We start from the raw sequence: 72089 nt of genomic DNA, 5'->3' as shown, positions 1-72089 counted from the left end.
CATTAATGAAACACACTCGAATATTAGCCATGCCCAATGCACAAGTATGATAATAGTGTTCCCTAGTTGGTGCTTTATAAAAGAAGATGGAGACTTAATGAAAATTAAAATTGCATAAAGTAAATAGATAGTCCCTTCGCAGAGGGAAGCAGAGATTTGTAGAGGTGCCAGAACTCAAAGCTTAAATTGAGAGATGAAGTTGTTTTGAGAGGCATGATTTTCCTGTCAATGAAAACGCCCGAGAATTCCCAATACATTCCATGCTAGATACATCATAGGCAGTTCCCAAACATAATATAAACTTTATTCCCTTTTCCACCATTCTTTCACAATCCATGGCTAGCTGTATCCACGGGTGCCTTCCGTACCAACACTTTCCAAGGAATTTATTATTTGACAACATAAAGTAAATGTCTTTTTATTTCAGGACTGGGCATCCCTATTACCGGCCACACCCTCGTGCAATGACAAGTGAATAAACACTCACCTTGAGAATAAAATATCTAGCCCGGAAAATATTGACCACCCCCTGCTGCTTCATGAGCGGTATGGGCACACAAAAAGGAAATCCATTTTGAAAATTAGAGTGGGGACATACAAATTTACTTGGAACGACAAGGAAATACCGCATATAGGTACGTATGGTGGACTCATATGGCACAACTTAGTTTAAGGAATTTGGATGGACAAGTAGTATTCCCACTTAGTACGAATAGAGGCTAGCAAAGAGTTGAGAAGCAACCAAACAGAAAACAAAAATTCTCATAAACGAGCATTAAACATAACTAACACCGAATAATGCACCACAAGTAGGATGTAACTTCATTGCATGACTATTGACTTTCGTGCTTGCATAGGGAATCACAAACCTTAACGCCTATATTCTTTCTAAAGCATAATTACTCACCAACATGACTCACATATTAGTATCATCATATCTCAAAACTATTACAAAGAATCAAATTATCATATCCAATGATCTACATGAAAGTTTTTATTATATCCTTCTTGCATATTCATAATATCAGGAACAATTTCATAGCTTGTGCAAATTTTCATCACTATTATCAACTCTCGAAATAATAAAAAGGGAAGCATGAGAGTATTCGACAAACTACTCGAAAAAGATATAACTGAAGATCAAGAGTGTAGTTTAGTAAATGGGTAGCTATTTGAGAACTCTTTCTCATTTACAAACTTTTAGATATAAGTATTTTATTAAAACAGCAAGCAAAACAAAATAAAATGACATTCCAAGAATAGCACACATCATGTGAAGAAGCAAAAACTTAGGCTCAACCAAGGCTAACCAATAATTGTTGACGAAGAAAGGTGGGATGCCTACCGCGATATCCCCAAGCTTAGATGCTTGAGACTTCTTAAAATATTATATTGGGATGCCTTGGGCATCCCCAAGCTTTATATTTTGTGCCTCCTTAATTCCTTTCATATCACAGTTTCCCTAAATCTTAAAAAATTCATCCACACAAAACCTAACAAGAACTCGTGAGATAAGTTAGTATATAAATCAATGCAATAACCTAATCATTCTCGACTATAGAAAATCATTAAAATTATTATTTAAAATTGCATAATAAATTCCTCTGCATATTTAATACTCCTATCCTCAAATAGAATAATTAAACAAGCAAACATATGCAAACAATGCTAACATAACAACAATCTGTCTAAACGGGACAGTCTGTAAAGAATGCAAGAAGATCCATACTTCTATAACTCCAAAAATTCTTAAAAATTTCTATGTTGTGGTAAATATATCATTGCTTATTGCGCAAAAAAATTCAACATTTTATCACGTTCTGAGTTTTCTCAATAAATCACGCACTAGCATGCAACTTTCTGTTTTCAAACAACAACATATATACTTGCAAAATAAGCATGGTAAAGGCTATACTTGACAATTTTATTAAAATAAAAGATGCAAAACGTTATTCTAAATAGCATCACTAAAATCCTAACAAAATAAAATGATGCTCCAAGTAAAACACATATCATGTGATGAATGAAAGTATAGCTCCAAGTGAGGTTATCGATAATGTTGGAGACGAAAGAGGGGATGCCCTCCGGGGCATCCCCAAGCTTAGTTGCTCGGATGTTCCTTGAGTATTACGTACCTTGGGGTCCTTGTTCATCCCCAAGCTTAGGTTCTTATCACTCCTCATTCTCCTTGTATCGATATCTCACCCAAAACATGAAAACTTCAATCACACAAAACTTAACGGAACTTCGTGAGATAGGTTAGTATGATAAGGAGCAAACCATTCACTTTGGTACTCTCAAAGACAAGATTCATAATTGTTATCACACAATTCCTATTGTAGCTTATCATTTCCACAATTTATATTGAGCAATATAAGCCATAGAAACAAGGAAACAAGCAAACTATGCATTGAAAACAGAATCTGTCGAAAAACAGAATAGCCTATAATGGTCTAAACAAGGACCATACTTCTGCAACTCCAAAAATTCTGAAAAATTAGGACAACATAGAGAATTTATATATAAATCATCTGTAAAAGTTTCAGATCAAAAGCACATTCACACTACTAGGGAAAACCCTAGTAGTAGCGTGGGTTTTGAGGCTAGCAGCAGCGCGGGCAGCCGCGCTACTACTACGCCGCTACAGCTAACTGTTAGTAGTAGCGCGGTCCGCATCCGTGCTACTACTGTTGACTATATCAGCAGCGCTTTTCTGGAATGTGATACTATTAGTTAGCTGTAGCGATTTCCTAGACCCTCGCTACAGCTATATCTTTCATCATTTTCCCTCGCTTCGTACCCTGTTTCGGTTTCAGTAAACTACAATTTCTAGATACTAGGTACTACTAGATATCAATTTCATAAAGCATTATAGGTACTAGGTAGTACTCCCTCTGTTCCAAATTACTCGTCGTGGTTTTAGTTCAAACCATGACGAGTAATTTGGAACAAAGGGAGTACTAGATAACAATTTCATGTATAGTCAACATGCATCCTCAAGCAGTACAAGGTCATATTGACGATGATCATCATATGTAGTTCTAGATGATATCGACGATGATCATCATATGTAGTTCTAGATGATATCGACAACGATCATCATGTGTAGTTCTAGATGATATAGCCACACACACATATGTAGTTCTAGATGATATCAAAGATGATCATCATCCTCAAGCTTGGGCGGGGGGTGTTCCTGATAGTAATTAGGATGGCCTATCCAACACGAAGATTCTTGCCAATCCACCCAACCGAGTTTAAGTGTGTGCGACCATCCGTGTCCATGCGGTAAGTACAGGTTGTGATGGAGCCCCTGGAGGTAAGGCGTAGTCCAGCTGAGCCTTCTGCATCAGGCTCGATACCATAACTCACAGATATGCTCTTTGCCAATTTCTGAATAAGAAAAACATATCAATTAATAAATAGCTCGCACATACTCTTGCAAATAGGTATATATTGATTTTCTACACTATTAATGATTCCTTAGATTCTACACTAATAAGCATGTGATCGAACTCTACACTAAATCATATCATCGACTAGATTCCACACAACATATCATTGGACTCTACACTCAGCATATCATCAGATAATTTGCATTTGTAAGTATAACATACCATATCATGTCGATCAACCATGGTACTTGTCAGGCGGGTCACGAATGGCACCCCGACAAAGTCAGCACATGGCGGAATTATGTCCCTGTAACATCCGAAATTTTCAATTTGGAATGTAATACATAGATCATCCATGCATATCATATTTTATTGCATTTCCGTTCTGAAGTCCTCGAAATCCTAAGCAGCTCAAGGACCCTCGGAGAGAGTTGGGGATTTCCCGATTTTTCATATTTGATTTCGTATCAAATATTTCTTAGAAAAATAAACGAGAGGAGATAATATGACTTCTCCAAAACAATTGAAATATTGGAGGAAAAATGCTAAAATCATTTGTTATATTTTATTTGAGTTTATTTGGATTTTATTTGCATTATAAAAATATGCACGTTTTCAAAATTTCATTTTAGGGCCAAGAAAATGTTCATCCTGTTCTAAATATTTTATTTAGACGGTGAAAATTTGTTTTGGCATTTTTAGGTTTTTATTTTATTTTATAGGATTTATTTTCTGTTGGCGTAATTATTTAAAAAAACTTTCCCTGCCCGACTGGGCCTAAGGCCCAGCCGAGCAGGCCAGCCCAGCCGCCGCCGCCTCCTCGCGCGCGTCGTCTCTCACCCGACGACCGAGCCGTCGCCACCTCGGACGAGGAGTCTGGCCGGGACTCCTCCTCGCCGCCGCCTTGGCCCCACCTCCAAGCCACCGCCCCCCCTTTATATACGCCGCCACCCCCGCCCCAAACCGCCACTACCACCAGCCCCACCGCCCCGAGGCGAGCACCGCTGCCGCACTCGCCGCCGCCGCCGCCGCTTGCCGCCCCGCCGCCGCCAAGCCCCGCCGCCCCGAGAGCCGCTGCCCCACCGCCCAACCCCGCCTCGCCGGAGCCACCTCGTCGAGGTACCGCGCCGAACCGTCGCCGCCGGTTTTTTTAAACCGTTCGGTTTTTTTGAAACCCTAGATCGTTTTTTTTAGTTTCAGTTCGCCGGTTTTCTCGGTTCGTTTATTTAACGGACGTTCGTCCATACATTCGTTTGAACGAACAGTTTTATTCCGTTAGTTACAGATAACGAATGCTCGTTCAATAGTCTGTTCGTCAGATTTCTTTTATCGGATTTATCCGCGATTATTTTTTAGTCGCGATTTCTGATCCGATCTTAGATTCTGTTTTTCTTCGCGCTCGTTAGTCGGAATCAGGTGATTCAAACGCCTAGAGTTTCGTCTCGAGACCCTCTTTCTGTTTAATCAACTTAAACAAAGTTTTGGTACTGTAAATTTGATCCTAGCTGAGATTAGTTAACGGATCTTGTTTCTTTCGCCGTTTGAGTTTCGTTGCTCCGTTTGATTTGATTCTTTTTGCAAACCGGAGTTCTTAAGTTGAACTTTCTGGTCATTCTTATTTATTTGGAGTTTTACTTGTGCATCTTTGCTAGTTGCTTATGTATGTTATTGTTTGTTTGCGATAGAATTCCCGGAGTGCAAAGCGTGTTACTACGAGTCACTAGGATTCACGGATCGTCAGCAAGGCAAGTAACACATTGATCATACTCTTTCCATACCCAGTTTTCATTGCATTAGTTCAATCCCCAAACATTGCTTGATTAGGATGTCTTTAACTTGTGGGTTGGGAAGTAGTTGCTGAGGTAGAACCTATTGCCCTGTTTATTATCAAACCTTTGGGAGTTACTTCTACGCGTTGCTTATATTGCCATGCTATGCTCGTAGACGTGGATTGGGTTTGAGTGTATCCATGATAGATGTGAGATTATTAATTAATGGTTTACTTAAGGTGGCAACTTAAATACACATCTGGGTGGATTGAGGCACCTGGGGAACCCAGTGCTGTCTGTTTTATTTTTGGAAATCCCGGGGTATCCGTGTGATCTTCCTATGGACCGCCACCCATGCTCAAAGGGAACTGAGATTATTCATGCTAGAAACTTCCGTGTGCAGCCAAAAGCTATTATGGGCTCTAGCATAGTTGAGTAAGTTACGTGAAGCTCTTGAAGAGATAGATCAGCAGGTAGTGGGTTTTGTTGGTTTGGTATGGTCTACCCGGAGTAGAGAGTTAATGTTTCTGAAAGACTATGTCTCGGTCATCTGTTTCTCAAACGCAATGTAGTGCGAGAAATCCAACGGAGGTGATTGAGTCTTATGGGGAAAAGTGCGCAAACCTCTGCAGAGTGTCCCCGGTTATGGACAATTTGAGTATCTAGTACTTGAGTATTCACATGTATCTCAACACTCTTAATTAATATTGTTGGGTTGTTAATGATTTTAATTTGGGATTGAGAGGGGGTTTACCTTCTCAATATTTTATCAACCACCATGATAGTTAAATTGAAATTTATTCCTTTGTTGTAGGGAAAATTTTGCTTTCCGCAAAACTATAACCCTAGAGCTTTCCACTAGCCATATATGCATGTAGTGATAGCATTATTCTGTTTCTGCTCTACTGTGTTATATTGCCAGCATATTCCATGTGCTGACCCATTTTCGGGCTGCAACGTATTATGTTGCAGACTTTTCAGACGGGGAGTAAGGTTCGTTAGGTCATTGTTGTGCAGCTCATCTATGCTGTTGGAGTTGATGGACTCACTTTATCTTCCAAGCCTTCCGCTGTTATCGCATTAGATGGCCTTAAGACATATTATTGTAATAAGTTCTCTTTTGAGACATTCGATGTAATAAGTGTGTGATTGCTACTCTGTTATAAATCCTTCGAGTACTATGCGTGTCAGCATTACTGATCCAGGGATGACACTGAGGCACAGAGACTTGACCGTTTGAGGTTGGGTCGCTACAAGATGGTATCAGAGCACACGCTGAGTGTAGGACACGACCACTAAGATAAACCATAGGTCACTCTTCTCTACTCATTTCTGACTCCTTTCCCTTTTCCACTCTTTAGGATGACAGAGAAGAAGAACAAGTTCGCGCAACCGGATGAGGATACACCTTTTGGACGCCACTTGAAGGAAGTCACTAGGTACTTGAACATTGGAATACCTAGTTTCACCGAGACGTTCAACGCCACCCTACCAGAAGAAGAGCGCTGGATGATTCAAGTACAAGTTCCAGGAAGAACGTTCTCGCCAACTTCTAAACCCATAGAATTTTCTTTTGAAGCGCCAACCTGGAGTCTAGGCAAGAGCATGGCAGCCCACATTACCATGGGACGCATTGGAGAAGTGTACAACAGGGAACTCAAGGACACTACTATCAGATATGTGGGCGCCGAGATGAGCAATGGGAGATGATCAGCACTACGAAGGATAGATCTGTCGCAGCTTTTATCCAGGAGCTAAACCAGCACATTCGACGCCAGGAGAACCAGATGTGCACCGACATGATAGAACTGAAGAAGGCAAAGACTAGGATCATCGAGCTGGAGGAAGAACTCAAGTTCACATGCGATGGGTATGAGGAGGAAATCAAGACACTACTGGAGAAGAACGACGACCTTGTTAATAAGATCGGGATATTCATGAGAGGACCTGCACCGGGAGACAAAGACGATGACCCTACCTGCCCGGACAACTACATCATCATCGACGACACTGATTCTGATCCGAGTGATGATGACTATGAATACAAAGCTAGAGCAGACATCATGGAATCTTCCACCGATCAAAATTTCTAGATGACCACCATAAAATATTAGTATTCCCCCCATGTATCAAATATAGTTGAGCACTTTTTGCGATAGTTTTAGACCGATGTATGCCCTTGCTTGATTGATTGAGTGAAATGATTGTGTTTGTCTCATGTGCATATGGGTAGTGCTTTCTCACTAGACCTTTTCCTCTATTCTAATCTCTTCCATCTAAACCCCTCAGATGCCTCCGAGACGTGACACCGGTTTTGCTTTCCCAACGGAGCTCACCCAGTTGATCCAGCGGAAGAATGCTTTGATGCAATTGCTAGTTCAGAACCAGGGCAACAACAACAATAACAGCAACAACAACCCGCCACCAGTGGACAATCTAGCCTGTTTTCTAAGGTTACTGCCGCCGGTGTTCTCCAGTAGCACCGAGCCAATAGTTACAGATGATTGGCTACACCGTATCGTAAGGGAGTTAACCACCGCAGGGTGCACGGATGCGGAGAAGGTGCGCTTTGCCGCACACCAACTGGATGGACCCGCAGCAGCATGGTGGCAAAATTTCACAACCACCTATCCTGTTGACACTGTCACATGGGCTCAGTTTTAGCAGGCCTTTCGTACTGCCCATGTTTCCACTAGAGCTATGCAGATGAAGAAGCGGGAGTTTCGCAACTTACGCCAGGGGAACCGTACTGTTGGCTAGTACGTGGATGATTTTAGCAACTTATCACGCTATGCCCCTGATGATGTGGCCACTGATGCCGCGAAGCAGGAGAAGTTTATGGAAGGGTTGAATGATGAGATGAGCATGCAGTTGATGGTGGCAACCTTCAACAACTACCAGGAGTTGGTAGATAAAGCTCTAATGATTGAAGGGAAGTAGCAGCAGATTGAGAGCCGTAAGAGGAAGTATGGACAAGGGAAGTATAATTCAGGGGCTCAGCAGAAGCCTCGCTTAACCCCGAATTCGGGAGGACTCTTTCATAACCATGGAGGTCATAACCACCCTGGAGGAGGATTGCATAATCACAATGGCGCTAAGAACGGAAATGGGAATGGAGCTAACAATAATCGCTCCAACCCAGCCACACCCACGAAGAGAGACCTGAGTCAAGTTACTTGTTATAAGTGCGGGAAGATAGGGCACTATGCCAATGATTGTCCTAAAGGGAGGAATGGAAACGGAAACGGGAGCGCTGGAAAGAGGCCTAATCCCTTCAACAAAGGACAAGTGAACCACGTTAACGTGGAGGAGGTTGAAGAACAGCCGGACGCGGTAATAGGTAAGTTTTTGGTTAAGTCATTTACCGCTCTTATTCTTTTTGATACTGGTGCATCGCATTCATACATATCAAGGGGATTCATGGATAAGTTTAACCTACCAACCCAAACCCTGAGAACCCCTCTTTTAGTGAGCTCGCCTGGAGTAGAGTATATGGCTAGCCGATGGTGTAACCAGATACCCCTAACCATTGGGACGCATGTTCTTTCCGTCTGACCTAATTATCTTGGAGTCGCAAGGATTGGATGTGATATTAGGTATGGACTGGATGCCAATGTATGGAGGAAGTATTGACTGTGCTAGTAAGTCAATTTATCTCACCACCCCGGAGGGAAAAAGGATTAAGTACGTATCTAGGCATGTTCCTAGGAGGACCCAAGTGAATGCCCTCACGGGAGTTGTGCAGGAGGAAGTGCCTATAGTAAAGGATTACCGGGATGTTTTCCCAGTAGAGTTACCCGGCATGCCACCGGACTGAGACATTGAGTTTCTAATAGAGCTATTGCCAGGTACATGGCCCATATCCAAGAGACCCTATCGGATGCCCGCAAATGATCTGGAGGAAATTAAGAAGCAGATCAAGGAGTTATTGGAGAAAGGTTATATTCGAAGGAGTTCATCACCTTGGGGAGCTCCAATACTTTTGGTGGAGAAGAAGGATAAATCCCTAAGGATGGTTGTTGATTATCGAGCCTTGAACGAAGTAACCATTAAGAACAATTATCCACTACCGATGATCAATGATCTGTTTGATCAGCTGCAAGGAGCTAAGGTGTTTTCAAAGATTGATCTGCGATCAGGATACCATTAGTTGAAGATCCGAGAGAAGGATATACCAAAAACAACGTTCACTACGCGGTATGGATTATACGATTATACGGTCATGTCGTTTGGACTGACAAACGCCCCTGCCTATTTCATGAGTATGATGAACAAAGTGTTCATGGAGTATTTGGACAAGTTTGTTGTGGTGTTTATCGATGATATTATGGTATACTCGAAGAATGATGAGGAGCACAAGGAGCATTTGCGATTAGTTCTCGACAAACTCAGGGCACACCAGTTATACGCAACGTTCAGCAAGTGCAAATTTTGGTTGAAGGAGGTTGGATTTCTTGGGCATGTTATATCAGGAGAAGGTATAGCAGTGGACCCGCGCAAGGTTCAGTCGGTCACTGAATGGTTGGCACCCACTTCAGTTGGCGAGATCCGCAGTTTCCTTGGACTCGCGGGATATTATCGGAGATTCATTGAGAATTTTTCCAAGCTGGCAAAACCAATGACTGAACTGTTGAAGAAGGATAATAAGTTTATATGGACAGAAGATTGTGAGGCAAGTTTCCAGGAGTTGAAGAAACGTTTGACTACAGACCCAGTACTAACGTTGCCAGATATACATAAGGAGTTTCAAGTATATTGCGATGCCTCACGATTGGGACTGGGATGTGTGCTTATGCAAGACGGAAAAGTTGTTTCGTATGCTTCACGACAACTGAAGCCCCACGAGTTGAACTATGACAACCATGATTTGGAGTTGGCAGCTGTAGTGCATGCATTACAGACTTGGAGATATTACCTTATTGGGAACCGTTGTGATGTGTACACAGATCATAAGAGTTTGAAATATATCTTCACCCAAAAGGAGCTAAACCTTAGGCAGAGAAGATGGTTGAAACTTCTAAAGGACTACGATATGAAGCTACACTATCATCCAGGGAAGGTCAATGTTGTAGCAGACGCTTTAAGCCGGAAGAGTTATGCTAACATACTTGAAAGTAAGGGATTGCTAAAGGAGTTAGCCTAAGATGTCATGGAACTTCGATTGGAAATTGTTCCACGAGGTTTCGTTGCAACAATGGAGGTTCAATTGACCTTGTTAAACAAAATTCAAGAAGCTCAGAAGGAGGACAAAGAGATTGCGGAAATAAAGGAGAAGATGAGCGAAGGAAAGGCCAAAGGTTTTCGCGAGGATGAGCATGATACATTATGGTTTGAGGACCGAGTTTATGTGCCCAACAACCCAGAGATCAGGAAGTTAATACTTCAGGAGGCTCATGACTCACCATACTCGATACACCCCAGAAACACCAAGATGTATCTGGATTTGAAGGAACGTTTCTAGTGGACTGGTATGAAGAAGGATATCGCTGAGTATGTAGCCGTATGTGATGTATGTCAACGAGTGAAGGCAGAGCATCAGAAGCCAGTAGGACTGTTGCAGCCTATGCCGATACCCGAATGGAAGTGGGATAAACTTGGCATGGACTTTATCACCGGACTACCCAGGACAAAGGCAGGATATGACTCAATATGGGTAGTAGTGGATTGCCTGACCAAAGTGGCACATTTTATTCCGGTGAAAACCACTTATACAAGTGCAAAGTTGGCCAAAATATATATGTCTAGGATCGTATGTTTGCACGGAGTTCCGAGGAGCATCGTATCAGATAGAGGGACGCAGTTTACATCGAAGTTTTGGCATCAGTTACACCAGACCTTGGGTACGAGATTGGAGTTCATTACAGCATTCCACCCGCAGACAGATGGACAGACCGAGAGAGTCAAACAGATACTAGAAGATATGTTGAGAGCTTGTGCGCTAGACTATGGATCTAGTTGGGATGACAATTTGCCCTACGGTGAATTCTCATACAACAATAGCTACCAAGCCAGTTTGAAGATGGCACCGTTCGAAGCTTTGTCTGGACGTAGATGCAGAACACCCTTGATGTGGGATGAGTTAGGAGACCGACAGCTGTTTGGACCAGACTTGATCAAAGAGTCTGAGGAGATGGTTAAGTTGATTCGGGATAGACTAAAGATAGCTCAGTCCAGGCAGAAAAGTTATGCAGACTCGAAACGCAAGGAGGTTACCTATGAGATTGGAGATAGAGCATAACTGCGAGTATCACCCTTGCGAGGGGTGAAACGATTCAGAGTTAAGGGAAAATTAGCCCCGAGGTTTGTAGGACCATATCATGTTTTGGAAAGGATGGGAGAAGTTGCCTACAAGTTGGAATTACCTGAAGGATTGTTAGGAGTTCACGATGTGTTCCACGTCTCACAGCTGAAGAAGTGTCATGCTGAGATGGCCGATATACCGTTAAGAGATACCGTACCCTTAGAGGCAATTCAGCTGGACAGTGATTTGACGTATGAGGAGAAACCGGTTAAGATTCTTGAGTTTGCTAGCCGAGTCACTCGCAGCAAGGTTATCAAATTTTGTAAAGTTCAGTGGAGCCACCATACCGAGGATGAAGCCACCTGGGAATGAGAGGATGATCTTCGCAAGGACCACCCGCACCTATTTTCTGACCAACCCGAATCTCGAGGGCGAGATTCATCTTAAGGGGGTAGGTTTGTAACATCCCAAATTTTCAATTTGGAATGTTATACATAGATCATCCATGCATATCATATTTTATTGCATTTCCATTCCGAAATCCTCGAAATCCTAAGCAACTCAAGGACCCTCGGAGAGAGTTGGGGATTTCCCGATTTTTCATATTTGATTTCGAATCAAATAGTGAAACGAGGATTTTTGATTTTAATTATTTTTCTCTCCAAAAAATATTTCTTATAAAAATAAACGAGAGGAGATAATATGACTTCTCCAAAACAATTGAAATATTGGAGGAAAAATGTTAAAATCATTTGTTATATTTTATTTGAGTTTATTTGGATTTTATTTGCATTAGAAAAATATGCACGTTTTCAAAATTTCATTTTAGGGCCAAGAAAATGTTCATCCCGTTCTAAATATTTTATTTAGACGGTGAAAATTTGTTTTGGCATTTTTAGGTTTTTACTTTATTTCATAAGATTTATTTTCTGTTGGCATAATTATTAAAAAAAACTTTCCCCGCCTGACTGGGCCTAAGGCCCAGCCGAGCAGGCAGGCCCAGCCACCGCCGCCTCCCCGCGCGCGCCGTCTCTCATCCGGAGACCGAGCTACCGCCGTCTTGGACGAGCAGTCCGGCCGGGAGTCCTCCTTGCCGCCGCCTAGGCCCCTCCTCCAAGCCCCCCCTTTATATACGCCGCCACCCCCGCCCCAAATCGATAGCACCACCAGCCCCGCCGCCCCGAGCCGAGCGCCGTCGCCGCACTCGCCGCCGCCGCAGCCGAGCGCCGCCGCTTGCCGCCCCGCCTCCGCCAAGCCCCGCTGCCCCGAGAGCCGCCGCCCCGCCACCCAACCCCGCCTCGCCGGAGCCACCTCGTCGAGGTACCGCGATGAACCGTCGCCGTCGGTTTTTTTAAAACCGTTCAGTTTTTTTTTGAAACCCTAGATCGGTTTTTTTAGTTTCGGTTCACTGGTTTTCTCGGTTCGATTATTTAACGGATGTTCGTCCGTACGTTCATTTAAACGAACGGTTTTCTTCCGTTAGTTACAGATAACGAACGCTCGTTCGATAGTCCGTTCGTCAGATTTCTTTTATCGGATTTATCCGTGATTATTTTTGAGTCACGATTTCTGATCCGATCTTAGATTCTGTTTTTCTTCGCGCTCGTTAGTCGGAATCAGGTGATTCAAACGCCTAGAGTTTCGTCTCGAGACCCGCCTTATGTTTAATCATCTTAAACAAAGTTTTGGTACTGTAAAATTTGATCCTAGCTCAGATTAGTAAATGGATCTTGTTTCTTTCACCATTTGAGTTTTGTTGCTCCGTTTGATTTGATTCTTTTTGCAAACCGGAGTTCTTAAGTTGAACTTTCTGGTCAATATCTTTTATTTGGAGTTTTACTTGTGCATCTTTGCTAGTTTCTTATGTATGTTATTGTTTGTTTGCGATAGAATTCCCGTAGTGCGAAGCGTGTTACTACGAGTCACTAGGATTCACGGATCGTCAGCAAGGCAAGTAACACATTGATCATACTCTTTCAATACCAAGTTTTCATTGCATTAGTTCAATCCCCAAACATTGCATGATTTGGATGTCTTTAACTTCTGGGTTGGGAAGTAGTTGCTCAGGTAGAACATATTGCCCTGTTTATTATCAAACCTTTGGGAGTTACTTCTACGCATTGCTTATATTGCCATGCTATGCTCGTAGACGTGGATTGGGTTTGAGTGTATCCATGACGGATGTGAGATTATTAATCAATGGTTTACTTAAGGTGGCAACTTAAATACACATCTGGGTGGATTGAGGCACCTGGGGAACCCAGTGTTGTCTGTTTTATTTTTGGAAATCCCGGGGTATCCGTGTGATCTTCCTATGGACCGCCACCCAGGCTCAAAGGGAACTGAGATTATTCATGCTAGAAACTTCCGTGTGCAGCCACAAGCTAATATGGGCTCTAGCATAGTTGAGTAACTTACGTGAAGCTCTTAAAGAGGTAGATTAGCAGGTAGTGGGTTTTGTAGGTTTGGTATGGTCTACCCGGAGTAGAGAGTTAATGTTTCTGAAAGACTGTGTCTTGGTCATCCGTTTCTCAAACGCCATGTAGTGCGAGAAATCCAATGGAGGCGATCGAATCTTCTGGGTAAAAGTGCGCAAACCTCTGCAGAGTGTACAAACTAATCATGGTTAGCCGTGTCCACGGTTATGGACAATTTGAGTATCTAGTACTTGAGTATTCACTTGTATCTCAACACTCTTAATTAATATTGTTGGGTTGTTAATGATTTTAATTTGGGATTGATAGGGGGTTTACCTTCTCAATATTTTATCAACCACCATGATAGTTAAATTAAAATTTATTCCTTTGTTGTAGGGAAAAATTGCTTTCCACAAAACTATAACCCTAGAGCTTTCCACCAGCCATATATGCATGTAGTGATAGCATTATTCTGTTTCTCCTCTACTGTGTTATATTGCCAGCATATTCCATGTGCTGACCCATTTTCGGGCTGCAACGTATTATGTTGCAGACTTTTCAGATGAGGAGTAAGGTTCATTAGGTCGTTGCCGTGCAGCTCAGCTATGCCGTTCGAGTTGATGGACTCACTTTATCTTCCAAGCCTTCCGTTGTTATCGCATTAGATGGCCTTAAGCCATATTATTGTAATAAGTTCTCTTTTGAGACATTCGATGTAATAAGTGTGTGATTGCTACTCTGTTATAAATCCTTCGAGTACTGTGCGTGTCAGCATTACTGATCCAGGGATGACACTAAGGCACAGAGACTTGACTGTTTGAGGTCAGGTCGCTACAGTCCCATAGGTTGCACACCTCCTCCTTGCTCAGCCTTATTCTTTGAGCTACGATGGCTTCATGAAGTGGGTCCTCATCATCTTCATCGAGTGGGTCCCATTATCTTCATCATCTTCGTCATCTTCACCATCTTCTACCAGGTTGATATAAATGACATCACCTTGACTTGCACAATCGACATGGTGGTGGTGGTGGTGGCGCCATTTTCCTAAAGAAATATGAGCAAAGGATTAGCGATCCACTTCACAGGAAAGAAAAATAGTTGTTAAATCAAATTGTTCTTTAAATCAACTAGCCTATTAAATCAATTTGCCTACTAAATAAACTAAATCAAAATGTTATATAAATCAACTAAATCAACTAGCCTACTAAATCGTGTACTAAATCAACTAAATCAAAATGTTCTAAATCAATAAAGTCAACTAGCCTACTAAATCAACTAAATAATATGAACTAAATCAAAATGTTGCATATGAACTAGCCTACTAAATCAAAATGTAGCAGGGAGGAGGGGTTGTGGATGGAGGAGGGAGGAGGGAGAAGGAGGGGCGACTTGAGGAGGGAGGAGAGAGTAGGACAGAGGAGGAAGGGCGGAGCGAGGAGGGGCCGGCGGGCGGCGAGGCGAGGAAGGACGGAGGAGGAGGACGGTATCGAGTCCAGCGAGTAGGAGGAAGTGACGGCGGTGCAAGAGGGGTAGGCGACAGCGGCCGGCGGGGGAGTACCGGCGCGGGGGAGTTGAGGGGGAGATGGAGTGAGTGTGAGTGTGAGTGCGGATCGGATAGGGGAGAGCGTCGGTGGTGGGAGATAGCTAGTTTTAGCAGTAGCACGCCATAGGTAAAGGCGCTGCTGCTAAGCTACCTAGCAGTACCGCACTTCGATTTAAAGCGTTGCTACTATAACTAGCTTCGCGGCAGGGTCGTGGAAATTATAGCGGTAGCATGGCTTAGTGGAGGCGCGCTACTGCCACTTTTATTTCAGAAGTGAGTTCTACCGGATTGCGGTACTGCTATATTGCAGCAGCGCCTTATTTTAGAACGCGCTGCTAGTAATATCCTGTGTATAGGCTTTCCCTTAGTAGTGTCAAGTGAACTTTGAAAATTCTTGGACTGAGCAAAAAAGTTTCTTTTTTGCACAGAATCAAGTCAACTATCATCCACACTATCCCAAAGGCTTTACATGGCACTTTATTGAAACAAACGTTATAAAACATGACTACTACAGTAGCTTAATCAGGTGGACACAAAAATAATAGGGGTATGTGTTGGGTTCTCCGCCAACAAGCCTTTTTCTTTAATGCCTTCTAACTTGGCATGATGATTTCAATGATGCTCACATAAAAGATAAGAATTGAAACACAAAGAGAGCATCATGAAGCATATAGCTTAACAGCAACCCATTATGGTGGATGCCACCTATCTGTTACCCTTGACGAAAGCACTTCCATGACGTGTCATTTATCGTCATGGAAGTGAACACTTCCGTGATGATAATTTGAGTATTGTCATGGAACACTTCTACGACAGCACAGGTATGACTATCTAGATTCTGTCATAAATTAATCGTCATGGATGTACATGCATGACAGAAAACGTGAGCTACTGTTACAAACACGTATCATCACGGAAGTGTTTTTTTGTAGTGTAGCTAGCAACATGTCCAGGTGGCCTGACAACACAGCCTTGCGGTGGCTAGTAGTGGTTGTGGCCTTCTTATCCCCTATAGCACACTTTTAGGATAAGTGGTCAGGAGTCTAACTATTTAGCTCTACACGTTTGACACCCCCATGGGTACTACATCCTATTTTACGTATGATGCTAAGTGGACAAGGACCAAGCCCAAAAGTTGTTTTATATGCTCCAGGTCGAGGCACGACCTTGAAGGAAGGAGACTTTGTCTCCCTTTATTTATCTCGATTTGTTAGTTGTGAGATCAATTCCAATAATTATCAGGGCTTATTATGAGTAGTTTTCATAGGAAAACAGATTACAAACACAGATCACACACACTACCTTTATGAGCACATCTTGAGTCAACAAAGCCTAATATTAACGAAGTTACTACATGCGTCTCATAGTCGATTGGGATGTCATTTTCTACTAAACAAACATCATTGAAAAGGCTGGCTTAAATCCAAAGTAATACAAGTACCAATACGAAGTCTAAGACTTGAATCTGGGTGGGATGATTCCACCACATGATATATAAAGTCATCTTAATTCACCATGTATGTACTTACTGTTCATAATAAATCAACTATCTTCTTTGTTTAGGGCATCTCCAATGTGCCCCCAAAATGGACACTATATTTGTCCGGGGACTGGTCCACGGATAGTGATACGAAAACCGGTCATCCAACATGTCCCCTAAATGTCCGCCTCTGTTATTTTAAATCGGTGAGCTCAAAATAATAGCATATCAAATCTTCGATGAACAAGAATATCAAATGTGATAGTACCTCCAATTTCAGTATTACAATCCAACTGTGTGTCCAAATAAAATAGTTCAATCTTGAATTCAACTCACACATATGTTCTAGTTGTCCCCTTTAACAATCCACAGATGCTTAATCAAATCTTGCATGATCTACTCATGAGTTTCTCGATGTCGCATTTGTTGATGCATTTGAATAAACTCGTCAAATGAGGTCGGATTGTAATGTGGAAATTGGATAGGCTCACCAATGTTCTCGAAATCTAGACCACTGACAACATCTTCATCATCATCCTCCATGATCATGTTATGCATGATCACACAACATGTCATCACCTTCCACAAGGTCTCCAGATCTTATGGTTTAGCAGATCCATGAAGAACTGCAAAAAAGGTTTGGAGCACTCCAAATGCCCTCTCCACATCCTTTCTAAATCATTGTCTAGACCAAGGAGGATCGATATTGTCGACCAGATAGTAGCCTGTGGGGAATCGTAGTAGAAAACAAAACAAAATATTCACCCTACTAACACCCAGGAACAATATGAAGATTCATATAGGGTTTGGATCAACGATCATTGCCGACTCTGGAGTGCAGCGGAAGTAGACGACTCGGTGTAGATCGCCCTTGGAGTCCCTCGAACCATTGATGACGATCACGTGAACCACCCTTGAATGATCCCTCAAATAGAAGACGGAAAGCACAACCTCTCTACTTGGTTGCAAGCGTACGGTCTTCACGATCTGGAAGCGGTTCACCGTCCAGATCTAATCATCGTCGGAGAATTAGAGGGAGGAGATTAGAACCACACTAGGCTTCTAACTATGAGGATTAGAGGAACTAGACCAAGCTATAATTAGTCAACCAACTAGAACTAGGGCTAGATGAACTAGAGGAGGCTCCAAAACTTGTGTGTAGAAAAGGACCAACACCTCATGTATATATAAGTTAAAGGGGAGGAGGGGTTGCCAAGAGGAGTGGAAGACTCCCCTCCACTTGCGCCGGACAGGCGGTGAAGAAGGACTCCTCCCCCACTAGGATTCGTCATCCGCTAGAGGGAAAGGGGGGCGCCTCCCCACATGGGCCCTCGTGGCCCAAGTTGTCCTCCTCCTCATGGCCTTTTAAGTCCCGTTGATATTTAAATTAATATAAAAGCTTTATAATAATTACTAGACCCTTTAATATATTTTTTATCATCACCAAAAATATTTTCACATATATATTAACTATCGGCAATATCCAGTATTGCCTGATAAACTCATAAACCCTTCCGGTGACCCCGAAACGCTTTCGGTTCCTCTCAAAACTATTTTAAATATAGGTGAAACAATTCCACAAATCAATCCTTGATACTCTAGTACTACTAACACTCAACATATCATGATTCCCTTAAGCTTGTGACCCCGTAGGTTCGGTAGATCATAGACATGAACGAAACCCCTTCGTTCAATGTTCGATAGCGGAACCGTGGACGTCCATATCGATCCCTATGATTACACGAATGACATTTGAGTTAATCTTTGGTTATCATGTGATGTTACCTTTGCTTCACGATAATTTACAATACCCCGGGTGCATCATTATCCTCCTAAGTCATATACATGCTCACTATATCGTTGATCTCGTTGCCGGTATTGTTCTTCTTTCTCGTTGATGTGTTCTGGCATCCCCGTGATGTAGTCACCTGTGTCTGGCCATACGATGATGGATTTCATTACACTGAGAGGGCCCTAAGAATATATCTCTGTTGAAGGAGGAGTAAATCCCACTCTCACGCTATCCAGTCCATTGTCAAACTTTCCGATGAACCCGTAAGTTGTCGTTATGATCACCTAGTTATAGTTGACATTTGAGCAACCCCAAAGTCCATCGTACGATAGGAAGTGACTAAGATGCTCTCATGGTATAAGAAACTAAAACACATGCTAACACTTCGTGTTATAATAATTGATTTCATAAGATATTATCTCAAAGCATAACAAACAAGATTGGGTCGATTCAATATGATCGTTCTTCTAACTTCATACTCTCAATGTTGTACCAGGACTATCATTACACTTAACGAAATACTGAGATCTGGAAAACATTATCACTAGTAACACTTGAGCCAATCTTAGACGCATGACCAGGAACCTAGACTCACCATTTATCATTTCACACATGCACATGAATTTTTCACTGAATCACATATTCCAGTATCACAACAATTATAGCATGAAATATAAACTCCTAATTACGAAAATGGAAATATAATAATACAATATTATTTCCTCTAGGGCATATTTCCAACATAGCCCATGTTGTACCGATGCCCATTGATAGTATAGTTGCAAGGAGGATGTTGCCCTTGAGCCAACCTAGCAAACAACAGATGCAACTGCATCAAATTGATGTTGTTGTGAGACCCGGGCATGCCAAGAAAGTGTGACAAATCTATAGGTCAACTGCTTAAAGAATGATGGCGGGCTTCTTAACATGGCCCTGATATTGCCCTTATAGAGTTTTTGGGTAGTTCTTCCATCTTTGGTGCATGTAATCAAGAGATCCGAGCAAACCTGGCCACCTTCTTGCTCCGAACATTGCCAAGAGCCTTTCGGTGTTTGCGACAGTGGGTTGTCTCAAGTATCAATGTCCAAACACCTTGACCAGTGATACGTCCCAAAGGTATCTCCTTTTCCAAACACTTTTGCTCTTATTTTGGACTCTAATTTGCATGATTTTTATGGAACTAACCTGGACTGACGTTGTTTTCAATATAATTGCCACGATGTTGTTTTTGTGCAGAAATAAAAGTTCTTGAAATTGGCTGAAAATTTCTGGAGAGTATTTTAGAATATATAAAAAATATCAGCAAAGAGAAATACCAGAGGGGGACACCAGGGCGCCAACAAGCCCAGGGGGAGCGCCTGGCAGGCTTGTGGGCCCCTGGCAGCTCTGGCAACCGTAACTCCAACTCCATAAGTACCTATTCATCCAAAAAATGGGAGAGAAGGAATCATCATGTTTTACAATACGGAGCCACTGCCACCTCCTATTTTTCATTGGGAGGGCTGATCTGGAGTACGTTTGGGGCTCCAAAGTGGGGGATTCGACGTCTCGTCATCAACAACCGTCCGCCATCACCAATTTCATGATGCTCACCACCGGGAGTGAGTAATTACTTTGTAGGCTTGTTGTATAGTGATGGCTTGGATGAGCTTTATAATGTAATCGAGTCAGTTTTGTTAGGGATTGATCCCTAGTGTCCACTATCTTCTGAGATTGATGTTTCTATGACTTTGCTATGCTTAATGCTTGTCATTAGGGCCCGAGAGCCATGATTTCAGATCTAAACACTTCATGTTTTCATGAATATATTCGTGTTCATGATCCGATTTTTCAAGGTCTATGCACCTATTATGTGTTATGATCTGCATATCCCAAGGTGACTATAATTGGGATTCTTTCCGGTGATTACCGTAGTTTGAGGAGTTCATGTATTCACTATGTGTTAATGTTTTGTTCTGGTTCTCTGTTAAAAGGAAGCCTTAATATCCCTTAGATTTCCTTATGGAGCCCGCTGCCATGGGAGGGTAAGACAAAAGATATCATGCAAGTTTTTATTATAAGCACGTATGACTATATACGGAATACATGCGTACATTACATTGATGAACGGGAGCAAGTTCTATTCCGCTCTAGGTTATGGTTGTTACATGATGAATGCCATCCAACATAATTATCCATCACTGATCCAACGCCTACGTCTTTCACATAATGATCTTTGCTAAGTTACTTCCGTTGCTGCTACTATTATTGTTGCTATTGCTACGCTTACCACTGCAATCAAACTATCATATGACTGTGCTACTAATCACTTTGTTGTACATATTTAGTTCTCCATGTGTGGTTGAATTGATGACTCAACTGCTAATACTTGCAAATCTTTGGCTTCCCTTGTTTCGAATCAATAAATTTGGGTTGAAGCCTAGCAGTAGCGCCGGTTTTAGGTATAGCAGTAGCGCGGGGTGGCGCGCTACTGATACGGCGCTACAACTAAAGTGTATCAGTAGCGTGTGTTCGCCCACGCTACTGCTATATCTGCTTAGAGGTAGCGCTTTTGGTAGAGGGCGCTATTGGTAATTACTAGCAGTATGACGCTCTACCCGCGCTACTACTATTATTACGTATTTATTTTTTGTTTTATGTCGTATTCATATGCCATTATGGAAGTTTTCATACAGTAGCAATTTAGAGATTGTTTTTACATCGGAATGGGTTATTTCATCATTGGGTTAAAGAACCATGGATTAGTTTCACGTGGATAGATCCAAAGTGACCAATTGTCACTTTGGATACATCCACTTGAAACTAAACCATGGTCCTTTCACCCAATGACATAATAACTCATCATCATCATCATAATATCATTGACAACTTATTCTCATAATACACCATTGTCATGTAACAAATTCTCATCACCATCATTTTCGTCCATGAGACATCATATATATAACAACTTGGTCACTAGTTATAATAACAACTCCTCCTCATTATCATCACAGTACTCGTAATCACTACTCCTCCTCCTCAGCATTACCATCGACTCTAATACATTGTAGCACATAAAAAAAACTTCTCATCATCATCATAGTCATAGTCATATATAATCAACACTAAGTAATTGTTCTTAATACCTAGGACATACTCCTGCTGCTCTCTCTCAGGTAAAATAGCATAAAACATGTCTAGCACTCCTGCTTCATCATATTGGAGAATGCAGATGAACATGTCTCCTAACTGTGGGTTGCGCTTCTGATTGCTGCCCCCCTAGTACATCTCTATTGCAATCCTTCATAATTTTGCTCCAGTCTTTGACAATTAAGAGTTGCTCGCTTCTAGAAATGATGAATGCACTGATGTGCAATGCAGGATATCTTAGCTGTAAGCTAACCATTGTCATGCGATCTTTAGACTCGATCAAACAAGGCAGAACACTCATCGGGAGTCCTTGTTGAAGAACATCGTAGTAACATACTTAGCAATAATGTTTAGCTTAAAAGATAATGTATGCAAAAGATGCACTGGGGATAAATAGTAAAACTGTTACCAACCTTCCTAAATAGATGTGACCGTAGTTCAATACGCACACTAGTGGTCGCACGTTTTGAGTACTAATATCTCGAAGTCTAGAAAAATAATTGTTCTTGACAGTATCAAGATCCTCAAGCTATGAAACATAATGACTCATCTCCTCGCAGTTTAGTTCAGCCACGGGACAATAGTAGGTGATGTCCACCAAGCATCGGACATGTTTGATTGAATGGAAATAAGTTGTCAATAGAAATTAGTTGTCAACTATTTTTAAATAAACAATATATATTACTTCATAAATATGGTTGAGAAACTCACATAATGGTAGAACTGGAGGCGTCTGCACATCGACCCAGATGTCGATATTACCTTCAATTTCATCTTTCGGACGAATATCAAAGGTGATAAGCATATTAAGCTCAAATGCATATGCCTTGCATAGTGCCCCCCAATTTTTGCATTCAAAATGGGAGTAGTTTTCTGTATTGTATAATTTTACGGCAAAAGTATAACCATGCTCCGTCCTCAAGTGAACTCTCTTTACCTCCATACTTTCCATAGTACTGAAATCAATCTTATCCAAGACATACATTCTTGCATGGCAAGGGATACGCTAGTAGAATTGTAAAAAATTAAAATTATAAGTTGAAGCAAGAGAAGCAGAACCATGCTTAATTATGAAATAAACTTGTCGTTGTGACTTACTGTATCCACTTCGAAGGTCTCATCCAGCATGATGCTGAAGCGCCTACCATCAACTAGGTGAGGCCTATCACATAGGCCACACTCGTTTTTTCAGTATTCACACATACCAAATTCCCTTTCGTTGTTAGACATTTCCTATAAATAAACCAAATATATTAACCACTTACTATAAATAAACCAGTTCAATTAAGCACTTTACACACAGATCACTATTACTCAACACACAGATCACTATTACTCAATGTGCAATGGGTTGACTTTTGGTCTGTCGAGTCTTCCTTCCTAAACTCTCATCTCACGTATATGGTGGGCACTCCCTCTCTGATATTGCGACCGTCGGTGATGGTGGCTACTCCTTCTTCCCTTGGTGCATAACAAAGGTCTAGCACAGAGAAGAAGGAGAAGCGACCCCCACGACAACAGTCGGCATTCTTGTTCTGCCATATATGGTGGACACTCCCTCACCGATTTTTCGACCGTCAATGATGGTCTCTAGTCCTTCTTCCCCTAGTGCATAATAAAGGTCTAGCACAAGGAGAATAAGGAAAAGCGATCCCCACGACAACAGTCGACATTCTTCTTTTCTCATATATGGTGGAGACTCTCCCTCACTGAGATATTGACTATCATGTAGGGACCCCCGACAGACTTAAAGTGAACTCTAAATGTCGTTCAATTCACTTTCTAGCAAATCCAGGCACTCGATATTTCCTACATATTCTAGCACAAGTCATGCTTAAATTCACAGAAAAATCCGGCATGACCTTTGCTAAAATAGGACATATCAAGCACCTGAAATTTGCCGGAACTGAAATGAATCAACACTCCGGCAAAACAAAGGCCACTCAGAATGAATCAACACTTTGCACATGAGCATAAACTTGTGCTCATTGCATTTCAATGGTTCAATATTGACAAAAACATTACAATATATGCTATAACTCAAACATTTCATTTGGTTAAGAAGCATAACTAAATACCCTAGTTCTACTATATTCAACACCGAGGAGTGGAGAAGGAGGAGGTGGACTTTTAGCTCACCGACTCGGAGTGGAGAAAGAAACACAACTCTACAAAGCCTACATATTCCACCAAGTAAATTTTTCATTAGATCATCAAATCTCATATAGCATTCTTTGATGACAAAGTGATAATGACATAAATTAAACTAATTCTATTAATTCAACTAGTTCAACTAAGCACTTACTAAAAATAAACTAGTTCTATTAACTTTCTTACTCCCTCTGTTCACTTTTATAAGACCTTGAAGACATTTCAGACAATGTGCAAAACAACCTATTTTAAGCTGTCTGAAAGGACTTACAAAAGTGAATGGAGGGAGTACTAAAAATAAAATAGTTCTATTAATTCAACTAGTTCAACTAAGCACATAGTATAAATAAAAATAATTAATTTTCTTACTAATTCAACTAGTTCTATTAAGCACTTCATAAATAAACTATTTCTATTAAACACTTACTAAAAAACAGTAAAAATAGTAAAAACAGAGAGGAGGAGGGCAGTGGGAGGAGGGAGGAGGAGTGAGGAGAGGTGGGAGGAGGGAGGAGAGAGAAGGAGGGGGAGGAGGGCTGTCAGTAGAATGCTTGGCTGGAGGAGGAGGGAGGAGGGAGGAGGGGGCGTCCGAAGGAGGAGGGAGGGGCGCGGTCGGGAGGAGGGAGGAGGGGGACGGAGGAGAGAGGAGGAGGATGGAGAAGGAAGGAGGGATGGAGGGACTACCTCAGTGGAGGAGGAGCAGGAGCGTCAGCGGCGGCGGGCGACGACGGTGGTCGGGGAACAGCGGCGGCGGCGGACACGGGGGGTGTGGGGGAGAGGGAGAGTGGAGAGGGAGAGTGGGGGCGGCCGGTTGGGGAAGATAGGTGGTGTTTAGGAGTAGCGTGTATTAGGATAAAGCGCTACTACTAAACTCCATAGCAGTAGCGCTTTTTACCTAAGACATGCTACTGATATGCCTGTAGCAGTAGCGCCTTCTTCAAAACGCGCTACTGCTAAGCTAATGCTAAGCATGTAAAAAAACAAAAATACATTGGTCATCAATGATCTTTTTGTCTAGAATCCAAATTGTCAATAGGAATCTTCCCCGGTTTAAGAACCGGCGAAGATTCCTATTACGGCCATAGATCCTACACATAGAATTCAATAAAGACCAAGTGGTTGTGATGGTTTGAGAAGTAACGTATTTAAGTTGGTAAACACCCTGTTCGCAGAGCGAGCTGGGACTAAACTTAGTTGCAATGAGTGGACTAAACTTAGCAGCAGTGAGTGTTGGCAAAAAGCGCTGCTGCTAAGTTCAATAGCAGTAGCGCGTTTACAAAACAGGCGCTACTACTATAACTAGTCTGGCGGCAACGTCGTGGAAATATTAGTGGCAGTGCTGTTTTTCCCTAGCACGCTACTACTATGTGGGTATCAGTAGCGCTGTTCTAGTACGCGCGCTACTGCTAAGTAGCAGTAGCGCCTTATTTTAAGCTGCACTGCTGGCAAGATTCTATGTATAAGGTTTTCCTTAGTAGTGTCTATGCTCGAAAACTGTTGCGATCCCCTATACTTGTGGGTTATACAAGACCTTTTTCTGGCGCCGTTACGGGGCAGCATAGCTCTATTTGCTGATTCACTTGGGATTTATATCTGTTGATCACTATTAAGAATCTGAAGGATGATAGAACCAAGATCATTCCCTCTAAGATGAGGGGAGGTAAGGAACTGCCATCTAGCTCTGCATTTGATTCACCTTCTATTTTGAGTAGGCTTGCGACACCACCACCTTCTATTAATTCTGATATGTCTCAAGTAATTGATGATGCTACTTCTGCTATGAATGATGCTTATGATAATGCTAGTACTATTCTTAATCAAACTATGCCACTAGGAGAATTTCTTGAAGAACAACATACTAAAGCTAAAGAATATGAAAATGTTGAAACTGATGATAATTATAATTCACCTATTAGACCAAGCTCTAATAGAATTGACATGCCTAAGGTACCTGAGGGTTATGTTATGGATGGGGAGATAGCTAGAGAATTTCTTGCTTGTAATGATAGAGGAGATGTTAAGAAACTACTATATATGCTTAAAGAAAAATCTATGATGGTGAAATGAAATATGATCCTAAGTTTGCTACTTCTCTCTTCTTTGTTACTGATAAGGATTATGAATTCTCTATCGACCCTGAGTTAATTACTTTGGTTGAATCTGATCCTTTTCATGGTCATGAAAGGGAAACTTTTGTGGCACACCTTTCTAAATTAAATGATATAGCCACACTATTTGCTCATGAGGAAAAGATTCGCTACTACTATATTCTTAATTTGTTTTATATCTCATAAAGAGTGATGCTAAGAAATGGTTTAATACTCTTGATCCTGGTTGTGTGCGTAGTCCCCAGGATATGATACATTACTTCTCTGAAAAATATTTTCCTGCTCATAAAAAACAAGCTGCCTTATAAGAAATATTTAACTTTGTGTAAATTGAAGAAGAGAATCTCCCTCGAGCTTGGGGGAGGCTTCTCCAATTACTTAATGCTTTGCCTGATCATCCTCTTAAGAAAAATGAAATGCCTGATATCTTTTATAATGGACTAACCGATGCTTCTTGGGACTACCTAGATAGTGTTTTCAGGGAAAGAACTATTGAAAAGGCTCAAGAACTATTGAATAATATATTGAGAAATGATAATGATTGGACACTTCCTGAACCACCACCTAAGCCAATTCTGAAGAAGAGAGGTATTCTATTTCTCAGTGTTGAAGATATGCAAGAGGCAAAGAAATCTATGAAATAAAAAGGTATTAAAGCTGAAGATATTAAGAATTTACCATCCTATTGAAGAAATATATGGGATCGACACCCCGACATAGGTGGTAGAGATAAGTTTCTTATAAGATTTTATGAAGGTGATATCCTTATAATAAATCTGCAAGTCAATGCCAGGATGGATTTGGTAAATACATTGTTAAGCAAGAACATTTCAATGTGTATGTTGAGAAACATGAAACGAAATGCTTTCATGATTGAACGGCTGAGTGATTTGATGTTTAGAATTGCTAATGATGTTAAAGTTCTAACATTCATCCATGGTCCAAACTCAGCTTGAACAAGTTGCTAGGTCACAAAATGATTTGCACAATGAGATGAATAATAATATGAATGATCTTGTTGTTAGAGTTATGACTAGAGGAGGCATAATGACTCAGGAACCTCTGTAGCTTGGAGGTCAATCTAAAAGAATTGAGAAACATTCTTAAAGAATTAATAATGATGTGCCTAGTCCATCTAAGAGGAAAAAGAAGAAGAAAAATGATAGAAATTTGCATGCTTCCGGTGAACCTGTGGTAGAAACAAAATCTGTGAATAGTAATGATGTTTCTATTTCTGATGCTGAGACACAATATAGTAATGAACATTTACCTAGTGATAATGATAATGATGTTCATGATGATGCTCAATTGGACAAGGATAAAGAACCTGATAATTATGTAAAAATGGAACCCGCTGTTGATCTAGATAACCCACCTCCTAAGAATAAAAGATATGATAAGAGAGATTTCATTGCTAGAAAGCATGGTAAGAAAAGAGTGCCATGGGTTCAGAAACCTATACCTTTTCCAACTAAACCACCTAAGGAAAAAGATGAGGAACAATTTGAACACTTTGTTGAAATGCTTAGACCCATTTTCTTGCGTACTCACTTGACTGGTATATTGAAGATGCCTCCATATGCTAAATACATGAAAGATATTGTCACCAATAGAAGAAAGATACCCGAGGCTGAAATATCCACCATGCTTACAAATTATTCATTTAAAGGTGGAGTACCTAAGAAATTAGGAGATCCAGGAATACCTACTATACCATGCTCCATTAAAAGAATTTATGTCAAAATGCTTTATGTGATTTGGGACCGGTGTTAGTGTTATGCCTTTCTCTTATATAGAAGACTTGATTTGAATAAGCTCACACCTACTGAAATATCTTTGCAAGTGGCTGATAAATCAACTGCTATACCTATTGGAATTTGCGAGGATGTTCCAGTTGTAGTTGCAAGTGTCACTATCTTGATAGACTTTGTAATACTTGATATGCCTGAGGATGACAACATGTCGATTATCCTTGGTACACACTTTTTGAATACATAAGGGGCTGTTATTAATTGTAATAATAACAAGGTCACTTTTTAATGAGCATACGGTACACTTTCCGAAGAAACAATTCCCAAGTGAATGGTATCAATTTTATTGAAAAAGTTTCGACAATCACTATTGGAGGTTTTCAATTCCCTCTTCCTTCAGTCAAAAACAAATATGAAACTCTTATTGTTCGGGAGATGCATATCCCCATTGAGTTAACCTAGTGTTATACAAAAATTCTTCGGTTTCATGTCATTCGAAAATGGTTTCTTAATAAGACTTGATCAACCTTATTAATGGATTCTTTTTGAGGGGCATGTGGTCAATGAATTTAGTAAGCACAACCTACTCTACCCACTATTTACTCTCTGTTATTTAAAGTTAATAAAGTAGAAATGGCATGATTATCCCACTTTTTGAATTATGCGTGCAACAAAAATGTTCCAAAAATAAAAGTTCTCGAAATGACCTGAAAATTTTGTATGATTTTTTCTACAATAAATAAGAATTTTTGGTACTAAACACACTCCGGGGGGTGCACCTGTGAGCCACAAGCTCACAGGGAGCACCTACCCCCTGGGCGCGCCCAGCAGGCTTGTGGGTCCCACAGGGACCCATTGACTTATCCCAGCTGCCCACTTCCTTCTTCTTCCTCCAGAAAATCACTAGCTCATTCAAACACATGTTCTTGCTCCTTTGTCTGCAATTTTTGATCTCCTTTCTCGAAACACCGTTTTTGAAACTATTTTGGGAGATTACTCTTCGGTATGTGACTCCTCCAATGGTCCAATTAGTTTTTGTTCTAGTACTTTATATATTGCAATTTTTGGCAGCTACGGTGACCATGTTTTTGAGCTTGCATGATAACTTTTGTAAGGTCCAAAGTTGTTTTGATGCATGATATAGCCTCTAGACATTTGTAGGAGTAGTTGCTATCAATTTTGTTGAGTTTTGTTCACTTCTATTTTGAGTCACTAATAATTTCAGAAAAAGAAAATGCTCAAGTGGAGGTTGAGAGGTTCTTCGAGCCGGAGTCCTAAAGAGAATCTGAAGCACAAATACCATCTACCTCGTGCAGCTGAGGTGCGGCTATATGAATGGCTATGTGACATGTTCTAGAGGGATGTGGGGATCTTTGATGATTTCTATCGTTTGGTAAACAACGCCGACATCATCCCCTTCCTCAAAGATAAGTGTGACCAGTACCTCCTCCTCACAAATACTTTTGTGCAAAACTTTTATTTCTATCCTAGGAGAGATACACCTATTGTTACATTCAACTTATATGACATTCCTAGGGAGATGACACTTGATGAGTTTTGTGAGGCTTGCTTGATTCCATGTGATGGCAGCCCTATAGAGCCACATCCTAGTGACGTTGCAGATTTCATATCTGAAGTTACTGTAGGGGAGCGTAGAGTCGTTTCTGAAGCTAGAGTTGCTAGTTTACATTTTTCCTGTGTTATATTACTACTCATTATTTGTCGGGAGGTGTTTGAGTGGACGGTGGGAGAGTGGATCAATTAGCTCGCCTTGCATTGCTATTTTGCGCCATGCTCTTTACAGTAATAGAACTTTTTGTTTGGGTGCTTTGATTGTCTAACATCCCAATTTTCGATTTTGATGTTATACATAGATCATTCATATGCATTTCATATTTTATTGCATTTTGGGTTTTATTTGGTTGAGATCCAAGAAATCATAAGCAACTCAAGGACCCAAGGAGAGAGTTGGAGGTTTCATAAATTTTCATTTTTGAATTTATCTGAAATTTGAAAAAGTGGATCAATTTGATTTCAAAAAATTATTTTCAATTATTTCAAACCAATAAAAATAATGAGAGAAGATAAAATGACTTCTTCAAAACAGAGGAGAAATATTGGAAAAGAAACTTGGAAGTCAAATCATTTTTATTTGCAATTTCATTCGGTTGAATTAGAGAAAAATATGCATTTTTAAGAATTGCATTTAGTCCAGAAAAATGTTAATTTTGTCCCAAATATTAGGTAGGGATGGTGAAAATTGTTTCTAGAATTTTTAGGAATTTTGTTTTATTTTATTAGGATTTTTCTTCGCGGCATTGTTTTAAAAAAAAGTCGCGCACCGACTGGGCCGGCCTAGCCGAGCCAGGCCAAATCCCAGCCACCAAACCGCCTCGTCGCCGTAACCCCGTCGGCCTCCGGTGGAGTCCGGATCGGAGCCGCGCCCCGCCGCCTCCTTCCCCAAGTTGGGATCTCCCCGAGGCCTTTATAAGCCGCCCCACCGCCGCACCACCTCCCCAACTCGCAGCCGCCGCCCTCGCCTAAAGTCGCTGTTGAGCCGCTAGTCATCGCCGCTTGCGCCGTCATTTTGCGCCGCCGCTTGTCGCTGCTGCTATTGCTGCTGAGCCGCGCTGCCCCTCGCCGCCGCCACCTCGCTTCGCTGACGCCGCCACGCCCTGCCATTGACCTCGCCGGAGCCGCAGTTGACCGCACCGGTAAAAACCGTCACTTTTCTTTCCGTTTTATTTTTGGTTTTGTTAGATTGGCCGATTTATTTTTATTAGATCGGTTATAAAGTGAGTGTTCACCCGTTAGAATCTGTTAATGAATGAATTCATTCGTTAGTTTTTGTTAGCGGACGTTCGTCTGATAGATTTTTCTTTTTCTGTTTACTTTCGGCCAGGGACCTATCCATGAATAAGTGTTATCGCGATTAAGCCCCTGATCTTCAAAGTAGCATAACATTTAGCTTGTTTGTCCAAATTAGATGAAATCAACGCCTAATTCCTCGTAATGATGCCCTCTCTCCAGTAAGACAACTTGAACATGATTTTGGCAATTTAAAATTTGAGTCTAGTTCAGATTAGTATTCGATCTTGTTTCATTTGTCTCTTGAGTTTCGTAGCTCCGTTTGAGTTGATTCTTTTTGCAAATCGTAGCTAATCACATATACCTATTGTTAATATCTAATACACATGAAAATAATGTGGTTAGGTTTTGTTTTCTGTTCAGTTTAGTTGTTTGCTTGTTTTGAGTTTTATATGCATCTTCTCTCGATTTCTCTTTGTTTCGTTTGATTGATTGCTTATGTATGATATTTTTTGTCTACGTAGATTTTCCAGAGTGCGAAGTTTGTTACTACAAATCTCTAGAGTTTTCCGATCGTCAGCAAGGCAAGTTACACTTTTATCATACTCTTACTATGCATTAGTTTTGCCCCTCAAAGATTTGCATGAGTAGGATTGGGAATATGTGGTTTGGTTGGTGTACTTGAGGTAGGAACCAAATACATTTGATCACCCTAGGAATATACGTTATGCTCAATTATTGCTTAGCCATGCTCGTAGACGGGGATTGGATTGTGATACACCTGGAATTTGTGAGAGATATTAATTTTGGATAACAATAAGGTGGCAACTCTAATACACATCTGGGTGGATTGGTTGGGGCACCTGGAGAATCCAGTCCTAGCCTGTTTGGGAAATTCCAGAGTACTTGTGTGATTTTTCCTCGGTTCGCCACCCAGGCTCAAAGGGATCATATGATATTTCATGCCTAGAAACTTCCATGTGCAGCCACAAGCCATTATGGGATCTGGCGTAGTTGAGTAAGTTGCGTGAGCTCTTGGAGAGGTGGACTAGCAGATGTAGGGGAAAGTAGGTGTGCCGGTCTACCCAGAGTAGAGAGTTAATGCTTCAGAAAGACTATGTCTCGATCATCCGATCATGGATGCGGTCAAGTCTTGTGGGGAAAAGGGCGCAACCTCTACAGAGTGTATATACTAATCATGGTTAGGCGTGTCCCCGGTTATGGACATCTTGAGTATCTAGAAGTGGATATTATTGTTGATCTCATCACTCTTTAACTAATGAATTGGGTTTAATGATGATACTTGTTTAATATTGGGATTTGAGTTGGAGGAACCTTATCAAATATTGGTTTAACTTTGTAGTAAATGAAATTTATTCCTTTGTTGTAGGGAAAAATTAGCTTTATGCAAAACCTTAAACTTAGAGCATCCACCAGCCAAATATGTGTTGGGGAACGTAGTAATTTCAAAAAATTTCCTACGCACACGCAAGATCATGGCGATGCATAGCAACAAGAGGATAGAGTATTGTCCATGTACCCTCGTAGACCGTAAGCGGAAGCGTTATGACAACGCGGTTGATGTAGTCGTACGTCTTCACGATCCGACCGATCCAAGTACCGAACGTATGGCACCTCCGAGTTCAGCACACATTCTGCTCGATGACGATCCCCGGACTCTGATCCAGCAAAGTGTCGGGGATGAGTTTCGTTAGCACGACGGCGTGGTGACGATGATGATGTTCTACCGGCGCAGGGCTTCGCCTAAACTCCGCCACGATATGATCGAGGTGGAATATGGTGGAGGGGGCACCGCACACGACAAAGGAACGATCACGTAGATCAACTTGTGTGTCCTAGGGTGCCCCCCCTGCACCCGTATATAAAGGAGCAAGGGAGGGGGTGGCCGGCCTAGGAGGAGGCGCACCAACGAGGAGTCCTACTCCCACCGGGAGTAGGATTCCCCCCTTCCAAGTAGATGGAGTAGGAGTCGAGGAAAGGGGGAAGAGAAGAGAAGGAAGGAGGGGGCGCAGCCCCTCCCCCTAGTCCAATTCGGACTAGGCCTTGGGGGCGCCCAACCTCTCCTCTCTCTTTCCCCTAAAGCCCAATAAGGCCCATATACTCCCCGGTGAATTCCTGTAACTCTCCAGTACTCCGAAAAATAACCGAATCACTCGGAACCTTTCCGAACTCCGAATATAGTCGTCCAATATATCGATCTTTACGTCTCGACCATTTCGAGACTCCTCGTCATGTCCATGATCTCATCCGGGACTCCGAACTCCTTCGGTACATCAAAACTCATAAACTCATAATATAACTGTCATCGTAACGTTAAGCGTGCGGACCCTACGGGTTCGAGAACTATGTAGACATGACCTAGAACTATTCTCGGTCAATGTCGGTGTACTAAAGTAGGGGTACCTTAGTATCCCAAACTTGTGCACGGGCAGTCGCAGCGCCCCGCGGCAAGGCTTGCCGGGTGCCCGCCAAGGTCCTCTGTGGTTCCTTTGGATCCATTCAAGAACAAAGTGTTCAAGCTGAGAAGACAAGACCCCGGCAAGAGGAGCTTGCCGGGAAGGACAAGGCCCCGGCAAGAGGAGCTTGCCGGGAAGGCCAGCCAAGGCACCGCAAGAAACTTGCCGCGACGCGCTACGCGTCCCGGCAAGACCCGGCGAGCGACAAGCTTCAGGACGTGACAAGACAACGGCCGCGGCAAGACGCTTGCCGCGGCAGGATGCCACTCTGTACCTACGCTCCAGCACATCCGTCAACGTGTCGCCCTGGGACCACTCCAGGCACGCGTGGCGAGAGGCTGTGCAGCCAAGCGGTGTGAGGTGGCAAGTGGAGATGACAAGATTGCCATCGTGGCAAGCGGTGGCGCCTTTAACGGTCACTTTTCTGCACTGTTTAGGCGACACAGACGGGCATTTAATGCCTTTGTCCCCTGCCGTCAGGGTTAGGTATGATACACTGTGCAAGTAGGTACACCTACCGCACCTCTTTTCCATTTTTACCCTTGCATGCGTTGCCACCTGTTGGTGACCCCTTGAGCATATAAAAGGAGGCCCATGCGCAATGTAGAAGGGGTTCGAAACCAGAAAACACTCACGCTCGGTCTTGTAGTTCTCAACGCTCCCGAGCAAGAACACAATATAATCCAACAAGCAGCAGTAGGAGTATTATCTCTCCGGGGAGCTCTGAAGCTGGGTAAAATCGCTCGCGTGCTTCGCCTCGATCCACTCTTCGTGCGGCCTCCGCCTCCCGCCGGACCGAAAAGGGGCCCTGCCCCATAGGTGTTCGTTCCCACGACATCTTTGGCGCGCCAAGTAGGGGGCGTCGAGGTTGTGTGAACCCGATCCGACGTGCACGCGAGCCAGATCTTCATCGACATGCCACCGAAGAAGAAGGCTTCGGAGGTGGCTGCTCTGTCCACGTCGATCCCACCGCCACCGGAGCAAACGGGTGGTGGGGTAGACGCCGGCGAAGGAACGGGCGCCGACGAGGGAGCTCACACTGCCGCCAGGTCCAAGGACAAGGCCGCGCAAACCTCGGCGTCCGTACATGCACCGCGCCCGTCTCAGGAGGTGCGGGGTCAACAGCGTCATGGTACTCGTGGTACCATACGCTCATTGGACCAAAATCGAGCTGGTGGATCTCGAGATGCTCAATACCAGCATGCACGCCAACCTGCTGGCACGAGCAAGACATGGTCTCCTGGACGGGATCCTGCCCCTTCTAACATAGTTAGAAGTCCGAGCATATCCTGCTCCTCGCACCGTTCACCACCGCCACCGAAGACTCCAGAAGAAGCGTTGGCCCGAGCCCAACTGCTCCTGGATTACCCTCCAACGGCGGACAAGATCGACGATTGGAGGGCCACCATTCAGAGCCTCATCGGCTTCGCCAACGGCAACACTCCACGGCTGCCGAATCCGTCGCAGCCGCGGCAAGATTGCCGGACGCGAGCCGATGGCGACAAGACCGATGGAGGTGCAACGACCGTGCACTCCCCACACCGAAGGCCAAGATCGCCGACTTGCCGGGTCAACCTCGACACTGATTCCACAGCGTCATCGGATCCACGAGCTCGTCGCGATCAGCGTCAAGTTCTTCAAGAACGACAGCAAGAATACGCTCGTACACGCATCGAGCGTCGAAGAGAAGCGCGGCGTCAATCAGACCAGCGCGCTGGGCCCACTGTCGACATGCATGCGCCAGGGGAACCAGGCGACTTGCCGTACGTGGTAGGTTGACCTGCGTTCACTCGTGAGCTACGGCAAGTCCAGTGGCCCAGTACAAAGAACTTCAAACCGGACGTACCAGAGAAGTACGACGGCAGGTTGCATCCGTCGGAGTTCCTTAGCATCCACACCATCACGGTGCAGGCTGCCGGGGGCACAACGACAAGATCCTTGCCAACTACTTTCCACTGGTGCTCAAGCCCAATGTCAGATCCTGGCTCATGCACTTGCCGGACAACTCCATCGCCTCATGGGCGGATCTGTGCCATCAGTTTGTCGGCGCCTTTACAGGCGGCCACAAGCCCCATGGCCAGGAAAGCGATCTTCATCTGCTCTCCCAGAAGGAAGGAGAGCCCCTGCGCAAGTACATTCAAAGATTCAGCCAAGTGCAGCGCAACATCCCAGATGTCCACCCTGCCGCGGTCATCAGCGTGTTCCATCAGAACGTGCGTAACCGCAGGATGCGGGAGGAGATGGCGATGTGCAAGATTAGAGACGTCAGTGAGCTATACGCCCTGGCCGACAAGTGCGCACGTGCTGAAGAAGGGAGGAAACTCCCCGGAGAGAGTGCAGGAGCAGGAGGATCTGACAGCGATGATGCTGCCCCGGCAAAGAAAAACCGGCGGCGGAACAACAGGAGAAGGAAAGGCAAAGATGTGCTAGCTGTTGAGCAGTCCGGCAACGGAGGTGGCGCCAAGGAAGCCGAAACTATGGCAGCCACCGGCAAGCAGGACGGCTCCGGCAAGCAGTACTGCAAGATCCACCGCACCAAGGGCCATGATCTCCAAAGCTGCAAGAAGGTCGAGCAGCTTGTCGAGCAGCAGAAAGCTGAGTACGAGCGACGCGACAAGGAGAAGGCCCAGGAAGGTACTGGGGGATCCGGCAAGAAGTGCCCCGGCCGGGGAGGACGCCGCGGCAAGTCCAAGCAGCGGCAAGGAGACAGACCTCCCCACGACCGCGACAAGGACGAACATGAAGACGACGATGAAGAGATGGATGAAGATGAGGCCGACGAGCAGGAGTTCCAAAAAGCCACAGAGGTTCTGTGCGTTGACGACGGTGCTTCTCTGCATACTTCGCACCGCCAGCTCAAACAGTGGGTGCGGGAAGTTAATGCAGTAGAACCACCAGTTGAGTCGCGCAAGCCTCTGAAGTGGTCCAGCACGCCTATCGTCTTTGATATTGAGGACCACCCTGATCGTGTAACTGCGGTCGGGTGCTTGCCGATGTTGGTCTCACCAACCATCCGCAACCTCAAGGTCACTAAGATGCTAGTTGACGGTGGGGCCGGCTAGAACTTGATCTCCTCCGCGGTACTCCAGAAGCTTCTGGTCCCTGACAGCGAGCTCGAAGAGACTGGCACATTCCAAGGAATCAACCTGGGAAGGAGCAAGCCGAAGGGAAAGATCACGTTGCTGGTAACATTTGGCAGCGAGTTGAATTTTAGGACTGAGAGGGTCACTTTTGACGTTGCTGATTTCCCATTACCCTACAATGGGATACTCGGCCGTCCAGCACTCGCTAAGTTCATGGCGGCCTCTCACTATGCCTACAACGTGCTCAAGATGCCAGGTCCGATAAGTGTCATCTCTGTCCCTGGCGACAAGAAAGATGCTCTTATCTGTACCGACAAGATCTACCGGGAAGCAGCAGCCGCAGCGAATCGCAAGCCACTTGCCGTTGAAGCTCCCGGGGGGAAGAAGAAGACCAAGTCCGGCAAGAGCTCTGATGCCCACTCCTGCAAGCGCACCTCTTCGGAGTGCTGCGCTACCGTCTAGGATGCACCATTGAGCTCCACCGGCAAGTGTAAGAAGACGAAGGCAGCTCTGCCAGAGACCAAGAAGGTGTCCGCCAAGGAGGATGGCACTGGTGGTACCTTCACCATCAGTGCCACGCTCGACCCTAAATAGGAAAGCGCGCTCGTTGCTTTCCTGCGGGCGAACGTCGACGTGTTTGTATGGCAACCGTCTGGCATCCCCGGTGTTCCCAGGAAAGTAATTGAGCACCATCTTGCCGTTTGTCCTCACGCGTGGCCCGTCAAGCAGAAAGTCAGGAAACAGGCAGTGGAGCGCCAAGAATTCATTGCAGAAGAGATCAAGAAGTTGGAAGCAGCAGGCCTTGTCAGAGGAGTGCTCCATCCTACGTGGTTGGCCAATCCTGTAGTCATGTGCAAGGCAAACGGGAAATGGAGGCTTTGTATTGACTTTACCGATGTTAATAAAGCTTGTCCCAAAGACCCATTTCCCTTCCCGCGCATTGACCAGATTGTTGACTCCACGGCCGGATGTGATTTGCTTTCATTTCTTGATGCATACTCAGGATACCATCAGATCTTCATGGCAGAAGAGGATGAGGAGAAGACCGCATTCATCACTCCTTGTGGCACGTACTGTTTCGTACGGATGCCTTTCGGTTTGAAGAATGCTGGTTTAACATTTGCGAGAGTAGTTAGTCATGCTTTTGAGCCACAGTTACACAGGAATGTGGAAGCCTACATGGATGTCATAGTGGTCAAGAGCAAGGACAGAGCAACTCTAATTCTGGATTTGGATGAAACTTTCATAAATCTGCGCAAGATCAACCTCAAGCTCAACCCTGAGAAGTGTGTGTTTGGAGTCCCCCCGGCAAGCTTCTCGGGTTCTTTGTGTCTCAGCGGGGAATTGAAGCCAATCCCGACAAGATCAAGGCCATTGAGCAGATTGAAGCACCGAAGCGCGTCCAGGATGTACGAAGGCTTGCTGGCTGCATGGCTGCTCTCAGCAGGTTTATTTCTAAGTCTGCTGAGCGCGCCCTGCCATTTTTCAAAATATTGAAAAAGGCAGGTCCAATGAAATGGACTCCGGAAGCGGAGGCTGCGCTGCAGGACTTGAAGAGATACCTGTCCTCCACTCCAGTACTTGTTGCACCTAAGCCACAAGAGAAGTTGTTGCTATATCTAGCGGAAACCAATCAAGTGGTTAGTGCTGCGTTAGTAGCGGAGAGGGAGGCGGATGATGAGCCAGCAACCACGGCAAGTGCGTCCAGCGACAAGCAGGGGGCTTCCCCGACAAACTCTGGTCCCGACAAGGATGGATCTGCGCAGACACAGGAGGTGCAGAAGAAAATGGTGCAGCGCCCAGTTTACTTTGTCAGTTCCCTTCTGCAGGGGGCTAGGTCAAGGTACTCTGGTGTGCAGAAATTGCTTTTCGGCCTTCTCATGGCCTCTAGAAAGCTGCGCCATTACTTCCAAGCACATGAGATCACAGTTGTCACTCGCTTTCTGCTGAAGATGATACTACAGAATCCAGAAGCAACAGGCAGGATTGTCGAGTGGGCACTAGAACTGTCAAGCTTTGGCCTCAAGTTCGAGAGCACTTCAACTATCCAAAGCAGAGCATTGGCAGAATTCATAGCAGAGTGGACGCCAACACCAGATGAAGAAATTCCAGAAACGAGCATCCCCGCCAAGGAGCAAGCAACAAACAATACTGCAGAATATGAAGGTTTGCTTGCCGGACTTAGGATCGCTGCAGACCTTGGGATCAAGAAGCTCATTGTCAGGGGTGACACGCAGCTTGTCGTCCGCCAAGTGAACAAAGATTATCAGAGTCCGTTGATGGAAACTTACATTGATGAAGTGAGAAGGTTGGAAGAGCACTTTGACGGCCTACAAATGGAACATGTTCCGAGAGCTTAGAACGACATTGCAGATGGCCTGTCAAAGTGCGCCGCACTCAAGTTACCTGTGGAACCAGGGATCTTTGTGCTCAAGCTGACTCAACCATCTGTAACACCATCAACTGGACAGAGCAAGAAGAGGAAGTTGGTTTCAAGTGACTACTTTCCGGCAGAGCTCCCCAAAGCCGCCGCCAAGAAGGTCCCCAAGATCAACACCAAGGATGCTGAGGAGCAGTCTGCTCTGACAAGCCCTAAGGTTTGTTCCGTTGAAGCAGACGCTCCCGACAAGTTTTGCTCCGGCAAGCTTGCCGGGGAACATCAAGCTTGGGCTGAGCCGCAGGTTCTTGCCGTAGAAGCGGATGTTCCCGCAGCAGCATATGTGCCTTTAGTCCTTGTTGTCGAGCCGCAAGCTCCAGCATGGGCGCAGCAGATTGTCCGTTTCCTTCAGACAGGAGAATTTCCCGAAGAGCAAGAAGAAGCGGAAAGAGTAGCTCGGCAATCAAGTATGTACCAGTTTGTCGACAACACACTGTACAGAAGAAGATTCAACAGTGTGAAATTGAAGTGTATTCACCGGGAAGATGGGCAAAAGCTGTTGGCAGAGATACATGGAGGCACATGTGGCCACCACATTGGCGCAAGAGCACTTGCCGGCAAAGCGTTCCGACAAGGTTTCTTTTGGCCGACAGCCCTCCTGGATGCAACTGCACAAGTAACAAGTGTGAAGCGTGCCAGTTCCATTCCAAGCAGATACACCAGCCAGCTCAAGCTCTCCAGACGATCCCTTTATCCTGGCCATTTTCGGTCGAGGGCCTCGACATCCTCGGCCCCTTTCCCCGAGCTGTCGGGGGCTTTGAGTACTTGTACGTTGCGATCGACAAGTTCACAAAGTGGCCGGAGGTGGAAGCAGTGAGGAAGGTGACAGCACAGTCAGCAGTCAAGTTCTTCAGGTCGATTGTTTGCCGTTTCGGAGTCCCTAACAGGATCATCACCGACAACGGCACGCAACTCACGAGCCGCACCTTCATGCAGTACGTCCAACATCTTGGCGCCAAGGTCTGCTTCGCTTCTGTTGCTCACCCGAGAAGCAACGGTCAAGCGGAGAGGGCAAACACTGAAGTGCTGCGCGGGCTCAAGACCAGAACTTTCGACAGGATGCACAAGTGCGGAAAGAACTGGATTGAGGAGCTGCCGGTGGTTCTTTGGTCGATCAGGACGACGCCAAATCGAGCCACTGGCCAGACACCTTTCGCTCTAGTCTATGGAGCAGAGGCAGTTCTCCACATGGAACTCGTATACGGATCACCTCGAGTACTCGCTTATGATAAGCTTGAGCAAGAGCAGCTGCGACAAGATGACGCGCTGCTCCTTGAGGAGGATCGTCTTCAGGCTGTTGTTCGAGTTGCTCGATACCAGCAAGCTTTGCGCCGCTACCACAGCCGCAAAGTTAATGTCAGAAGTCTCGAGGAAGGCGACCTTGTTCTTCGGCGCGTTCAGTTCGCCAAGAATTCCAACAAGTTGATGCCGAAGTGGGAAGGCCCTTATTGGGTGAAACGAGTCACTAGGCCTGGCGCTGTCCGCCTTGAGACCTAAGATTGTTTTCCGGTGAGCAACTCCTGGAACATTGAGCATCTTCGTAAGTTTTACCCATAAGGCGCGGTTGCCGGAACCTGTTCCGGCAACCACCTTTTGTACAAGCCTTGCCGCTGTTGCATGTAACCCCATAAATAAAGCTCATGTGCTCCGCAAATCTTGTCAACTTCATGCTTTTTATTTTTTGCATGTGTTATCTGACACTTTGTGCAGCACCAACCCCTGGTAAGCAGTAACGAGCCTTAAGGCTCCATATATTTATTTTCTCTTCTTTCTTTTTCTCAAGAAAAAGGAAGGTTCCCTCGCCCACAAGTTCACCGGGGGGAAGGAGACGATAATGGTGTGGAACAGGCGTCGTTCAAGAAAGTATCGCCTTGCCGGGACGCAAACGACAGAAAAGCTAAGTTGCCAAAGTTTGAGCACAATCAGTTTTAAAAATTTTAAGTTATCTTCCTTGAACGACCGTGCTTTGTATGGAAAACCTGTGCGCGGAGGAACCAACTCGTAGCTAGTTGCGCCCTTACTTTGTTTCGAGTCCGCTCAACAACTTAAGTGTGCTGCGACTAGTTGCGACAAGGTTTCTTGCCGGAAGCAGCACCGCCAGCAGGCTGCTGATATTCCGCACTCAGCGCTCGCGGCAAGGGTACCTGCGCCGGCAAGTTCCCTGAAAGCGTAGGGTAAAAACATACAAAGGAAGGAATCATGTAAAGGAAATAACATAGCAAATACTGCCCAAAATAAAGTTATATTACAAGATAACTTGTCGCGCTCTAATAAATTGTTCTCGTAAAATGACTAGCAGCGACAACAAAAGGAAGAAACGAGCGGTCTAATCTACGCGGCCACCATCAACCCTCCTGACTTCATTCACCTTGTCCACAATGGGTGCGACAAGGGCTTTGAGCTCTTCAAGATCAGCACCCGCCGGCAGCTTCTTGAGGACGTTGGTGAGGTTGAGGCCTGGGTTGCGTAAGGCCACCTTCACCAACACCTTCTCCAGAACTCTGGCGCAGATCGTGCGCGACTCGTCGGCCAGCTGCTTTGGGATCCTTTCCCGGAGTTGCTGGAGGGCCATCGCCACGCCCTTGAAGAATAGAGTGAGCTTGGCGCTGGGCTGGAGGTTCTCGTCGGAGGAGTACCCGAAACCCTCCATGTCTAGCTGCGCCAGCTCCTCATCGATGACTGCGGCAATGTTTACGAGGACCTCTGTCCAGAGCTCCACAGTCTCCCTGAAGGTGTTCTGGGTTTCGGCGGCCCTCGTCAGCAGCGCTTCGTTGGCCTTGATCTCCTCCTTCAAGTCCTCCTCCCGCTTCTTGGCGCCGTCCAGCGTCTCGGTCAACGTAGCCAGCTTCAACTCGAGATCAGTGTTGGAGTCCTTGGCGGCGCTCAGCTCCTTGCCCTTCTCGAGGAGGCGACCCTGCAGCTCACCATGGGCGAGGGCGTCCTTCTCACACTCGCGCTGGAGCGCGGCAAGCTCTTCATTCCTCGCCTTAAGATCGGCCTCTAGCTGCGCCACTTTCACTTCCAGCTCCTTCTTGGCGGCCTCAGCAGCTGCGGCAGCGTCTTTTGCTTCCTTGAGAGCCCTGCCAAGCGTTTGCTCGCGCGCGGCGAGCTCCTCCTCATAGCTATCCAGATTGACCTTCCGCTGCGTCAACTCGCCTTCCCTCACGGACAGCTCCTCGGCGGCAAGCCGTTGTTGCTCTTCGGCTTCAGCCTTCTCGAGGAGGAAGGCCTTCTGCGCCTCGGCAAGCTGCGCCCGCTCTTCTGCAATAGACCGGAGGGCTTCCTGGTTGCGACTCTGGAGCTCCTCCGCGTGCTTCTCAATGTCCACTCCCGCCTGCGCGACAAGCGCTTCCCGGGACTCCAGTTTGGCTTGTCGGGCACGGTAGAGCGACAGCAGCCTCCGCAGCAGCTGTTCCTCCTCAGGCTCGCTGCTGCTGCTGCTTGGCGTGTCGACCAGTGTCAACCTAGCAGAGGTGAGCACTTCTCCATCAAAAACTTCTCCTTCGACCGGTGCCCTGGAGCTTGAAGCCCAGGGGAGCTTGATGAAGATACCGTCGCCGGCCTTCAAGTAGGCGCCGGGCTGGGGCTCTTCGGAGCCTGGCGCTGCATCAGGGGCGAAGGGATCGGCGGTCGGCGTAGTGCCTTGCGCTCCTGCGGCCCCAGGGTCGTCAGTACGATCGCCGGACCCTTCGTCAGCTCCTGCGCCAGCAGCCTTGGCGGCCTCTTTGCGGGCGGGATCATCAGCGCCGGCCTCTTCTTCGGTGGCGGCGGCACCGACAGTATCACCGTGCACGTTCTCCTCGCCGGTGGCCTCGGTCTCCATCGGCTCCGTGGAAGGAGGATCTGAAGACCGGAAGAGGGAGAAAAGTCAAGCAAATATCCAAAAAGAAAATCAGAAAAAGAAGAACCCAAGGGAAGTTTCAAACAAGGGAGATTACCTGTCCTGGGATCTACTGTCATGGGCTCCGCCAACGGGGGATCGCTGGTGCTGCCCCTTGCCGGAGACTCCCCCCTTACCGGGGACTTCTCCCTTGCCGGAGAACGCTCCCTTGCTGGAGAATCCACCTTGGCGGCGTAGTCGAAGCAGATAGTATCTCAGGGGCGGCTTCAGGAGGCTCTTGGTGAGGCTCTTCTGCTCCTACACATGCAAACCAACAGTCAAGATATCAGCAAAGAAAGAACACCCATGCGCGCCTAACAGCGGGAAGTAAAACTATATACTTACGCTGGGGGCTGCGCTGGGGGCTACTTCGAGGAGTAGTTGCCGGGTCCGACAAGGTGGTCTCGGAAGCACCCTCTGTTGTCACAGCAGGGTCGTCCTCGATGACAACCACGGGGACCTTGGCTCTCTTCGCCGCTCTCTGGGCCAGAGTCCTGGAAAGGAACAAGATTCAGAATAAAGCAGACCAGATACAAGACAAAGACAGCAAGAAATCGAAGAACTACAAATACCACAGAGAAACTTACTCCTCTTCTTCCTCGTCGGAGCTGAGTGCGGAGAGGTCGAAGTCAGGCCCACCTTCTGCGCGACAAGGCGGAGGAGTAGGTGCCCTTGGCCGCTTGGCAGGGGCAGCAACAGTGGTCCGGGACGACCCCGCTCCGGTTGCCGCCGCGGTGCGAGGCGCTCCCGCGGCAACATTACTTGTCGCGGCGGAGCGCGTCCCGCGGCGCGTCGGCTGCTGGCCCGTCTGCCTCCCTACTACATCCCCGGCCTTGCGGAGACGCCTTCTTGGTGGAGTTGGGGGCTGCGCTGATGGCTGCGCTTGTGGCAAGCTGCCTGGAGATGGCGGGCCGCTTGCACCCTCGGCAGGATTGCTCGACTCGGCTTCAGATTCGGCAAGCGCTTCCTCGCCGTCAAGCCACTCTCGCTCGGCAAGGCTTGCCGCCTCTGCTGCTTCTGCCTCCTCCACAGAGAACCCAAATTCGCCCGCGGCGGCAGCTGCCGCCGCCTCTTCCGCTCTGGTGGTGATGCGCTGCATCTCCTCGTCAGTGGTGTCGCGGGTGAGCCCGTCGAAGAACTGCTGCACGACATCGTCGGCAGGCTCCTGCCAGGTGGGGACGATTCCATGCGAGTCGCAGTGCGGCATCATGGCGCGGATGCGGTCAAGCGAAGAGTTGTTGCACAGCGGAACGACACCCGCCGGCAATCTGAACCACTCGGGATGATTGGGGTCGTGCTTGAACAACTCCTTGAGCATCGCATCCAGCTCCAAGACAGTGAAATTGAAGTTGAGGCCTGGGCGCAGCCTCATGATGTCCGCCGGACCCCCGAATAGCCAGGCGGGTCTCCCCCTCTCCTGCAGAGGGGAGATGCGGCGGCGAAGAAAGTCCGCGGCCAACAGCGCCTACAGTGAGCCTGGCAAGCCTGAGTCGCAAGATCCGGGTGGTGGCGATCTTCAGCTTAGCATCGTCCGCGGCCAGGGCGCTCCAATCATTGCCGCGCACTACTGGGGTTTGGCGCAGGGCAGTAAACGGCTGCGGGTTCTCCTCGACAATCCAGCACCACTCCGCTCTCCACTCCTCCCATTTGCTGCGGAGCTCCCCCTCCAGATAAGCCTCCTTCTTGTCGATTCTCGAGATCCAGGCGATCCCGCCAGATAAGGGCTCTCCTCTCTCGACCCGGGGCATGAAGTAGTGGCGGAAAAGGGCTACATTTGGGTGGACTCCAACAAATTTTTCGCAGAGATGTGCGAAAACCGCCATGGTCAGGACAGCATTGGGGGTGAAATCAAGGAGGTGGAAGCCGTAGGTGTTCATGATATCACAGAAGAACTCGGAGAAAGGCGGGAAGAGCCCGCAGTAGAAGAACAAAACGAAGAAGGGGTATCCGTTTGGAACCCGTTTCGAAGCGGCGGCGGAGAGTACCTTCGTGCGCAGATGCGCTCGCGTCTCCGTCGACCAGAAGAGGTAGTACCACTCCCTCAGCTCCGCCGCGGCGAGCTCGGGGGGGGGGGAGTTGCCCGCTCCTTCCGCAGCGCCTCAAGCCGCAGAGCCTCGGCCGACTTCACGCCCTTCCCATTTTTCGGAGCCATGGAGGAGGTGGTGTGGGAGATCGAAGGCGTTGGCGGCGACGGCGGCGACGGGGGGCGGAGTGCTGCTCTCTTTCGGCTTTGGAAGCAGAGGGGAGCGGCAGAGATTTCGGAGAAAGGAACAGCAAATGGCGAAGGTGGGGAAACTTCCCTTGTTTCCCTGCTTATAAAGAGGGAGGAGGCGAACGTTACGCTTTTTCCGAATAAAGAACCACCCACGACCACTCCCACGATGCCGCATTCAACGCGTGCCGTTAAGGGAGAGCGCGGTGGATACGGAGTAAGATACGGCGTGGACCCAGGCCGCGCGTGCCCGTGCCCTGTTTTGGGCCTGGCCCAACAGTGCTCGGCACCGTTTATGGCCCAGGCCGGGGGCTCCTGTCGGTGTACTAAAGTAGGGGTACCTTAGTATCCCGAACTTGTGCACGGGCAGTCGCAGCGCCCCGCGGCAAGGCTTGCCGGGTGCCCGCCAAGGTCCTCCATGGTTCCTCTGGAGCCATTCAAGCACAAAGTGTTCAAGCTGAGAAGACAAGACCCCGGCAAGAGGAGCTTGCCGGGAAGGACAAGGCCCCGGCAAGAGGAGCTTGCCGGGAAGGCCAGCCAAGGCACCTCAAGAAACTTGCCGCGACGCGCTACGCATCCCGGCAAGACCCGGCGAGCGACAAGCTTCCGGACGCGACAAGACAACGGCCGCGGCAAGACGCTTGCCGCGGCAGGATGCCACTCTATACCTACGCTCCAGCACGTCCGCCAACGTGTCGCCCTGGGACCACTCCAGGCACGCGTGGCGAGAGGCTGTGCAGCCAAGCGGTACGAGGTGGCAAGCGGAGATGACAAGATTGCCATCGTGGCAAACGGTGGCGCCTTTAACGGCCACTTTTCTGCACTGTTTAGGCAACACAGACGGGCATTTAATGCCTTTGTCCCCTGCCGTCAGGGTTAGGTATGATACACTGTGCAAGTAGGTACACCTACCGCACCTCTTTTCCATTTTTACCCTTGCATGCGTTGCCACCTGTTGGTGACCCCTTGAGCATATAAAAGGAGGCCCATGCGCAACGTAGAAAGGGTTCGAATCCAGAAAATACTCACGCTCGGTCTTGTAGTTCTCAATTCTCCCGAGCAAGAACACAATATAATCCGACAAGCAGTAGTAGGAGTATTATCTCTCCGGAGAGCTCCGAACCTGGGTAAAATCGCTCGCGTGCTTTGCCTTGATCCGCTCTTCGTGCGGCCTCCGCCTCCCGCCGGACCGAAAAGGGGCCCTGCCCCATAGGTGTTCGTTCCCACGACAGTCAATAACCAATAGCAGAACCTAGATGCTCATATTGGCTCCTACATATTCTACGAAGATCTTTATCGGTCAAACCGCATAACAACATACGTTGTTCCCTTTGTCATCGGTATGTTACTTGCTCGAGATTCGATCGTCGGTATCCAATACCTAGTTCAATCTCATTACCGACAAGTCTCTTTACTCGTTATGTAATGCATCATTCCGTAACTAACTCATTAGCTACATTGCTTGTAAGGCTTATAGTGATGTGCATTACCGAGAGGGCCCAGAGATACCTCTCCGACAATCGGAGTGACAAAACCTTATCTCGAAATACGCCAACCCAACATGTACCTTTGAAGACACCTGTAGTACTCCTTTATAATCACCCAGTTACGTTGTGACGTTTGGTAGCACCCAAAGTGTTCCTCCGGTAAACGGGAGTTGCATAATCTCATAGTTACAGGAACATGTATAAGTCATGAAGAAAGCAATAGCAATATACTAAACGATCAAGTGCTAGGCTAACGGAATGGGTCATGTCAATCACATCATTCTCCTAATGATGTGAACCCGTTAATCAAATGACAACTCTTTTGTCCATGGCTAGGAAACATAACCATCTTTGATAAACGAGCTAGTCAAGTAGAGGCATACTAGTGACACTATGTTTGTCTATGTATTCACACATGTATTATGTTTCCGGTTAATACAATTCTAGCATGAATAATAAACATTTATCATGATATAAGGAAATAAATAATAACTTTATTATTGCCTCTAGGGCATATTTCCTTCAATATGCACGTAGATATTGTTCTTGCATTCATTGCTTTACAGTGTAACTCTGCCAGCATATTCAATGTGCTGACCTACACGGCTGCAACGCCTCATGTTGCAGACTTCTCTAACGATGAATAAGTTGCGATAGGTCATTTTGATGCACTCAGCTATGCCGTTGGAGTTGATGGACTCATGTACCTTCGAAGCTTCCGCAGTTATTTAATTTAGATGGCCTTCAACCATTTTATTTGTGTAACAAATACTCTTTATGAGGACCTCGATGTAATAAGTGTGTGATTGAACTCTGTTATAATTCCTCGAGTATTGTGTGTGTCAGCATACCGATCCAGGGATGACACTTAAGCACAGAGACTTCAGTCCATTGGGATCTTGGTCGCCACAAGATGGTATCAGAGCACACGCTGACTGTAGGGCGCGACCACTAGGAAAAGCCACATGATTTCTCTTCCTTGCTCATCTCTAATTCTTCTCTATTCTACTCTATAGATGGTGGACCCCAGGAACAAGTTCACTTAGCCGGATGACGACACCCCTTTCGGATGCCACCTGAAGGAAGTCACAAAGTACCTGAACATCGGACTACCAAGCTTCATTGGAACCTTCTCTACAACTTTACCAGAAGTGGAGTGCTGGAGGATCAAAGTTCGTGTACCTGGGAGGATGTTTGCACCAACAACGGAGCCCATTTATTTTACCTTGGATGCACAAAGTTGGAACTTGGGAAAGAGCATGGCAGCCCACATCACGTTTGGACACATTTGTGCGGTGTACCACAAGGAGCTTGAAGACACCGTCTATTAGATATGTGGACGTCGAGACGAGGAATGGGAGATGATTTGCACCAAGAAGGATGGATCAATTGCATCTTACATTCAGGAGATGGATCAACACATTCGCCGATACGAGATCCAGATGTGCGCTATCATGAAGAAGACCAAGAAGCTGATGAAGAAGAATATCGAGCTAGAAGAGGAACTCAAGTCAACAAGTGATGGATATGAGGAATAATTGTTGTACTACTGGAGAAGCATGAAGACCTGAAGAGGAAGCTAGGACTACCCATGGAGAACCAGAGGCGAGAACCTGAAGTGATGACGACTACATAGACAAAGCTGGAGGAGATATTATGGAGTCTTCCATCGATCAAAATTTCTAGAGGACCACCATGTTACCAGTAGTATTCTTACAAGTAGTTAGCATCGATCATTTTGTAATCATAGTTTAGATCGTTTGTGTGAACCTTGTTTGATATTGAATGAAGTGAATTGATTGTGTTTGCCTCATATGCATATGGGTAGTGAAATCTCTCTTAGACCTTATTCTATTCTATTTTCTCACCCCTTCTAAACCCATCAGATGCCTCCGAGACGTGACACCAGATACGTTTTCCTGCCGGAGCTCACCTAGTTGATCCAGCAGCAGAATGCCTTGATGCAGATGTTAGTCCAGAATCAGAATCAGAACCAAGGCAACAACAACAACAACAACAACAACCCACCGTCACCACCCCATGTTGACAACCTAGCCCATTTTCTGAGGTTGAATCCACCAGTGTTCTCTAGCAGCACCGAGCCGATTGTTGCAGCTCATTGGCTCCGCAAGATTGGAAGAGAGATGACCACTCTGAATGCACTGATGCGGAGAGAGTGCGCTTTGCCGCGCATCAGCTTGATGGACCCGCAGCATCTTTGTGGGAGAACTTCACCACCACTTATCCCATTGCTACAGTTACATGGGATCAGTTTCAGTAGGCCTTCCACACTGCACATGTTTCAGCTGGAGCCATGAGTTTGTAGAAGCATGAGTTTCGCAACTTGCGCCAAGGGAGTCATACAGTGGGATAGTATGTGGATGAGTTCAGCAAGTTAGCACGCTATGCCCCGGATGATGTGGCCATAGTTGCCACAAAGCAGGAGAAGTTTCTTGAGGGACTCAATGATGAGCTAAATATGCAGTTGATGGTGGCAACCTTCAACAACTACCAGGAGTTGGTAGACAGGGCCCTCATGATAGAAGACAATCAACTATAGATTGATAATCCCAAAAGGAAGTATGGACAGGGGAGGTACACTTATGGAGCTCAGCAGAAGCCCCGTTATTCCCCGTACTCGGAAGGACATACGCACAAGGGAGGAAATTCACACAACCACAGTGGCCCTAAGAATGGCAATGGGAATGGAGGAAGCAACAGTCAAAACCATTCCAACCCCGGAACACCTGCCAAGAAGGATCTCAATCACATTACTTGTTTCAAGTGCGAGAAGACCGGACACTACGCCACTGAATGTTCAGAAGCAAAGAATGGAAATGGCAACGGAAGTTCTGGAAAGAAGCCCAACCCCTTCACCAGAGGTCAGGTGAACCACGTCAGGGTGGAGGATATTGAGGTGCAGCCCGACGTAATTGTCGGTAAGTTTTTTCTTAATGCATTTACAACACTTGTTCTTTTCGATACTGGTGCATCTCATTCATTCATATCAAGGGGATTTGTGCATAAGTATAAGTTGCAAATTGTAGCTCTTAAGTCACCTATGTTAGTGAGTTCCCAGGAGCAGAGTATATAGCTAGTAGGGGATGCTATCAGTTGCCAGTAACCATAGGTAGACATGTTTTCCCCACCGACCTCATTGTCCTAGAGTCACAAAGATTGGATGTGATACTCGGCATGGATTGGCTATCCAAGTTTGAAGGAAACATCAATTGCACCGGTAAATCAATTCTTATCACCACCCCGGAAGGAAAGAGGATCAAGTATGTGTCTAGGCATGCACCGATGAGGACACGGGTGAATTCACTATCAGGAGTTGTTCCGGAGGAAGTACCAGTGGTGAAGGATTTTCCCGATATATTTTCGGAGGAGTTACCAGGCATGCCACCAGATCAAGATATTGAGTTTTTGATTGAGTTATTGCCAGGAACCGGACCAATATCCAAGAGACCATATTAGATGCCTGCAAATGATCTGGAGGAAATTAAGAAGCAAATCAAGGAGTTACTGGAGAAAGGTTATATTCGACCAAGTTCATCACCTTGGGGAGCCCCAGTTCTTCTAGTGGAGAAGAAGGATGGATCCTTGAGGATGGTTGTTGATTATCGTGCACTGAATGAGGTGACGATCAAGTACAAATACCCTCTGCCGACGATCAATGATTTGTTTGACCAGCTATAGGGAACTAAGGTTTTCTCCAAGATTGATCTTCGATCAGGTTATCACCAGTTGAAGATCCGAGAGCAGGATATACCTAAGACATCTTTTACTACGAGGTATGGGCTATATGAGTATACAGTTATGTCATTTGGTTTGACTAATGCTCCTGCCTATTTCATGAGTATGATGAACAAGGCGTTCATGGAGTTTTTGGACAAGTTTGTCGTGGTGTTCATTGATGACATATTGGTCTACTTGAAGAATGAAGAAGAGCATAAGGAACATTTCCGTTTCGTTCTTGAGAAGCTCATGGAACATCAGTTGTATGCCAAGTTCAGCAAATGTGAGTTTTGGTTGAAGGAAGTTGGATTTCTAGGAAATGTTATATCTGGAGAAGGAATATTAGTGGACCCTACCAAGGTTGCGTCTGTCACTAAATGGTTAGCACCCACCTTAGTGGGAGAAATCAGATGTTTTCTTGGACTCGCAGGTTATTACCGGAGATTCATTGAGAATTTTTCCAAGATAGCAAAGCCCATGATGGAGTTATTGAAGAAGGAGACCAAGTTTAAATGGTCTGAGGATTGTGAGGCCAGTTTTCAGGAATTGAAGAAGCGTTTGTTTACGGCCCCAGTGCTGATTCTCCCACACATACGCAAGGATTTCCAAGTGTATTGCGACGCTTCACGTCGAGGAATTGGAGGTGTTCTTATGCAGGATGGAAGAGTTGTTTCATATGCCTCACGAAAGCTCCGACCTCATGAGTTGAATTATGCTACACATGATTTGGAGTTAGCAGCTGTACTGTGTGCACTCAAGACATGGAGACACTTTCTCATCGGTAACCGTTGTGATGTTTACACGGATCATAAGAGTTTGAAATACATCTTCACGTAGAAGGAGTTGAACCTCATGCAAAGGAGATGGTTGGAGCTCATAAAGGATTATGACATGAGATTGCGTTATCATCCAGGAAAGGCCAATGTCATAGCAGATGCGTTGAGCCGCAAGAATTATGTTAACACGCTCATAACCGGAGGATTATCTCAGGAGTTAGCAGACGACCTTCGAGAGCTACGCTTGGAGATAGTTCCAAGAGGTTATGTTGCAGCATTGGAAATTCAGTAAACTTTGTTGGGAAAAATCCGAGAAGCCCAGAAGACGGGCAAGGATATTGCAAAAATAAAGGAAATGATGAGTAAAGGAAAGGCTAAAGGATTTTGTGAGGATGAGCATGACACTTTATGGTTTAAGGATCGTATCTATGTGCCTAAAGACCCTGAGATCAGGAAGTTGATTCTTCATGAGGCTCATGATTCACCTTATTCGATTCACCCAGGCAACACCAATATGTATCTGGATTTGAAGGAAATTTTCTGGTGGACAGGAATGAAGAAGGATAATGCAGAGTATGTAGCAGTATGCGATGTATGTCAGAGAGTTAAGGCAGAGCATCAGAACCCAGCAGGGTTACTATAGCCTTTGTCGATACCCGAATGGAAGTGGGATAAACTTGGCATGTATTTTTATCACTGGATTACCCAGGACCCGTTTAGGCTATGACCCTATCTAGGTTGTAGTTGATCTCTTGACGAAAGTAGCCCATTTCATCCCCATGAAGGCAACTTATACGAGTGCTGAGTTGGCGAAGATATACATGACCAGGATCGTATGTCTGCAAGGAGTTTCGAGGACAATCGTATCAGATAGATGAACACAGTTCACTTCAAAGTTTTGGAATCAGTTGCATGAAACTTTGTGTACCAGGCTAGAGTCTAGTACAGCCTTTCATCCACAGACAGGTGGACATGCCGAGAGAGTCAATCAAATTCTGGAGGACATGTTGAGAGCTTGTGCACTAGATTATGGATCTAGTTGGGATGATGATTTTCCCTATGCAGAGTTCTCCTATAACAACAGTTATCGAGCCAGTTTGAAGATGGCCCCTTTCGAAGCTTTGTAAGGAAGGAGGTGCAGGACACCATTATCGTGGGATGAATTTAGAGATAGACAGTTGTTCAGACCAGACATAATCAGAGATTTTGAGGAGAAGGTTAAGTTGATTCGAGACAGACTCAAGATAGCCCAATCCAGCCATAAGAGTTATGCAGATACTAAACACAAGGAGGTATCATACGAAGTCTGAGACAGAGCATATCTTCATGTATCCCCACTCCGAGGAGTTAAGCGATTTGGAGTCAAAGGAAAGCTAGCACCATGCTTGTAGGACCATACAGTGTTTTGGAACGCATGGGAGAAGTTTCCTACAAGTTGGAATTGCCCGAAGGATTGTCAGGAGTTCATGATGTGTTTCACGTTTCCCAGTTGAAGAAGTGCCACGCAGAGATGGCTGACATTCCTCTAAGAGATATACAGTGCCACCGGAAGCAATTTAGTTGGATAGTGATCTGACCTATGAAGAAAAGCCAGTCAAGATTCTCGAGTTTTCCAGCCGAGTTGCTCGCAGTAAAGTCATCAAGTTTTGCAAAGTTCAGTGGAGCCACCATACTGAGGAAGCCACCTGGGAGCGAGAAGAAGATCTCCGCAAGGATCACCCACACCTTTTTGCTGACCAACCCGAATTCTGAGGAAGAGATTCATCTTAAGGGGGGTAGGTTTGTAACATCCCAATTTTCAATTTGGATGTTATACATAGATCATTCTTATGCATTTCATGTTTTATTGCATTTTGCTTTTTATTTGGTTGAGATCCAAGAATCTTAAGCAACTCAAGGACCGGAGAGAGTTGGAGGTTTCATAAATTATCATTTTTGAATTTATTTCAAATTTGAAAAAGTGGATCAATTTGATTTCAACAAATTCTTTTCAATTATTTCAAACCAATAAAAATAATGAGAGAAGATAAAATGACTTCTTGCTACCTCTTGTGTCACAGCCCTAGAAATCTTCTTGTAATTAGTGGCATTGCATCCATGCATCATTGTCATTTTTAATTAAACTTGAAATGGGGATGCTTAAACCCTAGCACCAAATGAATTCAACTAGGGTCAAAATAAAATCTTTTTCATTGAACTCAAAATGCCCTCTAAAAATGTTCAACATTTCTAGTTTGAGCTGGAAGCATCTACCAAAAATGGTTTATATTTTTGCAGGACATATTGGGCTCTGAATGAAATCATTCTCTATTTGCATTTGGGCATTTAAATGCTATGCAATATTTTCAATGCTCAAATAATCATAAACTAAAATGTTTGCTGTTGGTTATATTCCAAACAGTGGCATTGAGCAGTTTCATGATTTCTGGATCTGTTGAAGCATTTTTAATAAAGCCATGAAGTTACAAAAATAATAGAAAACAGAAAATAGAGGAGAGAGAGAGAACTTACCTGACTCACCTGTCGCGGCCCAGCTGGCCCGCCCACCTGCGCGGCCCAGCCCGCCTGGCCCCTCCCCTGTCGTCTTCCTCCTTGCCAGGAGGACGGGCGCGTGCCCGACGCGTGCGCACCGCCGTGCGCCACCTCCTGCTTGACGCCGAGGGCCTGGACGCCTCTGTCGTTGCCACGCAGACCCCCTGGACCCCTCACCCGCTCCACTCTCTCCCTGCCTCGCCTCCCTCACTCTCTCTCCTGAAGCAGAGCGAAGCCGTCGCCGCCGTTCACTGCCACCGCGTCCACCGTTCTCCCCTCGACTCCCCGTGCTGTCCAAGACCTCCGCCGCGACGCCCTCGCCCTCCCCACCGAGCCATGCTTCGCCGGAGTCCCTGCATCGCCACCATCTGGTCGTCTTCAACCTTGGTACCCGCCAGACGCCGTTCGTCGATTCGCCTCGCTCCGGTCGCCCCCGAGCCCGCTGATCTGCTCAACGACCTCCCTGTGAGCTCCGCCGCTTTTTCCCTCTCCTCCCCGCGTCATTTCGCCCTCTAGCCGCAGCCCTGAGATCACCCGAGGCCGCCGTCCGCCATGACCGGCGAGCCCATGCTCCCGAGCTTCTCCTGCTCACTCTAGGGGTACTGATATGCTCCTGGCGCCTCCAGGAGGCTGCCTAGCCACTCCGTTAGCTCGCCCGAGCACTACAGCCCCGTGCCCGCGCTATCCCGAACTCCGGCCGCCGCTATTGCCATCGCCGACGCAGACACAGACCACCCCTGGTCCAGCCACCACCACCATAAGATGCGCCCAGCTACGGGCGATCCAATGCTCCCGGCCGCGCGATCTCTCGTCGCTGGAGTTGGCCGGACGGGTGACGCCGTCGTGCTGTGCTTAGCACGGGCGTTTAACCATCGACGTGGCACCGTCATTAGCAGTTAATGACTCTGCTAATTAACCCACACTCTCGATGACATGCGGGCCCTGCTACCTAACTAACCATCTAACAAGAATAGATCAAGATTAATCTAAACACAGTGGCCCCACGCGTCGGCGTTGACCTCGCTGACGTGGTCGTTGACCGGTCCCACTTGTCATCCACCTAAACAAGCCTGAGACACTGACGTATGGGTCCCACTGGTCAGGTTTGACCTGGACCTGGCGTGTTGACCTGCTGATGTCACACTGATGTCATGCCGACGCAATAAGCTATTTTCTGGATTTATTTTAATACAGGAAAATCCAGAAAATTGCCTAAACTTCTAAAAATCATAGAAAATCAACCGTAACTCCAAATGAAATAAATTATATATGAAAAATGATCAGAAAAATCTAATCTTTCCATCTGTACCTTTTTCATGCATGTTTGAACAACTTAAAGTTGCTGTATAAGACAATTTGAATAAATGGCATTTGAAATGCCTTACATGGAGTTTGAATTTGAACCTAGTGTTCAAACCAACTCCATTTAACTTGTTGCTAGTTGCATTAGGCCAATCATCAGCATATTTCCATGTCACATTCATGCATTATATTGTTGCATGGCATTGATTGTGTTTCCTCTTTGTTTGTCGGTGATTCTTCCCTCTCAATAGACGTGGTTCCAACGATTATTCGATGACACCGATGAAGAACTATATTATCTTCAGAAGTGCTAGGCAAGCAAAACCCCTTGTTCATTCCAATACAATCCTACTCTCTCGCTCCTGCTCTCTTTTGCTGCATTAGGACAACAACGATGCATCTGTTACTTGCTGCGGTAGCTGAACCCCTTTATCCTCTGCATGACCTGTCATTGCCACAGTAAATAGATGAAACCCACTAGCATGAGTAGGAGTTGTTTGAGCCCTGTTGTGCCTACTCATTCATGCTTGTTTGTCATGCCTGCTACTTCTTAGAGTTGAGTCAGGTCTGATTCATCGGGGATGAATCAGAGGTGTGTGAACATGTCCTACTATGTGTGAGCTAAGTGTGTGAACACGATTTGGTAAAGGTAGCGGTGAGAGGCCATGTAGGAGTACATGGTGGGTTGTCTCATTGAAGCCGTCCTTAGGAACTGAGTTCTGTGTTTGTGATCCATGATTCAGCTACTACCATGCATTGGGCCCTGAAATATGACCCCGCTCGACTTCTTAATCACCCTTGTCCTCTGTCCAGGAGTTGCAAGTAGTTTCTGGTGTTTGTAGTATGCTGGAGGCCGTGCGCAGCGCTGACCGAAGGGGTGGGCTATGATGCGGTAGGCACGTGGCACGGTGTACCGGGCTCCCATTTGGTGTCTCGGGAACCCTGCACACATCGTTCGGGGCCGTATGTGGAAACTTCAGCAGGACTCCTTGCGAATGGAACCTGAATAGGCGATAAACCTGGACTAGAGACTTGAGTGTTTAGGTAGGGAGTGGTCTACACCCACGTCGGCTTTCGCTTGAAGTCTGCCGAGCACATGTCGTGTGCAGACGCTAAGTGGTGGAAACATGTATGAAGAAGTACCCCTGCAGGGTTAACATCATCTATTAAAATAGCCGTGTCCAAGGTAAAGGACTTCTGGGTTGCCTATAACAATTCATAGACAAGTGAAAGTGGATACTCTAAAATGCGCAAGATAAGCATGAGTGCTATGGATGGCGTTCTCGTAGGGAGACGGGAGCGGATCCATAGTGGTGTATTGACATGGTGAACATGTGGACTCGTGTGCGCCACCCCAAAGGAGTGACTTGCAGTCATAGTTTAGGATAGCCACCGAGTCAAAGCTGGCTTGCTGCAGTTAAACCCCACCATCCCCTTTGTTGATAATGATGCATATGTAGTTAGTTCTGATGTAAGTCTTGCTGGGTACATTTGTACTCACGTTTGGCTATTTTATGTTTTTGCAGAGAGACTTCAGTCTCACTAGTAATTCCGCATGGACTTCGACGTTTAGCTTGTTACCTCAGCTACGATCTTGTGCCCTCGGCAGGATCTGGTAGATAGTCAGGCTTCTCAGCCTTTTTCTTTTGTAGATGTCTGTCCTCAGACATGTTAAGCTTCCGCATGTGCTTTGACTTGTATGCTCTGAACATTGGGTCGTGAGACCCATGTTTGTAATATCTCGCTCCTCGGAGCCTATTCAATAAATACTTGAGTTGTAGAGTCATGTTATGATGCCATGTTGTATTTGCACATATCGAGCATATTGTGTGTATGTTATTGAAATGCTTGGTATGTGTGGGATCTGACTATCTAGTTGTTTATCCTTAGTAGCCTCTCTTACTGGCAAATGTCTCCTGGTGTTTCCACTGAGCCATGGTAGCTTGCTACTGCTCCGGAACACTTAGGCTGGCCGGCATGTGTCCTTCTTCGTTCCTATGTCTGTCCCCTCGGGGAAATGTCACGCGATGAATACCGGAGTCCTATTAGCCCGCTACAGCCCGGTTCACCGGAGTCCTGCTAGCCTAGTGCTACAACCTGGATTCACTCGCTGATGACCGACACGTTCGATGCTGGGTCATGGATGCCTGTTGTCGGTGTCAAAACCGGCGGATCTCGGGTACGGGGTCCCGAACTGTGCGTCTAGGCGGATGGTAACAGGAGACGAGGGACACGATGTTTTACCCAGGTTCGGGCCCTCTCGATGGAGGTAAAACCCTACGTCCTGCTTGATTAATATTGATGATATGGGTAGTACAAGAGTGGATCTACCACGAGATCAAGGAGGCTAAACCCTAAAGCTAGCCTATGGTATGATTGTTGTAATGTCTGTTGTGTCCTACGGACTAAAGCCCTGTGGTTTATATAGACACCGGGGGAGGCTAGGGTTACACAGAGTCGGTTACAATGGTAGGAGATCTACATATCCGTATTGCCAAGCTTGCCTTCCACGCCAAGGAAAGTCCCATCCGGACACGGGACGGAGTCTTCAATCTTGTATCTTTGTAGTCTTGGAGTCCGGCGGACGATGATAGTCCGGCTGTCCGGACACCCCCTAGTCCAGGACACCCTCGGTAGCCCCCGAACCAGGCTTCAATGACGATAAGTCCAGCGCGTATATAGTCTTCGGCGTTGCAAGACGGGTTCTCCCTTCAAGTTCCATGTACCTGCCGAATAGTGTCCGGCTTCATAATAAATACCGTGTTCCTCGGCTTCTACGCCCAATAATGGCCTTTTTCCACGCGTCGCACGAATGCGAAAAGCCAGGGTGTCTTTTACGTTTCACCCCCTAGTCGTGCGAGTCGTCCGCCTACAAAAGAGGCAAAAATCCAGATCCAAACCACACCATCTTCCTCCCGCGAATACTTCATCGGAGCGCCTTTGACCTAAAAATCCATTCCATCATGGACCGTCGACGCGGCTCCTCTTCTCGCGCTCCCAGCCCACCGCCAGGGGATTGGAGGAGGTGCTCTGTTCCGCACAATGAGCTAGTGAAGCTCCAAGCGGGGGGATATCTCCCACCGGCCTTCATGGTCCCGGTTCGAGCCGGGCTGGTCACTTATCAAGGTGGGAGGCAAGCGGAGGCTACCCCAAGCCCCAATAAGGGGAAGCGAGTATGCTTCGTCCCTTATCTGATAAGGGGACTCGGATTCCCAATACACCCGTTCCTCCGCGGGCTCCTGGAGTTCTACGGACTCCAGCTCCACCACCTTACGCCCGCCTCTATCCTGCATATCGCGGGCTACGTAGCTCTTTGCGAGCTATTCCTGGGCATTGAGCCCCATTTTGAACTGTGGAAGAGGCTATTCTGCCTCGTACCCCGTTCTCACGAGGGGTCCATATATCAAGTGGGCGGCACCGAAATATGGCGCATTGCCGGGACCGGATACCCATTCGGTACTCCCAAGAAGGCGTCCGAAGACTGGCCTTCAGAGTGGTTTTACATAGGAGACGCTCCGCTGCCGGACCCAGTCCGAATTGGCCTCCTGGAGTTTAGTGCTGCTCCTCTGATGAAACGCCTCAGCTGGCGCCCACGGAGCCCCCGATTGGAGGAAGACAAGAGCGTCCATTACATGATGGGCCGAATAAGATTATTGGCCCATTCCGGGTTGACCATGATTGGAGTCATGGCAATATGCATCATGCGGGGGGTACAACCATTGCAATACAGAGGCCACCCCATGTGGGATTTCAACGGGGAAGACGATGCTACCCGTCATGGCCGCAAAGGGCCGGATTCGACCGAGGATCTGGTGAAGATCTTGTCCAGCCTGTACAAGGGGGAGAAGGAGGACTTCCTTCGAACGAACCCTTTGAACGGGTTTTCCATGAACAACCCTAGAGGATGGGTAAGCGAACACTTTTAAGGGCTCAACCCATGCTTTCGAAGCTTAGGCTTCTTACATTATGTCTTCGGCGCAGGAGCTACGCCGGACTGTGGAGGACATGGTAAGTCCCTCTCCGCAACCCGAGGATCCAGAAAGATCCCTGGATCCGGCCTCCGAAGAGGATCCGGACATCAAGGTGGAGCTGATTGACGGGGTATTTTACCAGCTCAGCATGGACAATGCTTTGGTCGCCATTACGGCGGACTACCCCGGACTGTATCCGGCTTCCCAGGTGACTGTGACCAAGGTCCGGACACCATTATCTCTTCCTTGCCCATTTCTGACCTTCGCGAACGATGGTGTTTTACAGGAAGCGCCTTCACGGCGGGAAGCCGAGCCCGCGGCGGCTGACCAACAAAGGTCAGTCCAGACCAGCAGGCGGAAAAGGAGCGCGGTACGGACTGAAACATCGCCTTAAAGGTATAACTCATATTTGAATTTTCAGGGCAACGTTCCTAGGAAGCATCTGAGTGCTCATGATCTTTATAAGAGAAAAAGCGCTCGTCGGACTGCGGACGCGGAGGTTGCCGATCCAACCTACTCCGGCCAGGCTCCAGCGCCCGGCCTGGAGGGGGAGGCAAGTGCAAGACGCGGGCCGGATCCTTCTCCAACGGAGGACACCGACAGACTGTCCGCCACCAAGTCTGAGGTGGAGAGCGCCATGAACCATAGGCGCCGCCGGACAGTGTTTCGTGAAGCGTGCTTCTCCCCTGAGGCATTGGACGCCTTTAACGCAGGGGACGCGCACCTCCGTGCCGCTCAAGATGGTTTTACCAGAGCCACGGAGCAGTATGTGAAAGACATACGGGTAAGGGAATTTTAATAGTTATATATACCAGTAGCCCCCGAGACTTAAAGTAGTTATGTTAACTGATTTAAGGATCATTTGAAACGCAGGCTCTTACCGAGAAGAATGCCCAGCTGTCCCAGGAGCTGCAAGAATGCAAGGCCCAACTTGAGGCCGCACTTGCTGCCGCAAGAGGAGACGCAGAGACCCCTCCTGGTAACACATTTATATTAATAAATATAAGCGTTGTGCGGCGTGCGCGCAAGTCTAATAGTGACATCGCAGGTGCCGCTGGACAAGTTCCGGACAGGCAAGAATTACTACGCCAGCTAAAGGCCGGCGAGAGGGTGCTGAATAGGGTGCAGCAAGAAAGGAACAAGCTCGAGGATGCCAACGCCAAGCTCGAAGAAGAGCTAAAAGGCGCTCGCGCCGGCCTGTCCAGCTCCGTGAAGGAGAATCAGCGGCTTCGTCGCGGCATTTATAGTAAGTGCTTGAGCGGACTCCTTTGAGAAGAAGAGTTCGGCGAAGAATGCAAGGCCCAACTTGAGGCCGCGCTTGCTACCGCAGGAGGAAACGCAGAGACCCCTCCTGGTAACACATTTTTATTAATAAATATAAGCGTTGTGCGGCGTGCGCACAAGTCTAATAATGACATTGCAGGTGTCGCCGGACAAGATCCGGACAGGCAAGAATTACTGCGCTAGCTGAAGGCCGGCGAGAGGGTGCTGAATAGGGTGCAGCAAGAAAGGAACAAGCTCCAGGATGCCAACGCCAAGCTCGGAGAAGAGCTGAAAGGCGCTCGGGACGGGCTATCCGGCTCCGTTAAGGAGAATCAGCGGCTTCATCGCGGCATTTATAGTAACTGCTTGAGCGGAGTCCTTTAAAAAGAAGAGTTCGGTGAAGAAGTAAATTGACATAATATGTCTTGTAGGTATACTCACAGGTCGCCCTGCGGAGGAGATGCCCATATCAACGGGTGATCAACTTCCCGAGCTGTTGCAACTGCTCGAACGAGTTCGGCAGGCAATGAGCGGCGTCGTCCAGGCTTTATGGCCAGCCCTCTCCCTACCCGAGGGCCTTGGGGAGCTTGCGGAGAAGCTTCAGGGAGTGCGGCAGCGCTTCCGTTTGTGGAAGATTTCGGCTTGCCGTCAAGGTGCCAGGGAGGCTTGGGCCATGGTGAAGACGCGTTACAAGAAGGCGGATCCCAACCACATGGCCGAAGTTGGACCGGTGGGGCCCGATGGGAAGGAGATCCCTGTGAGTTTAGTATACAGCCAAGTAGAGTTGGCTGCTAAATTTTCCCAACGGGACTGTAAGTTAGACATCCTGTTAGACGGGATTGAGGAGGAATACAATCAGTAAATTTGACAATGTATGTTTTCCTTTAAAGTGACATGTGAAATGCCTTCTAGCCGGATTGTAGATCGTTTGTCTTTGCCGACCTTTTCGCTTCAACCTCGGGACCCTAGAGTCGGGAGTGTGTCCGAATACCTTTTTGGTTAAGAAACAACCGTGGTATCTATGGAGACCAGGCGTAGGGGTCATTAGTGCTTTATCAGACAAGTGCCAAACTAGTTATGTTATATTACATGGTTAGTAAGAAACATCTTCCAGGGAGAATAGTTCCGTTAAGGGTTCCTTTCCCTAGGAGGCATGCCCTAAAGTGCATGTCCGGACTGCGAAAAAAGCAGAAAAACATCTGGCGGCGGATAAATGAGTAGGTAAAAAATCATCTTTTAAGTCACCGACCAAATATTCCCTTAAGGACGCAAGCTTTCGGCTTCACCCAGTCTGAGGTACACATCCGGCTGACCCGGCAGTAACAATTGCAGAGGTGCTCCCTTTACCTCCTAGCCGAACAATCGGGAACGTAGGGGTAAGCACAGGAGCCAGGCAACCCAGCTTGGCCAAAACTTAAGTCATATCGATGCATATAATGGTGAGTAAAAGGTACATGTGGAAGCTTGACACATGTGCTGGGCATGAAACCCTTATAATTGAGCTTCTGTAAAAGAAGCCCCCAGGTATAATGAGTGCAGATGGCACATCAAGTGTATGCGAAAAATGCAAAAGTAGGCCCTTAGGGGCTTTTTAATAAAAAGGTTATGAAAAGAGAAACAAAAGACAGCCGAAGTATAAAAATTTGGACTGAGGAAGGGGACGAACTCTTAGTCCGGCGCTAGGCATAGAATCTTCGGAGGCGGGCTGCGTTCCATGGGTTCGGCTCGAGTCGGTTATCCGACGCATTTCGTAGACGGTATGCTCCGCCGGTCAGGACTTGATCGATAATGAAAGGGCCCTCCCATTTGGGCTTGAGCTTGTCCTCTTTCTTGTCTGGCAGGCGTAGAACTAGTTCACCAATGTTGTAAGTCTTGGCCCGTACTTCTCTGCTTTGATATCTTCGGGCCTGCTGCTGATAGAATGCGGAACGAGCCTCGGCGACGTCGCGTTCTTCCTCCAATGTGTCCAAGCTGTCCTGCCGATCAAGCTCGGCCTCTCTTTCCTCATACATGCGCACTCGAGGTGAGTCATGAATAATGTCGCAGGGCAAGACTGCCTCTGCGCCGTAGACCATAAAAAATGGTGTGAATCCGGTAGTGCGGTTAGGCGTTGTCCGCAGCCCCCAGAGTACGGAGTCGAGCTCCTCGACCCAATGCGTGTCAGATTTAGTGAGTGACCGCACTAGTCTAGGTTTAATGCCGCTCATTATTAGACCATTTGCTCGTTCCACTTGACTGTTGGTTTGAGGGTGATAGACTGAAGCGTAGTCGAGCTTGATGCCCATATTTTTGCACCATGACTTAACCTCGTCGTTTGTGAAGTTCGTGCCGTTGTCGGTGATGATGCTGTGGGGGACTCCGTAACGGTGTACTACCCCGGATATAAAGTCTATCACTGGTCCGGACTCTGCCGTTTTGACCGGTTTGGCCTCTATCCATTTGGTGAACTTATCCACCATGACCAATAGGTACCTTTGCTTGTGGGTTCCCCCTTTAAGGGGTCCAACCATATCAAGCCCCCAGACTGCAAACGACCAGGTAATGGGTATAGTTTTGAGGGCGGTGGGCGGCATATGGCTCTGATTGGCAAAGAGCTGACAACCAACGCGTCTCTGGACTAAGTCCTGGGCATCTGCCCGGGCCGTCGGCCAATAAAATCCTATACGGAATGCCTTTCCTACAAGGGCCCGGGCTGCTGCGTGGTGTCCGCCTAGTCCGGCATGAATTTCAGCCAGGAGGTTTCGCCCTTCCTCTTCGGAGATACACCTTTGAAGGACGCCGGTTGTACTTTTCTTATAAAGTTCTCCCTCATGGACCTTGTAGGCTTTCGATCGCCGGAATATGCAGCGGGCCTCGTTTTGGTCTTCGGGAAGTTCCTGCCTAAGCAAGTAGGCTAGGAATTGTTCTGTCCACGGGGCGATTACTGCCATTATGTCGTGGGCTGAAGGTGTTATGGCTGAATCGCCGATTGGCGCGGTTTTTTCCGGTTTGTCACTTCCGGGCTCCTCTTCCCATAGTACGGATGGCTTGAAGAGCCGTTCCAGGAAGATATTTGGAGGGACAGCATCATGTTTCGCACTGATGCGTGCCAGTACGTCGGCCGCTTGGTTATTATCTCGGGTTATGTGATGGAATTCGAGTCCTTCAAACGGAGCTGACATTTTTAGGACAGCGTTGCGATATGCTGCCATTTTCGGATCCTTGGCATCAAAGTCTCCATTTATTTGGGATATTGCGAGGTTTGAATCCCCGCGCACCTCTCGGCGTTGAATGCCCATGGAGACTGCCATCCGGAGACCGTGTAACAGGGCCTCGTATTCGGCTGCGTTGTTGGAGTCTGTGTACATTATTTGAAGTACGTACTGGATTGTGTCCCCGGTTGGGGACGTCAATACGACGCCAGCCCCCAGTCCGGCCAACATTTTAGAGCCGTCGAAATGCATAGTCCAATTGGAGTATGCGCCGTACTCTTTAGGGAGTTCGGCTTCAGTCCATTCGGCGACAAAGTCAGCCAAAACCTGTGACTTTATAGCTCGCCGAGGTTTGTAAGTTATGTCGAATGGTAAGAGCTCAATGGCCCATTTTGCAATCCTGCCCGTTGTGTCGCGGTTGTTTATAATGTCATTGAGTGGTACTTCAGAGGCCACTGTTATCGAAAACTCTTGAAAGTAGTGTCGGAGCTTCCGGGACGCCATGAACACCGCATACGCTATCTTCTGATAGTGCGGGTAACGGGACTTGCAGGGGGTTAACACAGTGGATACATAATACACTGGTTTTTGAAGAGGGAATTTGTGCCCTTCTGTCTCTTGTTCGACGACGAGTACTAGGCTTACAACTTGATGCGTTGCTGCGATGTATAACAACATTGGTTCACCCAGATTGGGCGCAGCCAGGACCGGATTTGTTGCCAATATGGCCTTTATTTCTTTGAGTCCGGCAGTGGCAGCATCCATCCACTCGAAGTGTTCGGTGCGCCTAAGGAGGCGATAGAGGGGCAACGCCTTTTCTCCTAGACGGGAGATGAAGCGGCTTAGAGCTGCCACGCATCCTGTTAAATTTTGTATTTGTTTGAGGTCTTTTGGAATGTCCAACTGTGACAGAGCTCGGATTTAGCTGGGTTTGCTTCGATTCCTCTACCGGATACGATGAAGCCCAGCAGCTTTCCGGCTGGTACGACGAAAACACATTTTTCCGGATTCAGCTTGATGTCATATGCTCTGAGGTTGTCGAACGTGAGCCTCAAGTCGTCTACTAGAGTTTCGACGTGTTTTGTTTTGACGACTACATCGTCTGCGTATGCCTCTACTGTTTTGCCGATCTGGGTAGCCAGACATGTTTGAATCATGCGCTGATATGTTGTGCTGGCGTTTTTAAGTCCGAAGGGCATCGTGTTGAAGCAGAATGGTCCATAAGGAGTGATGAATGCCGTTGCGGCTTGGTCTGCTTCCGCCATCTTGATTTGATGGTAGCCAGAGTATGTGTCGATGAAGCACAATGAATCATGCCCTGCGGTAGCATCGATAATTTGGTCGATGCAGGGGAGAGGGAAGGGATCCTTTGGGCAAGCCTTATTGAGGTCTTTAAAATCGACACAGAGGCGCCAGGATTTGTCCTTCTTTGGTACCATTACCAGATTTGCTAGCTAATCCGGATGTTTGATATCTCTGATGAATCCGGCTTCCAATAGTTTGGCTAGTTCTTCTCCCATTGCCTGTCTTTTGGGTTCGGAAAATCGTCGAAGAACCTGTTTGACTGGCTTAAATCCTTTTAGGATATTTAGGCTGTGTTCTGCCAACCTGCGTGGGATTCCGGGCATATCCGAAGGATGCCAGGCGAAAATGTCCCAATTTTCCCGAAGGAATTCACGCAGTGCGGCGTCTACTTCGGGGTTCAATTGTGCCCCGATGGAGGCCGTCTTTGTTGGGTCCGTTGGGTGGACCTGGAATTTTATTATTTCATCTGCTGGTTTTAAGGAGGTGGACTTGGATCTTTTATCGAGTATCACATCGTCCCTGTTCACCATAGAGCGCAGCGCGGTGAGTTCTTTTGTTGCTAAGGCTTCGGATAGTGCCTCCAGGGCTAGTGCAGCTGTCTTGTTCTCGGCGCGGAGTGCTATGTCCGGATCACTAGCGAGAGTGATTATTCCGCCGGGCCCAGGCATTTTGAGCTTCATGTACCCGTAATGCGGTACTTCTTGAAAAATTGTGAATGCCTCTCGTCCTAATATAGCGTGATATCCGATGTTGAACGGGGCCACTTGGAACGTGACTTCTTCGGATCTTTAATTGTCCGGCGAGCCGAACACCACATCGAGTGTGATTTTTCCGGTGCAGCGCGCTTCCCGACTAGGGATTATTCCTCTGAAGGTTGTGCTGCTTCGCTCAATACGGCTCCAGTCGATTTCCATTTTTCGCAGAGTTTCCTCGTAAATGAGGTTTAATCCGCTGCCGCCATCCATGAGGACTTTTGTCAGTCGAAAGCCGTCCACTATGGGACTAAGCACCAGCGCGGCTGGTGCTCTGGCTATTTGGAATTTAGGCTCGTCGCTGACGTTGAAGGTAATAGCTGTGTCGCTCCATGGATTTGCTGTTGCTACTTGGTAGACTTCGGCGAGTCCGCGGATTGTTCGTTTTCGCATATTGTTTGATGCGAAGGTCTCGAAGACTGTTGATACCGTACCGGTATTGTTGGAGTGGTTTTGTGGGGCTAGAAGCTCCTCGCCACTTTTGGCCACCTGCCGTAATATCCAACATGCTCGAAGGCTATGTGTTGGGACGGCTCCCTCTGTACAATGAAGCTTGCAGGGTCCATTGAGCCATCCCTCCAGTACGGTTCCATTTCCCTTATTGGGTTTTTGTTTTTTCATTTTTGCATTTGGGGCCTGAGTGTAAGGCACCCTTTTGTTGCGGACTGGGGTTGGGGCCTGAGTGTAAGGCACAGTACTTTCGTACTATGGACGCCAAATCAGCGAAGCATGTAATTGTACGACGATCGACGGCGTTCAATATTCCCTTCTCCGTGCAATTATTGCAGAAAATTGAGATTGCGTTTTCCTCTCGGCAGTCCTTTATCCTGTCCATAACCAGGAGGAATCTGGCCCAGTAGTGATGTACTGTTTCAGCGGGCTCTTGCCGTATTAGAGATAGATCGCATATGTCTGGGCGGGTGGGTGGACTAAAATCCGGATCCCTGCCCATCTTGGGGCTTAAAGGCCGAGAAGTTTCCGAATTCGGAAGCTTGGGTTGCTGGATACGATCCAGCGAGTCCGAAGCGATGCATGGTTTTAAGTTCAATGCTCGATCGAAGTCCGTCCCTCCGCGGAAATCCGGCATGGAGGGTTCGAGAATCCGGACGTGACTAGTTTTCAATATAGGTGAAGAATTGTCGTGTTGCTCCTCTACCACTGCGACGTGGTGGGTGGCCTGGGGAGAGTTAATCTCTCTCAGATCGGTTTTAAGCCCAATCTGACTGTAGTCTGTAGCGACTCCCAGAGCGGCGATGCGATCCAAGAGCTCGTTAATGGACGAGAGCTCTATCGGATCCAACTGTTCAGCCGATTTCGAGCTGACGCGAAGATTGCTTCTGACGACTTGAGAGGTCATTGTCGAAGCGGTGGCCGGACAGGCGGTCATAAGAAAACCACCTAGCCGGATAGTTTGGCCGGCGGCCAAGGCCCCTTTGGCGAAAACACCGTCTTTGAAGACGGGTGGAGGCATCCTTCCTATCGGTGACGACACAGAGGAACTCTCAATGAAAGCACCAATGTCGGTGTCAAACCGGCGGATCTCGGGTAGGGGGTCCCGAACTGTGCGTCTAGGCGGATGGTAACAGGAGACGAGGGACACGATGTTTTAACCAGGTTCGGGCCCTCTCGATGGAGGTAAAACCCTACGTCCTGCTTGATTAATATTGGTGATATGGGTAGTACAAGAGTGGATCTACCACGAGATCAAGGAGGCTAAACCCTAAAGCTAGCCTATGGTATGATTGTTGTAATGTCTGTTGTGTCCTACGGACTAAAGCCCTCCGGTTTATATAGACACCGGGAGAGGCTACGGTTACAGAGAGTCGGTTACAATGGTAGGAGATCTACATATCCGTATTGCCAAGCTTGCCTTCCACACCAAGGAAAGTCCCATCCGGACACGGGACGGAGTCTTCAATCTTGTATCTTCGTAGTCTTGGAGTCCGGCGGACGATGATAGTCCGGCTGTCCGGACACCCCCTAGAACAGGACTCCCTCACCTGTCCCTATAAGTTTGTGCCACTTTGGGTTTACGACTAGCCATGTCAGCCCGGGCTCCTTATCATATGGATGCTAGCGACACTATCATATACGTGTGCCAAAAGGCGCAAACGGTCCTGGGCAAAGGTAAGGCGACACCCGTGGAAATACCGTGCATGAGGCCGCAAAGTGATATGCGGTCTTACATGCTAGATCGATGTGGCATTGAGTCAGGGTCCTTACATCTTGAGCACTGCGTTGGATTTCCCCGAAGAGGAGAGGATGATGCAGCAAAGTAGCGTAAGTATTTCCCTCAGTTTTTGAGAACAAAGGTATCAATCCAGTAGGAGACCACGCACAAGTCCCTCGTACCTACACAAAACGATAGCTCCTCGCAACCAACGCGATTAGGGGTTGTCAATCCCTTCATGGTCACTTACGAGAGTGAGATCTGATAGAGATGATAAATAATATTTTTGGTATTTTTGGTATATATATGCAAAGTGAAAAGTAAAAGGCAAAGTAAAGACAAAGCAAGTAATAAAGTAATGGAGATTGATATGATGAGAATAGACCCGGGGGCCATAGGTTTCACTAGTGGCTTCTCTCAAGAGCATAGATATTCTACAGTGGGTGAACAAATTACTGTTGAGCAATTGATAGAATTGAGCATAATTATGAGTATATCTAGGTATGATCATGTATATAGGCATCACGTCCAAGACAAGTAGATTGAATGATTCTGCATCCACTATTATTACTCCACTCATCGACAGCTATCCAGCATGCATCTAGAGTATTAAGTTAAAAACAGAGTAACGCCTTAAGCAAGATGACATGATGTAGAGGGATAAATTCATGCAATATGATAAAAAAACATCTTGTTATCCTCGATGGCAACAATACAATACGTGCCTTGCTGCCCCTTCTGTCACTGGGAAAGGACACCGCAAGATTGAACCCAAAGCTAAGCACTTCTCCCATTGCAAGAACTACCAATCTAGTTGGCCAAACCAAAAGGATAATTCGAAGAGACTTGCAAAGATAACTCAATCATACATAAAAGAATTTATAGAAGATTCAAACATTGTTCATAGATAAGTTGGATCATAAACCCACAATTCATCGGTCTCAACAAACACACCGCAAAAAAACAAGATTACATCGAATAGATTTCCACGAGAGAGGGGGAGAACATTGTATTGAGATCCAAAAAGAGAGAAGAAGCCATCTAGCTACTAGCTATGGACCCAAAGGTCTGAAGTAAACTACTCACACTTCATCGGAGGGGCTATGGTGTTGATGTAGAAGCCCTCCATGGTGGATGCCCCCTCCGGCGGAGCTTCGGAATAGGCCCCGAGATGGGATCTCGTGGATACAGAAGGTTGCGGCGGTGGAATTAGGTTTTTTCCTCCTGTTCTGATCGTTTGGGGATACGTAGGTATATATAGGAGGAAGGAGTACATTGGTGGAGCAACAGGGGGCCCACGAGGCACGGGGCGCGCCCTAGGGGGCACCCCCCACCCTCGTGACCGCCTGTTTTGTTCCTTGGAGAAGGGCCCAAGTCTCCTGGATCACGTTCGGTGAGAAAATCACATTCCCGAAGGTTTCATTCCGTTTGGACTCCGTTTGATATTCCGTTTCTTTGAAACACTGAAATAGGCAAAAAACAGCAATTCTGGGCTGGGCCTCCGGTTAATAGGTTAGTCCCAAAAATAATATAAAAGTGGAAAATAAAGCCCAATATAGTCCAAAACAGTAGATAAAGTAGCATGGAGCAATCAAAAGTTATAGATACGTTGGAGACGTATCAGGCATCCCCGAGCTTAATTCCTGCTCGTCCTCGAGTAGGTAAATGATAAAAAGAGAATTTTTGATGCGGAGTGATACTTTGGCATAATTTCAATGTAAATCTTCTTAATTGTGATATGAATATTTAGATCCAAAAGATTCAAGACAAAAGTTCATATTGACATAAAAATAATAATACTTCAAGCATACTAATCAAAGCAATCATGTCTTCTCAAAATAGCATGGCAAAAGAAAGTTCATCCCTACAAAATCATATAGTTAGGCCATGCTTCATTTCCATCACACGAAGATGTTCCCAACTTCTATACCCCCGATGACAAGCCAAGCAATTGTTTCATACTTAAATAATCTCAAACTTTTTCAACCTTCACGCAATACATGAGCGTGAGCCATGGATATAGTACCATGGGTGGAATAGAATATGATGATGGGGATTGTGTGGAGAAGACAAAAAGGGAGAAAGTCTCATATTGATGAGGATAATCAACGGGCTATGGAGATGCCCATCAAATTATGTCAACATGAGGAGTAGGGATTGCCATGCAACGGATGCACTAGGGCTATGAATGCTCAACAAAATAAAACTAGTGGGTGTGCATCCAACTCGCTTGCTCATGAAGACCTAGGGCATTTGAGGAAGCCCATCATAGGAATATACAAGCCAAGTTCTATAATGAAAACTTCCCACTAGTAAAAAAGACAACTTATGAGACTCACTACATGAAGAACAAGGTGCTACTTTGAAGCACAATATATGAGACTCACTACATGAAGAACAAGGTGCTACTTTGAAGCACAAGTGTGGAAAAAGAGATAGTAGCATTGCCCTTTTTATTTTTTTATTTTTTTTGGGCCTTTCTTTTTTTTCTTTTGGCCTTTCTCTTTTTTCTTTTGGGCAATGCTCTAATAATGATGATCCTCACACTTCTATTGATTACAACATAAGGATTACAACTCGAAACTTAGAACAAGATATGACTCTATATGAATGCCTCCGGCGGTGTACCGGGATGGTGCAATGAATCAAGAGTGACATGTATGAAAAATAATGCATGGTGGCTTTGCCACAAATACAATGTCAACTACATGATCATGCAATGGCAATATGACAAAAGTAATGTATGTCACGATGATGATGATGGAAGTTGCATGGCAATATATCTCGGAATGGCTATGGAAATGCCATGATAGATAGGTATGGTGGCTGTTTTGAGGAAGATATAAGGAGGTTTATGTGTGATAGAGCGTATCGTATCACGGGGTTTGGATGCACCGGTGAAGTTTGCACCAACTATCAAGGTGAGAAAGGGCAATGCACGGTACCGAAGAGGCTAGCAAAGGCGGAAAGGTGAGAGTGTGTATAATCCATGGACTCAACATTAGTCAAACGAACTCATATACTTATTGCAAAAATTTAGAAGTCATCAAAAATCAAGTACTATGCGCATGCTCCTAGGGGGATAGATTGGTAGGAAAAAACCATTGCTCGTCCCCGACCGCCACTCATAAGGATGCACAAGCCAGGTACACTTCATGTTTCAAATTTGTTACACAACTTTAACCATACGTGCATGCTACGGGACTTGCAAACTTCAAGACAAGCATTCTTTGAATTCAAAATCACCCAACTAGCACGACTTTGATATTCTCACCTCCATATCTCAAAACATTTATCAAGCATCAAACTTATCTTAGTATTCAACGCACTCAAAAGAAAGTTTCACATATCTTGAATCCCAAGTATATTAATATTAAGCAAATTACCATGCTATTAACGACTCTCAAAATAATCCAAGTGAAGCATGAGAGATCAATAGTTTCTTTAAAACAAATCCACCACCGTGCTCTAAAAGATCTAAGTGAAGTACTAGAGCAAAAATTATCACGCTCAAAAGATATAAGTGAAGCACTATGAGCAAAACTATCAAGCTCAAAAGATATAAGTGAAACACATAGATTATTCTAGCAAATTCCAATTCATGTATGGCTCTCTCAAAAGGTGTTTACAGAAAGGATGATTGTGGTAGACTAACAAGCAAAGAGGCAAATAATACAAGACGCTCCAAGCAAAACACATATCATGTGGTGAATAAAAATATAGCTCCAAGTAAATTACCGATGGAAGTAGACGAAAGAGGGGATGCCTTCCGGGGCATCCCCAAGCTTTGACTTTTTGATGTCCTTGGATTATCTTGGGGGTGCCATGGGCATCCCCAAGCTTAGGCTCTTGCCACTCCTTGTTCCATAATCCATCAAAAGAATTCACCCAAAAACTTGAAAACTTCACAACACAAAACTCAATAGAAATCTCATGATCACTGTTAGAGAAAGAAAACAAAAGACTACTTCAAGGTACTGGAATGAACTCATTCTTTATTTATATTGGTGTTAAGCCTACTGTATTCCAACTTCTCTATGGATTATAAACTATTTTATTAGCCATAGATTCATCAAAATAAGCAAACAACACACGCAAAACAGAATCTGTCAAAAACAGAATAGTCTGTAGTAATCTGTAACTAACGCAAACTTCTGGAACTCTAAAAATTCTACCAAGCTAGGAAGTCCTGGAAAATTTGTTTATTGAACATAAGCAAAAATAATCAACACAAAATCACGTTTCCGTGATTTAATAAAATTATATTCGTGCGCGCAAAGTTTCTGTTTTTCAGCAGAATCAAATCAACTATCATCGTAGGTTATCCTATAGGTTCTACTTGGCACAAACACTAATTAAAAGATAAAACCACATCCAAACAGAGGCTATATGGTTTATTTATACCTAAACAGAAGCAAAAACAAAAAACAAAGATAAAATTGGGTTGCCTCCCAACAAGCTAGGCATAAAAGCAAGGGTAGATCTAGGTATTGCCATCTTTGGTAGGCAATTCTTCAATGAGGCACCTACCTCTTTTAGAATTTTCTTTCTTTCTAGTAATTGTCAAATTTTCAGCCAAAGATCGAAAAATTCATTTATAGCAAAAGGTTCCTTAATGATGGTAAAAAGATTGGGATGAACACTTATATATTTAAGATCCGCAATTACCTTACTAGATGATTCACCCTTATTCTTAGGAATATAAGTAAGCTTAGTATTTTTAGTAGACGAACTTGGACTGTTTTGTACGTAAGAAAAAGCGGTTCCCATGTTGGTAATGATACCCTCAAGTTTATCGATTCTTGTGGAATCTAGATTTATTTTCTCATTAACTATGGGTTCTTTTTCTTTAATATTTTTCAAAGTCATTCCTACATTAGATCGATATTGGGTAATTTGATTGTGGATCTTTTTATCAAGATTTTC

This window comes from Triticum aestivum, chromosome 3B (genome assembly GCF_018294505.1).
Source record: "Triticum aestivum cultivar Chinese Spring chromosome 3B, IWGSC CS RefSeq v2.1, whole genome shotgun sequence".
NCBI lineage: Eukaryota > Viridiplantae > Streptophyta > Magnoliopsida > Poales > Poaceae > Triticum > Triticum aestivum.
The sequence above is the reverse complement of the archived record's forward strand: the minus strand, read 5'-3'. Positions refer to the sequence as shown.